This window comes from Helianthus annuus, chromosome 15 (assembly GCF_002127325.2).
Source record: "Helianthus annuus cultivar XRQ/B chromosome 15, HanXRQr2.0-SUNRISE, whole genome shotgun sequence".
In the NCBI taxonomy this organism is placed as follows: domain Eukaryota; kingdom Viridiplantae; phylum Streptophyta; class Magnoliopsida; order Asterales; family Asteraceae; genus Helianthus; species Helianthus annuus.
The window spans coordinates 24,848,484-24,920,572 of NC_035447.2; the positions used below are offsets into that span (position 1 = coordinate 24,848,484).

Below are 72,089 nucleotides of genomic sequence, written 5' to 3' on the forward strand. Positions count from 1 at the left end.
CAGTAGATAACATCGAGCATCCTGTTAAGACCCAACAGTGGTTTAACTCACTGTTTTAACCCAACAGTGATTTAACTCACTGTTTTTAACCCAACAGTGGTTTCAACAATTGAAGTCTAGTAGATAAGATCGAGCATCCTGTTAAGACCCAACAGTGGTTTAACTCACTATTTTAACCCACAGTGGTTTAACTCACTGTTTGACCCACGTACATAAAAATAAGCATTCAAATTTCCTATTTTTTGCATTAAACCACTGGAATAAGAAATATGAATGTTTAGTATATCTTTACAATATAATCATACTTGTAATACCTTTGAATGCATCATCCTCAGAAATTTACTCAGACAACTTCATTAATTCATTGACTGAAGCTGCTTGGTGGTTACTATTAATAGACTGTCTTTACAATGCATGTATCTCTCTCTTCATTTTAGCAGACTCCTGTTCAGCCTGTGAAAAAGACGAAGGATTTTGTTCATCAACCATAAAAGAACACATATATCAAACAATAACCAAGATTTATATTACCAAGATAAGTTTTGTTCTCAAGGAATCCAACTGTGCATCAAGATCAGAGTTACCAACAGCTTCAATATCCATTGCATCACCATCAGATGCTTCATCCTGCAGACAGATAAGATATTGAATTTAGTACAAAGATATATGTATGATGATTAAGATATCCAAGTTTTTAACTTCTGGAGACTTTTATATCTCAACTCATGTTATCAAAATATAAATATATATAGCCTTTCTCAAAGTAACTCTTTAGATCGAAATTTCAATATATATGTGTATATATATATATATATATATATCACTGCTTTTCTTATGTCACTGCATCTTCTTCTTGTCAAGCGAGTCGTCGGTTTTCTCATCTGGTACATTCGATGAATTCGTAGACTCAATCGTCGTGTTTGAAGCTTTTTTTGCCACACATCTTATTCTGTAGCATTCAATATAATAAAACATAAATTCAGAATACAATGTGAATACAAATCAAAGAATTCAAATAGACTACAAAAATTGTTTTGGCGGATACTAATTTTGCTCAAAACTTAAAGGACATAAAATGCATTTTACCCATTTTTTTTAACGTGAAACTTACCTTCTTTAACTCTGGTTTAGGAGGAGTTTAATGGTAAAAACTCGGAATCGGTGTTGCTTTGAACATAAGACTCTTTCTTAACATCTTAATCTCGGCTTCTTGATGTTCCTGGTACAAAAAATGGAAAATAAAATACAATTTCTTGTTATAATCTACCACAAAGGGGTCCACGACCTTTAACCTTTAAACAAAAATTCAAAACTTAAATTTACCTTTGTTTTTGCTTGCAGTGTGTTTTTTTCCTCTTCTTTTGTCGAGCTTCAAATACAACTGCCAAAACCAAAAGTTTAGAAACAAAATAAATAAATTAAAGTCATTGAACTTGTTGGGATTGAACCCTAACAGAGGAACATATAATGTAAAGCCAAAACCGGATCCCATCAGTGGACACTTAATAAGCAGCAGGTTACTCTAATCTCTCCCCTTGACAGTGGTTATCTAACAGCTGATGGATGTTAAGTGCTGCTCAACTACAACAACTGATAAACCAAACTCTGATGATTATCTAACAACTGCTGAAGACAAACTCTGTTGCTCTATCTACTGCTGTATCCTAAGTACTGCTGAAGACTCAAGCACTGCCCTCTCAAAGACTGATCAACTTTGAAGAAAGCACTCAAGACTCAACATCTGTGCTAAGGCTACAACAGTGGAACGTGTAGCAGTAGTTTCCTTATGTTTTGTACTTTAGTGATTATCAGATGTTACATAACAGTAGTTTGTATAGAACAGTATTTATAGTTTGTTAGGTCGTTAGATGTCACTATCATGGTGACGTCAGCTGAAGCATATCAGTAGTTTGGTTTGCCTATAAGTATGACAGTACTCTGTACTGTTACACTTGATCGTTTTGAGTGAGTTTTTCTCCTCAATTCATCCTTTCATCTTGTGCAACCAACTCTGGTGTATCAGGCTGAGGGGGAGTTTAGATTATAAGCCTGCACTGTAATCTTTTGCTTTTATGTAAATCTTTTGACTCAATGAAAAGCAATTGTTTATCAATCTACACTTTCCTTTGTTTGTGTTTACAAAGTTTGCTACTCATTTCCGCTGCACTTATTCGTTTTATGCAAACAAACACAATCACAGACAGCCTTAGATCTTAACAATTGGTATCAGAGCTTGGACAGTCAAATTCGATCTTACAATCAATTTGACATAACAGTTCAGCTCAAAATTCATTGATACTAAGGTTGGTTGTATTCAGTTGAAAAACAGAGTAACGAGTGAATCATGGTTAAATGGATATTCAAATACTCTGAAAATCAACCAAGATGTCATATGACACACAAATCTCACACAACAAGTGTTTTCATGCATATGTCACTCATAGTTTTTAGATCTGTAAAATATCTGATAAATTATGGGATCGTTCGATGCTTTGAAAATTGATTTCAATTGTTGTTTTGATATTTGTGATGTTTTCAATAAACAACTAAAGTATGTACCTCAGTTCAGCAAAACTTGTGTTCATCTAAAACACTAGAATACTGCTGACAAAGAAAAGAGGGAATAAAACTTTGGTCAAAATTTCTCATGTGCTCAAAGGCAGGTTGAGTACTTTCAAAAGGATCAAATTAACTCTGTCAAAAACACATTGAGAAAATAAGATGTCAAAACAGTCCTAATCATAAGTAATGTGAGATCTGTAATAAAACATGCTCAAACATGGTCAGATCTCTCAAAACATTGCTTCAAAACGATTATGGACAAAGTATGTTCAAAATATAATCTCCTAGTGAGTATTTCTGAACATATGAATAAACAGGGTAAAAAGGGAAAAGGAAAGTGAACAAATCTCAAAGTGTAGCTATCTCAAAAACTTTTGAAATCAAAAGAAAAGAGTATAAGCATAAAACACTCTTGCGATTAGAATCAGGTCATCAGTGGTCACTATACAACTATGTGCATTCATCAATACAGGAATTGTTCTGGTAACAATAGCATCTTCAGTGATGGTGCTTAAAAGAAATTTACAATCAATTGTCAAGAAAATGACCTCAAACAATGGTCAATAGTACTTGAGAATGATATGATCTTAAACTTATTTAAAACTGTCAGATCCTTTTGATTATCTTCAAAACATTCTTTATTTTTTTAAGGTGTTTTCCTCTTTAATAAAAACCAGATATAATTCATTCCTTTATGAAATATATTTTGTTCTTTTACTCTTTTTTTTAATAGTAAAAGTTCATCTCTGGTCAGGATGTAATTTCCTTATTTTTGTGTGAAATTACTATCCTTAAATCTGGTCAAAAGGAAATGACACACATATCAAGGTCATGTTAAGCTCAAGTTTGATTTTCACAGATCATAAATTGATTGCAAATTGATTTAGACTACTGAGATACTCATGCTCTAGTTCAGGTAATTAGACACAAAATGAGCAGCTCATGTAGAAATGTCTTCATCATCTAGGATGCTAAACCATTGTCTAAATAATAGACACTTGGCAAAACCTAGAACAAAAATTCCTGTAAACAACTGCTGGCAATTTAATCTTGATAATTTACATCTAAAATGTATTTTGTTAAGAATAGCATTTCAAATGCTCAAACAGATGTTAGATAAGATACTGTGCCTTCACAAAGTAAAATCAAGTTCTACATCTGAACAAGCAGATGCTAACATTTTTGCCAAGAGTTGAAACACTGCTGCACTAACAGTTGTTGAGACAAAAATCTTCATTATTCTACCACTGTTGTATCTAAAATGCTGTTGTGCCTTAACATCTGCTCTCTAAAGTCTGTCCACTGCTAAAGTGTCAACCTTTGCTTCTCCAAAACACTGATGTTTAAAATCTTTGTTTCTTCCACTGATACATCCACTGTTTCATTTTATTACCGTTGTAACTACTGATACTTGATCCATCAGTAGTTGTCAAAACAACTGTCCTCCATCATTTTCCATTCCATCAGATGTTTGACACGTGGTCAGTTTTTAGCCTTCAGATCAAAATAACCGTTGCCACATCAGCAATCACTTTTTCCCTAAATAAAACCCTGATTAAATCCAAACAGAGGATTACACTGTCGAATTGAATTCCAAACATTCTCTTCACAAAGCAGTTTCCCTCTCATATTCCAAAAATCTTCTTCGATCTTCTTCATAAAAAATGACGAAACCAAAATCGAAAACAAAATCAAAACCATCATCTTCTTCCACAACAGCAGAGGTCACTCAAATGGCTGCTGTAACCACGGAGATTCGCTACAAAGCTCCACACAACTATGTAGGTATACTCACAAAACCTACCGATAACCACACCTTCGACTCCATCCTTGACATCCTTTCTGCATCAAAGTACAAAACTTTGATAACAACAGACGCTCCTATTTACCTTGATACTCAGAGAGAGTTCTGGAAAAATGCCACCCTTGAAAAACAAGGAGATATCATCGCCGCCATCAACTCCTCGATACAGGGTAAGAAGGTACAAATCTCACCAAAATCCATCTCTGAAACCTTTAAACTTGATGATTTGAAAGGAAAAACCTCATTTACTAAAGACGAGTTGGTAAAGGATTTCATGAACATGGGCTATGCAGAACAACCAAATAGGGATACCCTACAAAAGGGTTACTTCCCTTCTGCACCCAGATTTTTATTCCACACACTGCTCATGTGTGTTTCTAATAAAACAACGTCTTTTAATGAGATACCAACAAAAATCCAATGCCTGGGGTATGCAATTTTAAATGATAAAAACTATAACTACTCCCAGGAAATATTTGATGATTTGGTAAAGAACGTTGATAATAAAGCATTTCTGCTCTTTCCAAGATTTCTAAGCTACTATTTTGAACAAAAATTTGTTGAGAAAGATGCAAAATTGCCCAAACAAGGTGTCTCATTCAAAATAAACTGTTTAACAATTGAAACATTTTCAAGAATGATGGCACCAATAAAATTAAAAACAAAAGAGGCTGAGCAGGTTTTAGAAACTGCTACTGATCCTCAAGCAACCACTGCTGAGCCCACTGCTCCAGGTGATCAAAGTAGCACACCCACTGCTTTGAAACCCACACCTGCCACCAAAACGACAAAAAGAAAATTATCCAGAAAACCCACCAAACCCACACCAAAGGCAACTCTGGAAGATGAGATCCCAGAGTCAATGCCAGTGACAACACAAAAGTCACACGAAACCACTGCTGCTACTTCCTCACAGCAGATGGAAGAAAGATCTCAACCTCAACCTAAAACTCCTCCTGCATCCTCACAAAAGGATCAGGTTGTAAGCACAGGGACACTAAATTATGAAGCTCTGTATCCACTCGGATCCATCTTCCACAGTCCTGATCCCAAGGACATGTCTCTTTCAACACCCATACCCTCACCAATCATATTGCCACAATCAATAATACCCCTGTTGCATGCAGTTGATATGGCACAGACACAAACCAGTTCCTCTCTATCACCTATTACTGAGAGTATACCTCCACAAGTGACTGGGTCTGTTGCTCATACCTCTGCTAACCCAGCAACAGCTGAGGAGGTTACACCCCTTGAGTTACAAGTAACTCTCGGTGGTAGTTCAAGTGGAGCAGCAACTACAACTGATGGATCAACATATCTTCAGTTGGACAGTTGTTACATTACTAAGACTCCCTTGAAGGCAATTTCTTACATGGCAACATCGGTAACCACCAGTCAGTTATTTTTAACTGCTGGTAACATCAAAGGTTTATCGGTTGCTGAAGAAAGAAGTCCCCAGTACCAAGAAAAAGGGGCATCAATGGATGATTTTTCGGATTCTGTTCCTAAGTCACACATTGATACAACCACCACTGGTGGGGATTCAGATGATCCTGTTAATTCAGGTGATGATTCAAGATATAATGAATTGACGGCCAGAGTTGAAAACCTGGAATCATCAGTTGCAGAAATAAAAGATATGGTGCAGCAGCTGTTAGAAGCTCAAAAAGCCCAATCAACTGTTCCTCCTGCTCAAGCACCTACTCCACAAGCATTTGCTGCAAATGAGCTTTGGAATATCTTCCAACCCATGCTTGAACAACAGCAACAAATGGCTGATAAAAAGCATGCTCTTCAAGTAAAAATGCTGACCAACATGGTGGAATCAAGGTTCAAAGACACTCAAGCAGATATCAAAACTATAAAGGCTAGCATCCAAAAGACTGCTCAGAGTGAAAAAGCTCCATCTACCATTTTCTTCATGGATACACCCCTGGCAGATAATGCCAAAAAGGGGGAGAAAATCAGGTTAAGAAAGAAAGGAATTGAAGATGGAATGTATATTGAACCAGAAGATACATCAGCAGTTACAAAAACAACTGATACAAAATCTTCAAATCAAACAGCTGATACTTCAGTAGTTACAAAAACTGCTGACTGTAGCCAAACAGCTGCCATCACATCAACACACACACCTCCAACACACACCACTCTACCATAAATCACCACAACCAAAACAATAGTTACAAAAACTGCTGTTTCACCATCATCTGTCTCTACAACACAAAAACCTTCACTACCATCACAAAAAACCAAACCTTCATCACCCCCTGCTAAAAGGCAGAAGACAACAGATGTCATAACATCTGTTGTAATGACAACAGGGGTTGAAACACCAGTTGTTTCAACATCTGTTAGTCAACCACTGATCACCTCTCAATCAACTGCCACAACAACTCCTGCTCAAAAGCAGAAGACAACTGCTGATACATCAGCAGTTGTAATGACAACAGCAGTTGAGACACCAGTTGTTTCAACAGTTGTTCGTCAATCATCCACCACTGCTCTATCCTTTCCTATATCTCAACCTAAGCTCTTTAGCAGAAAAAGAAAGCCAATTACTGCCGATGAAGGGATACATGATCCAAATGCTGAAAAGTATCCACTAGAGCTTGAAGCCATCAAAAATGAGATGAGGCAGTTTTATACAGAACCAGATCCCTCAAAAAGAAAATTCTCCTCACTCATAGGCTATATAGCTCCAGAAGATATAAATGATTATCTCAAGATAAAGGCAAGGCAAGCTAAAGTTAAAGCTAAGATTGACAGTGAAAATGAAAGGCTAAGCGAAGAAGGCATTGCTAATAGACTGGAGTTCTACCTTGCAAAGATTAAGCAGATAGAAGAATTTGCGCAAGAGCTAGACAAAGAAAAGGCTGATCAAAAGAAGAAGTTGAGAGAACAACTTCTAGCCTTCATCATGAAAGAAAAGTTCTATCCTGCTGAAGAACAACAGTTTAAAGAATGGCCTTTAGTAGCTTTAAAGCATGAGGCTGAAAGGATCCAAAGAATCAAGAATGATCCTTCAAAGAAGAAAACTGCTCCAAACTGGAGTAAGTACAAAAGACTCATTGCTGATCTCACTGCTGAATATAAAGGAAAGAAGAAGGAGTTAGTGGATGCTAAAGTAGACACTGCTGAAGCCATATCAAAATGGTCTAGGCAGCAAACTGATGAAGCCTATGAGAGGCTGAAGAAAAGGAAGAAGAGAGAACAAATGATGAAGATGGAACAACAAATTGAAAACCTCAGAACAATGCTAAAATCAGCATATAAACCTATTCTTGTCTCGAATCAAGAAGAAGGTACACAGATGTCTGAAGAAGAGGTCAAGGAAAAAGAAGCAGAGTTCTTCAAAGACACCATCATGAAAATGGGTCTGAAAGAAGATAGCTCATCAAAGCTTCAAAGCCTTTTTGTGAAGGTATTAAACAACCCTGCATCCCCAAACACTGCAACAGGCATGATAGAAAATGAAAAACAAGAGCTTACTGGACAAGAAACTGCAGAAGACATAGCTGCAGCAAACAAAGTCATAGAAGAAGCTTTCAAAAGAATGTCTGAGAGTTTGCATGTGTTTTCAAGGCCATCATCCCTCAACTCATCAGATAATAAATCTCTCCCAAGAAACCCATTGGATTCAAAAATACTAAAGTGGAAGTCTGATCAAAAGACCCACGTATTGACTTTGCTCAGATCCAATGGTGAGGTGAAGCATATATCAAGGAAAGAAGCACTAGGCCTTAGTGTTCAAGATTTGCAGGATCTCCTTGAGCTTTCACTGTGCAGGGATGTAGATGACCAGAGTGCCAAAGAATTTGAAGCTGAGTTTAAGGAACAAGCTAGGGCACTCTTGATGAGTAATAAAGGTCCTGAATAAGGAATGGTTTTGGCATTATCTGTTCCATGGGGAGATTGTTGGGATTGAACCCTAACAGAGGAACATATAATGTAAAGCCAAAACCGGATCCCATCAGTGGACACTTAATAAGCAGCAGGTTACTCTAATCTCTCCCCTTGACAGTGGTTATCTAACAGCTGATGGATGTTAAGTGCTGCTCAACTACAACAACTGATAAACCAAACTCTGATGATTATCTAACAACTGCGGAAGACAAACTCTGTTGCTCTATCTACTGCTGTATCCTAAGTACTGCTGAAGACTCAAGCACTGCCCTCTCAAAGACTGATCAACTTTGAAGAAAGCACTGAAGACTCAACATCTGTGCTAAGGCTACAACAGTGGAAGGTGTAGCAATAGTTTCCTTATGTTTTGTACTTTAGTGATTATCAGATGTTACATAACAGTAGTTTGTATAGAACAATATTTATAGTTTGTTAGGTCATTAGATGTCACTATCATGGTGACGTCAGCTGAAGCATATCAGTAGTTTGGTTTGCCTATAAGTATGACAGTACTCTGTACTGTTACACTTGATCGTTTTGAGTGAGTTTTTCTCCTCAATTCATCCTTCCATCTTGTGCAACCAACTCTGGTGTATCAGGCTGAGGGGGAGTTTAGATTGTAAGCCTGCACTGTAATCTTTTGCTTTTATGTAAATCTTTTGATTCAATGAAAAGCAATTGTTTATCAATCTACACTTTCCTTTGTTTGTGTTTACAAAGTTTGCTACTCATTTCCGCTGCACTTATTCGTTTTATGCAAACAAACACAATCACAGACAGCCTTAGATCCTAACAGAAGTAATCATAGTTATGATCCACAAAGTCAAAAGAAGAGTCAATTTCCAACCGCTTTACGTTTTTCGGATCTTTCGTTACACCTAAAACTAAAACTATAGGCTGGCAGGGTTCCCTGTCTTTGTGGCTTCTCATCTCCTGTTGTGGAGCTTCTATTCAACAAAATTAAGGACAAATCGAGTATCTTCACATTCAATTTCGATTTGGAATATAAAGTATATAAGAATATACAAGATGCTGAAGTCTTGTATGAATTCTTTAAACGTGTAGCGAAACTTAAATTAACCTTTGTTTTTGCTTGCATTGTGTTTTTTTCCTCTTCTTTTGCATGGATTTTCTCCCCGAGCTTCGAATAGAACTGCCAAAATCAAAAGTTTAGAAACGAAATAAATAAATTAAAATAATCTTAATTATTGTTATTGAATTAATTATAAAATCTGCAAAAAAAAAAAAAAACATGAAAGAAAGATCAATACCATAAGATCCTTTTCGGGTTCGGTGGCTTCCAATGCCATGGGCACAGGTTGATCTTCCTCATCTTCAAATATCTTAAAACTCTCAGTTGACTGTATCGGCTTCAAAATGTCCTGATTTCGATAAAAAGCTTCATTTTTTTTAAGAAAACACTCATTAAAATAAACGACGATAGAGATCGACCAAAATCACAACCACATCTGAACCATTTTTTACCACTTACATTATACATACCTTCACTTCGTTTGTCACTTTGAACATACAAAATGCGCAAATTAGATCAAATTAGAGCAAATCACTTAAATAAAGAAAAGATGAAAACTATTCAAAAACTGTGCTGATATGCTACCTTGACCAATGGACTGAGAAAATAGTCCGATCATGATAACTGGACAGATTGTAATCTTATAATGTCCACTCCCCACACCTTAATGGTGAGATCATCACTATAAATTTAAGCCTCAGTTATTGAGTTGTTAAAAGATAATGCCCATACTGTAGATGTGTGTCCACTAAAGTCATCATGATAAATTTATTAGATTTATACATGATGCTACTTAATCAACAGCATACGCTAAAAGACATGTGTGATTTACTTTAAATTGTCACCTGTTTGATTAACTTAGAGTCTGCACACAATGCCAAGCATCGCTATCACCATCCTCTGCCCAAACCTGAAAATACATGTAAACAATAGCACCGATTAACTAAAAGCACAGGTAAATTTTCCAATTCATAAGTTTTTTAGCAATAACAACCAGCCCGTAAAACTTTATAGTGGCCCGAATCGACAGAATACTTTACCAAACTGATCTCTGCAAGGAAAAATGGACCGTCAAAGTTCCGAAGAGCGGATTCCAAATAATCAAAAGCAGCACCTGATAAATTTCAAAACGTTACATTATAACAAAACGCAGATACAAAATCGCCATGTCACGTATTTGATAGATTGATTAATACAAAAGGAGCTATAACAAAAGTTTTGAGTCATACCAGCTTCTTTCACAACATCTCCTTGTTCCAAGAATCAAGACTTCAAAGAATCAAGACTCTTTCACAACATCTCTTTAAATCTTCTATCTCCATGTTGCAAGAATGAAGACTCGACTTCAAAGATTCTGAAACGGTTTTCGCTTCTTCCAGAGCGAAGACGACTTCTTTGTTTTCACCCTCAAACTTTATAGATAGTATAGATACCAAACTTGACCCATCAATACGTCGACATTTATTGGCATTAATAATAAAAAGAAATGCTTACAGCTAATCCTCAACAGTCGTTACCGACACAAACTGTTTCATTTATAGCTTCTGCGACACCTTTTCCATCATCATAGAGCAATCTCCTGCAAAACAGGTTATTCATTTTTTTATATATGCATACATACATATATATAGTTGTTAACTGTGAGTGCTAATGACATTATCAAGGAAAGATGTACCTATGAAGCATCAACTCCAATTCACTGTCAACAATGCTTGATCCACCAACGGATCTATCTACCAAAACCAAGAGCTCACTTTTTTCATCTTTTAGGTAAATTCCAAGATTGTTCTGGAAAATAATTTAACTTAAGTTGAACATGTGTAATCCAGCTCGAGTAACGTATGAAAATTAATCAAAAAGTTAAAAGAACGCACGGGATAATAGTTTCCTGCAATAGGTTGATTCACTTCAAGATCCCAGTCTGCTCTATAGTCTCGAATCTGCCATTAGAAAATTAACTTAAATTATGATTTATGACCAAAAAATGTTTCTTCAAATTCATATGCTTAATGATATTCAATAATATGATAAAAAATGCATAAATTATATATTAAATATTTGATCAAATAGGAGTACTGCAGCATACCCATTCAATGAAATCTCGACCGTTAGAATCAGTGTAAAATGTTTCGTTACTCTTTATGGTGGTTGAGATCTTGGTCGCAATCTCTTTCCCAACTCCATCACCAATAGGTATGGGACCCACCTGAAATTAATATTATTAGTGATATGCCGATAAACATGTTCACAAAAATAATAATAATAGTAACAAAGTATGTTGATCTTACAGTGAATTCGACTTCAGCATGTTACTTATTTTTGTACACTCTAGTGATCTACACAAGCATGAAAAGAAAACCTGAATATTAAAAATAAATTTATGTTTGATGGATTTTAAATATATATATATATATATATATATATATATATATATAGAGGCCGGTTATCATACAAATAACCTAATCGTACATTATGTACGCGTCGTCCACAGCCGTCGGATCATCTTTCATAAACAGCGCCTTTTTCTATTAAAAATGTCAACATAGGATTAATAAAAAGGAAACCGCCAAGGTTAAAATCGTCAAATTTAAGATCAAAGCACCTGATAAACGGCGAACAAAACCTCAAAAATCATAACGTCAAAAATCATAACGTAAGATCCTAAATCAAAACCAAAACCGAAATTATAACAGTTAACCAGAACGATTCTTATTCACCAAATGGATTGATTCTTATGCACTGACTATCGAAGAAGATGGTGCAGATTGACAAAACATGTGCGAAAACGTTGATAATGTAAATGCGAATTCGGTATAAAAAAAGAATTCTTTGACATTTCATATAGTTTGCGAATTCATGGGATGCATATGCTATATCAGTAAAAAAGTTAAGAATTCTTTGAAATTTCATATAGTTTGCGAATTCATGGATGCATATGCGATATCAGTAAAAAAGTTACGAATTCTTTGAAATTTCATATAGTTTGCGAATTCATGATAATACAAATGCGATATCAAACTTTTCAATATCCCCTTCATATAGTGTGCGATTTCATATAAATTAAACATGCGATATCGTAGAAAGGGACATTTAAATGTTTGTTTCTTACAGTTTGCGAATTTCTTTCGAATAAAATGCGATTTCGAATAAGGCTGCAACAAAAACTTTAAAAAAAATAAAATTTGTAACAAAAATACAAAAATAAAAAAAAAACTTACCAATCATAAAAACAAAAAATGATATTATTTTATATAAAAAACCTTAATTTATTAACGATGTGACTATAATTTGACATGTAATGATGAATTTTACAATAAATACTACTGAACTTACCACCCTACCTATATAATAAATTTACTATATTAATATAAAAAACCTTGATAACTACCTTCCATATTAAGACATAGAATACCAAATAAAACACACACAAAACACACAGACACAAACAAAAATGGCATCTGAAGATATGGAAAAAATCAAAAACATTGCAATTAAGGAGCTATTTTCAACTCGCACGTTGACAGAAATAAGCACTGATGTCAACTCTTCTCATCTGGTTCTTGATGTGCAGGGCAAAATCCTTGAACAAATCAAGAACAATCAAGCAGTATGGGAAAAGCTACTTCAAGAACCACCATCAAGCTTCAGGGACAAAGCTTTGGATCACATAAAAGAGCAATCTCGAGCTGATAACTTAGCCTTCTCTTTCCTGACAGATGCTCTAAACACGGTGAAGGAGAAGATGGAGTTCAGCTCTACTGAACGTGACAAAATCTTTGCTTCAAGTAACTAAATTTCTGTTAAATCATTTTATGGTTGTAGCTGTGTTTGACAATAACCAATATTTTGTATTTTGGATATATGTTTTGAACAAATATTATGCTTTAATCTAATTTAAAAATCGCATGAATGAATTAGGGATCTTTTCCACTATAACATAAAAAAAAAACAAGATAACTCAACATCGCATGTATTAAAGGAGAAATCGCATTTGAAAAATCATATAAACTAAAATTAAACTGATGCATATAAAAATCGCATGTTTATAATACTAAAATCGCATGTGAAAATTGATATACATTAATGAATATAAAATCGCATGTGTTTCTTATAAATTCGCATTTACATTTAAAAAGACATTACTCATCCTCGTCATCTTCATCTCCAGACACCTCTTCTCACTGATCTTCTTCTTCAGATCCATCATCACTGATGTAATCTTCAAAGTCATCTTCCTCTTCGTCGTCTTCACCCTCATTGTCTTTGTCTCTCACACCATCTTCAATCTGCACACCCTTCATCTTCTTTTTTCCCTGTTTACCTTGTTGTTTGGCTTTAAGCTCGCCGCAAGTCCGAATGTCATGACCTTTTTCATTGCATACGCTACATGTCCTTGACCTTTTCCCTTTGCGGCTGATCATTTGTTCCTTCCTAGATTTAATCCTTCTATGCGAGCCGTGGCCTTTGTTTCTTATACCAGCAGGCACACGAACAGTAGGGGGAGCATTAGTTACTGGTTGTTGATAACCAATCAACTTTGAAAATCGGTCAAATTTTGGATCAAGTTGCTTGGTTATGCGACTCTGATCAACTCTCTCTTTAAGCTGCATCATTTGATCCCTCACTAAGACAAGTTGATCAAAGTCGGAAATCAAATTACTAACCAAATACTCCCCTGTGTGGATGATTTCACGTGCAATCCGTTTAGCCCTCTGATGCACATCCTTGCCCCCCACATTTAGATTGTACTTAACATTTAACTCATTCGGCACAACATCCTTCGTCCATCTCTTCATAACATATTTGTTTGGTATTTCTTTAACACCAAACATCTTGAAAAGAAAATATATGTGTTTGCATAGCAGCCCATACTGCTCAAAACGCAAACAGCTACACTGTGCAGTTACATCATTCTCGAGATTCTTGAACCACACCTAGCAAATAACCAAAAAAAAAAATTAATAATAAGGTTTAAAATCGCATGTATAAACATAACAATATCGCATGTTTAACAATCATGTAAGTGAGTCAAATTAATATCGCATGTGGAACATAAAAATTTCGCATTTCTAAAAAAATAATGTAAAATAAATAAACTAAAATCGCATATGTAATGTAACGGATTCGCATATCTAAAAAAACATGAAAAATACCTCCAATAAACCATCTCCATGTGCTTTAAAATCCTTCAACAATATTCTGATACGTGGACCTTCAACTTTGGTGTCCATCGGCAAACATTCAGAAATTGTTCCATGTATCTCTAATTGCTGATCAAAAAATATAGACCTGGTGTAGATCTTAGCAGCATCTTTTTCCAATGTAGTTTGACTCCAATCAGCTGGCTCAGTATATCTTGAAATATGATCATTTTTCCTATGATTGAACCTTTGAACATCCATTGCCCCATCAAAATGATTCATAAACTCTACGAGTGTGAGTTGTGAATTAGCAACCTGACAAAAAAAATGGTTCTCACTCTCTGATCTTGAAGTTGTTCTCATAAGACCTGACATTGGCTCATGCCGGTAAAAAGCCGGAATCCACATGGATCTCATCCCAAACATATCATCAATCCATTTGTTTTCAGTGAGACCAAACTCAATCATCACCAACTTCCACTGCCTCTCGAATTCTTCGGGCTCAATCGAATCAGTCCAAACAATGTCGCACATCCTCCTTTTAAACTCATCATTATTGCACAACTCATGCCCAACCTTTAACAAATAAATGCATTTTAAATCAGTCTATTACAAAAAGCAATAATAATTAAAAATAACACCAACAAAACACCAAAAATGTTGCATGCTCTACCTTATCTGCCACTTTTTTCATTATGTGCCACATACACAATCTGTGTCTGCTAATAGGGAAAACCTCCTCAATAGCCTGTTTCATAGCAGGGTCTTGATCCGTCACTACAACATTAGGCTGTCGACCAAATGACTTTAAAAATGAATTTAGAAGCCATTTATATGATTCAATACTCTCTGATGCCAACAACCCAGCTGAGAGTGTTACATTCCGACAGTGGTTGTCAATGCATGTGAATAGGACAAACACCATCTTGTACCTGGACAACAAATGCGAAATCACATTTATTATATGCGAATTAATAAAAATCAAATGCGAAACCAGAAGGAAAAGCATGCGATATATTCAACACCACTCTGTTGTCTACACTTGCGATATTGAACACTCATTAACAGACAAAAACATGCGAAAAATCAGTAACAAAACATGTTTTTCTTTGAAACAGTTACCTGTTTGTCTTGAAGGTTGCATCGAACGATATCACATCGCCAAATTCCATATAGTTAAGCTTGCATAAACCATTAGCCCAGAACAACCCAGTTAACCGTTTGCCATCATCAACAGAGTATTCAAACGAATAATCAGCTAAATACTGTTTTTTGTCAGTCATCCTATTAATCACCATGTCAGCGTCATACTCTCCTATATAGCTATTTATCCGCTTTCTAAAATTTTTGCAATCATCAACCGTGGCACCAACGTTCTCGAAACCACCATAACGTTTCCTCATTATATGGAAAGCTTTGACAGGACCAAGGTTTAAAGTGCCAAGTTCCCAACCATCTCCTCCTGGACATCTGACAGTTATCTGTAAGCTGGGAGCATGTGAATGTCATTTTGACAAACAAACTTATGGTTATGACCATCAACAAATCTCTTGACTGTATATAATCTACCATCAACAGTGCAAATCACAAGTTGAGCTTTGCATCCGGTCCTAATAGTCCCCCTGTTCCTGGTTTTGAATTGCTTTTTTGACTTGGAATTATCATCAATACACACAGGCTTATGTCCATCTTTAGAACAAACAAAATACTTAGTTTTGATTATACCACCACTGTATACTTCGCCACCTTTCCGAATAGAAAAACCAGCTAACTTAGCATATGATTGATAAAAACGCATATGCTTGTTCAATGGAGATAAATTGCATCCCAACAACAGGTGTAGCTGATGCCTGCACCTCCGGAGTGTAAACCCTTTCATCTACATGAATCAAAATAAAAAACATAAAAAGTCATACAAACCACATGCGAACCGTCTGATAAATACATGCGAAATGATGATATTGATTAATCAGAATTACATATGCGATTTATTATGTAATCAAATGCAAAATTACAAAAAAACAAAACCAAATGCGAATTGTAATGAGTAAAAACATGCGAAGTTATACATGCTGCTTCTCAAAACAAAACATAAGTATCACCAAACATTCAAACTACAAAAACAGCTACAACAATGCTACGCTTAAACAAAAAACAATTATACGAACAAATTTAGATATCTGAATTAACATAATTACCAATAGAAATCTCGTTTGCAGCACTTGAACTTGAAACTGGAATTGGATTTGCAAGTCGCGGATTTAAAACATCCTCAATCGAAACTCTCTGATAAGCAGATAATTGAGCATGATCACCAATCGGTCGATTTTCTTCAAAATCATCTTCTGTTCGTCCAGTGCTACTCTGTGGATCCATCGAAAATAGACAAATTGAATGAAACCCTATCACATACGAACGAAAACTGCAAATTGTGAATTATGGAAAATTTGAAACTGATTTGAATAATAATTACCGGGATATCAGTGTAACGAACTTCTCGCTGAATGAATGAAGAGACGAATTTGCCCTCTGATGTTTAGGTTAATTTTTTGATTTAACCTTCTTAAACCGAACTCAATCAGGACACGTGTACGGCTCACAATATAGCGTACATAATGTAGGATAACCATATTTGTACCATACTCTTTACCTATATATATATATATATATATATATATATATATATATATATATATATATATATATATAATAAAAGGATGTTAATCAAATCATAGATTGGCCCCCCTCAAAACTATTATATTCTGTAAAATCATTGAACATTATTAATCCGGCACTCGTTACATACATATCATACAACACGTTCATTCGAAGAAATTTTATACCTGCTTCTGCGAGCCAATAGGATATGTACCACTTGGACGGAAAATGTATGCTCCAGATGCCTAAAACAAAATAAAATAAACCCTTATGAGGGAGCTCATTTTTAACAAAAATAATAGTTATAATAAAGTTACCTGTAGCCCCGTCGTTCCATCAAATCCAGCATAAAAGCTATATGATTGCTTCAAAGAGGCATCAATCTTTCATGACACAACATCAGACATGTTAGATACACATTAGCAATTTAAACGATAATCGGCTATTTCAAATATCAAGCATAACAAACAAATAATCATATTACATGAAACTTTGTGACTACAACATGGTATTAGTGACAAGAAAATGAAAAATATCAAACGAAAAAAAATGAAAATGTACTTACTGCGCTTCGACTACTAAAATAATGAGAAAGCTTTCCTTCACTTCCAGAATATATTAACTCCAAGTTTCCTGTTCCTATTTCTATATCATCTTTTTGCGCTCCCGTATGCGTGTAGACCTCTTCTTTAACAGGGGTTGAAGCTGCGCATAGTAATTTTTTTTATCAATAAATGTTGTTCAACATTCAAATCAATTTATTTTAAACAAAAAAATAGACATTATACCTGCTTTTTTGGTACTTGAAATGGTGTATGTGCTAAAACCCAAAGGCTGACATTTCCCAAATAAAAACTAATGTGAATCATGATTGTTCTGGAATAAAATAAGAATTCGACATCGCTTGAAATAACTGAAAAAGAAGACCATTTTATTTTAAGATTGTGATATACCAAGAGCCCTCTTAAGCCCTAAATTAGCAGGAAAATTTTGGAAATTTCAAAGAAAAATTTGGCTAGTCGTTTTATCTAATACCATCAAAATCACCTTAACTACCAAAAGCATTCGATCCCCTACTATAAGGACACACCAAACATAAGGTGTAGGGTTTGATGAATTGAATATGCTCAGATTAGGGTTTGTGATTTGAAAAAACCTAAAAAAAATTTGTAAAACCTGGATTACCTGAACTATTTCTTCAATCAGAAAAAGCCCCAATAACAAAACCCTAATTCCTAAAATCCACAATCATAAACAATCTAATAAACAAAAACAATAACAGTTACCAGATCAAAAGGTTGAAACAAATCAGCTCCATAATCAGCGGATTAACCCAGTTGCGGCTGACCCTGTTGAACCACATCCTTATCAATAAGTAAAGATTAAAAAAACCGAAGGTGTTAGGGAAGACGAAGGTTTTTCTGCAACGATTTTCTAAAGAGAGAAATTAGCATAGATTAGAGGATTTCATAATTTCGAACCTGTTGATTGAGATGATTGTAATCGCTGGAGACAGGGTTGAAGATGGATTGAAGGTTGTCGCACAGGTTGATTGAGATCCAGAGGAGGCGATTCAATTGAAGATGGAATTTAGGGTTAGAAATCGCCAGAGGGAAGAAGGAAAATTGTGGATCTGATGTTTGTGATGAGATTAGGTGGGATGCATAATACATATCCCCATGTCTTTTTAAAATTCAAATCACCCCCCTTAAATTATGTACAATATATTATTTAGATTAATATAGATTACAAAATACAAAAAGGAATTATGACATCAGCACTGACACTTGGCATAGCTTAGGAGTTGACACTAAGGCAGATTTACATCAGCCCATTTTCTCTTATTATAGATAGTATAGATTTCTAAGTTCATGAAAATGACGAATATGTTGCATTTATTAATATTTATTACTACAAGTAAGTTTTAGTTGTGCGATGCAACGGGAAAATATATACTACAATATTTTGTTTATTTATAACAATATTAGATTTAATTACACATATGACACATGTTTTAATTATAAACTAGTGAGATCAATTTTAACAATCAAATTGAGAAAGTGAGAGAGAGTGCTTCAGAAAATAATAAGTTTGCCGTTAAGGATCCTGGAGTAAGAGTCAAGATCCCTGATTTAGAAAATAGATTTTATGTTTGTTTGGTTTAATAAAACAGTTGAAATGTGATGAATTAAGGTTAAATGTAGTAAACAAATATGGACACAAGCAATTTGTTATAGGGAAAAACCCTTGATAACTGCAAGAGATGATCGCTGACACAAAAACCCCGGGAGCTGGCAACTACCTAGCTCTGATCTATTACGAACTTGAAAGAAGTTACAATGGTGAGCTTTAATCGATCGAATTCTATGTGTTACAAAGCTTGTTGCGAGTACAATGAGGGTTTAGTGTGTGAAAAGTTATCCCTAAAACAATCGGATCAAGCTATTTATAGTAAATAAGTTAAAAATATCCTAACTAGAAGTCTGATTCTCCCGGGATCCTCAGAGGACTGGGCAAGTGACTGTTGCAAGCCCCCAAACTATTTTCCACACGTTTCTCCAACTTACTTTGCACTATTTCAGGAATTATCCATCTTCTAGTCGTTGGCATGGGATATTCCTATGAATATTCCCTGAAAGAGACAAACCAAACATTAGTAATACCGGAACTCAGGATCCTTAGCCATGTGAGGATACCATTGTATCCTCAAGACATCAGGATCCTGAGTATGAAATTCTACCAATAACAATTGTCCCCAAATTTTGTGGTTCTTATCTAACAGTTGTAAAATTTTCAAAAATTCGTAATTTAAATGAAAATATGTGGATGAGACTTGGAGATAGATTTTGACTCGTTTACCCATGTGATTTGACCATTACCAGCCTCATTATAACCACATATCCTAACTTCACTCCTCACATCTCAATCGGTGAAGGTTAAAATTCAGGCCAGTTCTCACCTTTTTTCAATAACTTTCTTTTTTTTTTCGATCCACCTTCCTTCAAGAAATTCCTAAGTGGCCAAAAAAATCTAGTTGATCATCGATTTCCTCTTCTAACAACGAGTTCACGGATCAGAAGATCCTGGAGGCCTGCGAGGGGGAACTATGTCCCTTCAGTGACCAAGACGATGAGCGATTGAAAGCGTCCGGTGTTCTCTTTGAGAATGCCGTGATTCGAGCCTTCGATCCCCACTCTAAAGCCAATCTTTTTTTCGATCAATGGGTGTGCTTTCTGTTGTACCCTTTTTAGAATTGGGTTTACCTTTCCATTTTCACCATTTGTGAATGAGTTCTTTTAAGCCACTAAAATATGCTATTCTCAAGCGATGCCCATGCTGTTGAGGATTAACCAGGCCCACTCCCTAGACATCGGCGCTCCTAAACTTGCTAAGTCTATGAGGTTAAAACCCATGACACATCCCGCTTCATGTTTCGAATTAAACCCGACCAACACCCTGTAGTTCTGAAAACCAAACAGAAGAATAAAGATTGGAGGACCAAATTCTTCTTCATGGTCATGTTCTCATGCAGCTTTTGATTTCAGCAGCCAAGCACCTGCAACACAGGATATAGAAGGAAAAATCCCAAGCTTGTTAGCACTATCTGATGTGGAGAGGACCTTCCAGCTGGATCCTTCCCTCAAAGAAGCTATCCTCGACTCCCACTTCTCTGAATCAATCATGTCTTCAATTGAGCTCATTTATTCGCCTTGTTTTTGTATGTATAGGATCCTAATAGAACTTGTTTTATGTTGGAAACCAGAATGCTGCCACTCAGTTTGATCTCTCTGGGATCGTCAGCTACGTTTCCAGAGACATATCTATGAAGAAAGAAGATCACGCTCCCTCTGCTCCCAAGTTTAGGGTTCTTCTACTGCGTTCCAAGGCATCTAGTGGTAAGAAGTGAGAGGCCCCTAAAGTTGTTGACCTAGAAGCTTTTGACAGCCTTGAACCTGTTGAAGTCAGCAAAAAGCTTCAGTCTATACAAAGTGTGGCAAGTAAAATAAATTTCAGGATCCTTAAAACATTTTGGGATTCTCAAAATGTACCAATATCATGTTAATTGGTAGGGTCTTTCTAAGCTCCTTACCAACCTTGAAGCGGCCGAGAAGAAGAATGTTGCACTCTCTAAAAAGATAGATGACATGACCAAACTTGATGAATATAGGAAGAGCTATTCAGAGGAGCTTCTTCTTCAACTGGAGTCGATGAGGAAGGAGCATCGGGATCTTTAGGAAATGCACTAAAAGCAATTGGAGTAACTTGCTGATGATGCCAAAAGATCAGCCGCTCTTAGCGTTTTCCAAGCAAAAATAGAGATGTGTGAGGAGGCTAAAGATGAAGGCTTTGAGGTCAAGGATTGGGATCTGTAGATGAAGGCTTTGCCGTGGCGAAGGTTGGAAGGAAGGTTGATCCTGCCAAACCAAAGGTTGGGAATGTGGAAAAGGCAGAGGCAAGCAAGACTAGTGAAGATCCTGAGGCTGTAGCTAGTGTAGGTGAGGGTGAAGCGGTGTCGGTACTCAAACGGGGGAATATTGTGTTGTCCATTGCGGTTATAAATAATTGGAATTTACATCAGTTGGATGTAAACAATGCCATTTTACATGGCCAGATCAATGAAACTATATTTATGGAACAACCATCTGGGTTCGTTGATTCTCGGTTCCCGATCATGTGTGTCGTCTGAACAAGGCCTTATAAGGTATCAAACCGGCACCAAGAGTCGGGTTTCACAGGTTAAGTTCCTTCCCGATAAGGTATCAAACAGGCACCTAGAGTCGAGTTCTCATGTAGTCGAGCCGATACCTCATTGTTTGTCTTCAAACGTGATAAGTGTGTTATGTACCTTCGCGTTTATGTTAATGATTTAATTCTCACTGGCAACCAAGAGACTGTGATTTCAAAGTTCATATATCGTCTTCACAAGGTATTTGCCATCAAGGACCTCGGTAAAGTAAATTATTTTTTTGGGACTTGAAATGGTTTACACACCAAATGGGTTATTTTTTAGCCAAACTAAATATGATCATGATATTGTGGATCGTGTCGGCCTTCTCGATTGTAAACCCACTCATACTCCGTTATCCCCTAATGCTTCGTTTGTCAAAGATGGGGTTCCTTATAAGGATCCATCTGTGTATCGATCCCTAGTTGGTGCTCTACAGTACCTTACCATCACCGGACCACACATCTCATATGCAGTAAATCAAGTGAGTAAGTTCTTACAACATCCTACCATTGAGCACTTCACTAATGTTAAACGCATAATTCGATATGTCAAAGAGATAGTCACCTTTGGACTTATGTTCTCTTGTCCCACTCAAATCAGTATTGCTGGTTACTCTGATGCTTACTGGGCCAGATGCCTAAACACGAGACGCTCCACCTTTGGTTACTCTATTTTCCTAGGAGAGAATCTTGTCTCTTGGAGTGCTAAAAGCAATCCATAGTCTCACATTCCAGCTATGAGTCCGAGAACCGTACTCTAGCTAGCATCGCCGCTGAATTAGTATGGATTTCCCATTTCCTTCATGCTCTTCCTCCTGATCGGCCCACACTCCTTTATGACAACAAAAGTGCCTTCTTTCTCAGTTAAAACCCAGTCTCAAATAAAGAGTCTAAACACATTGACCTCGATTACCATTTCATCACGGAATTGGTTGCCTCTGGGAAGCTTTCCACCTGCTTTATTGCCTCTGAGGACAATGTGGATCTCAAGTCTAGGGGTGGGGGAAAATTTCAAATTTTTTTTTTCAAAAATGTTTTTGTTTGAAGCAATCTAAAAAGCACAAGTAACTAAGTCAATGAGGGATCATAAAACCCATTTGGTCTTTTGTCATGGTCGAGTTCAAATGATAAACATGAAGGGTATTTAGCGGGTGGTTATTTGGGAATAATTCGCCTAAGAAACTAGTACAATATGCATATCACATACCATACCCTTTGTACGTGAGATTTTGAGCCACTTTTACATCATCAATATATATATATATAGGGGAAGGTTCAAATGAAAACCACTAGTTATTGTGGAAACTCGAAAACTAATTAAAAAAAGCCAAAAAAACATACAATTTTTTTTTGCAAACCAAATTTCGCAGGTTTTTTATATAAAAAATAATTTCAAAAAAAAAAAAAAATTTGTGTAGTGCACATGTGTAATACGTGTACTACACATGTGTATTATTACACATGTGCACTACACAATTTTTTTTTTTTGAAAAAAAGTTTTTTTTTATATATAAAAACCAGCGATTTTTATTAAAAAATTGAAAAGAAAAAAATTTTGTGTGTTTTTAGGCTTTTTTTAGTTAGTTTTTGAGTTTTCATAATAAAAGTGGTTTTCATTTGAACCATCCCCTATATATATATATATATATATATATATATATATATAGGGTAGGGTTCCAGCGTGAACAACCTCCCATGAGTGAACTGCGTGAACAGATATGGACCCTTGATTTCCTTTTTAGTTGTTAAGGGTAAGATTGTAATTATATAAAAAATTAGATTTAAATCATTATTTTAATAATTGAATTAAGTTACATCTTTCCTAATTTAAATTCATTATCCACATTATGTTTATTTATTAATAAGATAATTATCAAAACAAACAACAAATCACCAGAATTCAATTTTAATTTTTATTTCAGATTTCATCACCAGAATTCAAATTTTGATTTTTAAGATTCACGTAACCTTCATATTTCAACGGTATACACATGTGTACTTGGATATAAATAGAACAGTACACATGTGTACTCAGCATCGTACATATGTGTACAGTAATTCACAGGTGTACATCAACATTCAATACAAAAAAAAATTCTGAGATATCACAAAAACAGACGATATACACATGTGTACATCGCATTAAAAAGAGAGCAAAATCAGAATACACATGTGTACATCGCATTTAAACAAATATTTATTTTAATAATTGAATTAAGTTACATCTTTCTTAATCCTTGATTTGATTTGTGAGAGATTTATGCAATCAAGTTAAGAGGATAATTGATTACTTGATTTGTGAGAGATTTATGCAATCAATTTAAGATTGAAATTACACATATACCCTTTTAGTATTTATTAAATGAAAAAAATTAACCAAATAATTACCATCATGCCATTCACTTTAATATCAAGATCATAAAAATCAAGGGCCCAGATCAGTTCACGCAATTCACTCTTGTGATTTTGTTCACGTTTGAACCTAATCCTATATATATATATATGGTGAGAGTTGGCTACAAAGTCCATTTTTCCTACAAAGTATACAAAGTCATAAAACACCATAATCTCAACCATAAAACACACTCAAAACCCACAAATAACATAGTGACGATTACTAAAACACCATATTTGTGGGTTTTGTGTTGTGTTTTGAATGATAAGACTTTGATTATCGAATGACTAACATTAGTGTGTTTAATGTTGATTATCAAGTTGTGTTTTATATTCATAGTTGTACGATGGTGTGTTTGAAGTTTTTAAGGAATGTTAGGATTTGTATATTGTGTTTTAGTGATCTTCACTATGTTACTTGAGGGTTTTGAGTGTGTTTTATGTCTAAAATTGTGGTGTTTTAATGCTTTGTACACTTTGTAAGAAAAATGGACTTTGTAGCGGAAACCCACCCTATATATATATATATATATATATATATATATATATATTTCTTTGTTTGAGTGGACCATTAGTCGCGTATTGTAGAACTTGCAACTTTTGATACGTTTGAGACCATAGACCGAATACAAGCACAAGAATGATTAAGGCATTAGGTAAACTTTTCTCTTTACACCATTTATCTATCCTTACCCAAATAAATCTCTTAGTCACCAACTTTAAACCTTTTGTTTGACCAACCCATTTAGCCAATGACCATTAAGCCTTTTATTTTTAACCCGTGTGATGAAAATTCGATTTTAGGATTAATTTGTTTATAAAGTTGTGGTTATTATTTATAAAAAATCGAAAATGCAGAAAACATCGTAAAAAAGAGAATAAAATGGTTGAGAAAAGTACAAAAATATGTGTTTATAGTTTGTTGAATAAAAGGCGGAAACTGTTGCCTTCTGGTTCAATGTTTGTAGTTAGTTGTGTTTAGTGTAGTTGTTTTATAATAACAATCGAGTTTTCATCACCTTAACCACTTCAAAATATCCTATTCCTTACCCTTAGCCTAACCCCGTTACAAACCTTCAAAGACCTTTTGACTTGTGCTTAGTATTTGTGTTCGGTAGTGGAGAATGATTCAGTTACAAGCCTATCCGGGTACGTGTTCTAATCGGTTTGAGTGATTATTTCAAAAGCGCTAATGCATTAACTATTAGCCAATTTTATACCGAGTGGAGAGAACATTGTGAGGGATGTGTATGATATGTTAGTTTTAAGGGCGGGTTAATCTTGGGTAACCATCTTTATGTGATTATTCACTTTCCGCTAAATGTTTTGAAAATTGTAAAAATCGTGAACGGGTATGACATTAGACCTTAACTTATGTCTCAAGAATGGGATGTGTGTTTTTCGTTCGACCCACGTGAAAGTGAAAAACGGATTTGCTTGAGGGCAAGCAAAAGACAAGTGTGGGGATGTGATGCGTGGTCGAAAATCGGTGTTTTAGTATGTTTAAGTTGATGTTTTTACATAACGTTTAGTTTCGAATAGTATACTTTTGATTGGGATTCTGTTTTACAGGTCTAATGGAGTTTAGGGAGCTATTCCGGAGCTATACAGAGCATCAGGATGGAAAACGGGTCAACCGGGAGCAAGAAATGGGAAAAATAGAAACCCAAGGTTAGGGGGTCGTCGCCAACGCCCACATGGGCCATAGGTGACGCCCCGTAGAAAACACGTCACCCAAAAGTCGCGTAGACAGCAAAACAAGTCGTTGGAGGAATCAGCAGATGCACAAGGGGTCGCCGACGCCACACTTGGCCTTCGGCGACGGCCTCTCTAATCCTACGTCGCGAAATTTGTTGTTTGAATGTTTGGGGACGGTTATAACAAATGGTTTTTGACCATTTTCGGGGGTTACGAGTCTTAGGAGTTCAAAAACACATTTGGGAGTCATAATCCATCATCCTATTCACCACTAACCTTCCTCTAACCTCTAACCCTAACCGAATCTGCATCATCTCTAACCCTCGCCCATTCCACCATCATATTTATCCATTCACACTCACCATTCAAACCCTAACCTTCATCCTTCCTCCAAGACTCAAGGTCATGGCTCGGTATTCTTGCTCGTCATCCGGTGATCGCGTACCTTCAACCATGAGCGGCTAGTCCCCTCGGTTTCACCCCGATGTAGATTGTTGTAAGATTTTCTAGGGTTTATACATTTGTGTTTAGTTTGATTTTGTGACAAGTTGTTTAGTATTTGAAACCTTTGATAATTTGCTTCGAATTCGTAAATTGTCGAGTGATGATAAAATGCCTTATCTTAGGTTAGGATTTATATGTATGAGGTAACGAAGTGCATTGCGGTTCGCCATACGCGTTGATAGCAATTGGTACCTAAGCTTCGTGATAGAAATCTGTTAATCACTATATGCAACTGAATCAAGTTAAAACATGTAGGAACCCTTGGTCTTATAATTATCAAACCGGGTGGGAACTTATTTCTAATTTATTGTTTTCAACCACTTAGTTAAGTTTTGCAATCTTAGTTAGTAAATAATTGTTTTAGATAATATCCATTTGTCGGTTCACTCTGATTTCTTTTCAAACCAAACAAAGAAAATTAGCAAGCTTCATAATTACTTTGTACATTTTTGTAAATAGTCTAACAAATCGAACAGGCCGTGCAATACTGACCACATGCTCTTCGTGGATACGATACTCGACTTACCCTAGCTACCTAGGTTAATTGGGTTTTTTACTGATCGGGACGACACGGTATGTCAGGATCCATCTGTGTATCAATCCCTAGTTGGTGCTCTTCAGTACCTTACCATCACCGAGCCACACATCTCATATGTAGCAAATCAAATGAGTCAGTTCTTACAACATCCTACCATTGAGCATTTCACTAATGTTAAACGCATACTTCGATATGTCAAAGGGATAGTCACCTTTGGACGTACGTTCTCTTGTCCCACTCAAATCAGTATTGTTGGTTACTTTGATGCTTACTGGGCCAGGTGCCTAAACACGAGACGTTCCACCTTTGGTTACTCTATTTTCCTGGGAGGGAATCTTGTCTCTTGGAGTGCTCAAAAGCAATCCACAATCTCACGTTCCAGCTGTGAGTCTGAGTACCGTGCTATGGCTAGCACCACCGCTATGGATTTCTCATTTCCTTCGTGAGCTTCATGCTCTTCCTCCTGATCGGCCCACACACCCTTGTGACAACAAAAGTGTCTTCTTTCTCAGTCAAAGCCCGATCTCAAATAAAAGGTCTAAGCACATTGACCTCGATTACGATTTCATCAGGGAACTGGTTGCCTTTGGGAAGCTTTCCACATGCTTCATTCCAACCAAGCTCCAGGTTGCGGACATATTCACCAAGAGCCTCTCTTGTCATCAATTTGAATTCTTCCAAGACAAGCTTGGCATTTGTCCTCCTCCGTTTCGCTTGCGGGGATGTTAAAATATAATATAGTATAGGGTGTTTAGTGTATTTTCGCTTATTCTTGTGTACCCTAATTGTATTTTATGAATCTATCTATAGAGTGCATCCTCCCTTTGAGGAATGCAATCATTCTTTATCACAACAGGAATATAAAGTAATACTACAAAGAAATGCTAACATTAAATACGTGTATTATATTTTTCTATTGATCCCCCCAACTCACCCATCGGTTTTGTCTATTAGTATGTGGACGCCATAACAATAAAAACAACGAAAACTCCATTATTCACTTCAGTTATGATTTTCCATTAGGTGCACAACAATAATGTCGTCTAAAATGGTCCACGTTTAGTCCGTACGCCTATGTACAAGCATGGGAAATCCTATCGCTACGCATTAATTGATACCAAACGTATGTTGTTTCATTATTTAAGGAATTATGGTGACCCTCACACGAGTGGTTTCGAATGATCAAATGACACTGTTTTAGATGGGTCCTCCCTATAAAACTCCAAGTTAGATAGTAAGCAAGTTTGGTTGGCCTTTAAGCCCCCATCTTGTTTTCTTTTGGTTGTTGATAGTTACTGGTTGTCCTCAAGTGTCACTAAAGATAAGAAGAGATGGTGACTTGAAGAAAAGTGTGAATCAGTGAGAGATCAATAGAAAGGGATTTGACACAAAAGTTGCAATTCCCATTTTGGTATCAAGAGAATGCATCAATCTCACTTAACCAATTGTGGTGAAACCAATTCCTTTTATCAACATACCTATCTTTATTCATACTCCAAGATTAAATCTTTGTGGGATTTACTTTAGAGTAAATTACAAAAATCGTCCTTTATATATGTCACTTATTGCAAACTCTGTCCTTTGTCTTCAATAATTACAGAAAACGTACTCGATATTTGCAAACTCTTGCAAGTTATGTCCTTTAGCCCTAACTCAGTTAATTTTTGTGGTTAAATCTGACCAAATGGAACCAACATGAGGGTATTTTTATGGTTAAATCTGACCAAATGAACCCCACATGAGAGTAAAATGACCAAAATACCCTCATGTGGGATCCATTTGGTCAGATTTAACCACAAAAAATTATTTGAGTTAGGGCCGAAAGACATAACTTTTAAGGGTTTTAAAACGTCTAGTACGTTTTCTGTAATTATTAAAGATAAATGACACAGTTTACAATAAGGGACACACATAAATAACGATTTTTGTAATTTACTCTTTACTTTTGGATTTTTTTTTCCATAGTTGGGTGAAAATTTAAGATTCATTTAACGATGTACAATTTTTACTTCATAATGTACAACTAACTAACACAAGATTGTTTTGTAAACATTAAAATTTAGTTGGTTGACAAATAATTATTATCTTATTATTTGATATCTATATCATTATCTAACTATTTATTTTCTAATAAATATATCATTATTTACATGTGTGTATATTATCAGATAAAATAATCTTATCGTACACAATCATTAAAGTTTGTCCCTTGTTACCGATGGATGAAGTTCATGTTGATGGAACATGTTTACACTTTACACTAAGAACGGTGGAACTATCCACCACGTAGGTGTCACGTAATCATGAGAGGAGGATAGTCTCTTTGGGGACTACTCAAAGGTGTGGGGACTAGCCAAGACTATCCTACCATTAATAATATATTAATATATACATATATATATATATATATATATATATATATATATATATATATATATATAAAGGAGGAGAGAGAAGTCAATGGGGGGCCCACCAATTTTGCTCCGTCTCCTGCGTCACAATTCCGACGACTTTGCCGCGACGGGCCCCTAGGGGGCGGTGTTGGACGTTCCTAATGGGGGGACGGGCCATGTAATGAAGCCCATACCCATTTGGTCTAATAGGTGTTTTGGTGATGAAGAACAAGATGAATTTGATAAGACTAGAAGGTATGGGGGCCGGCTGAGGCCCGGCTAGGACCGGCGCCGGTCCCCCACATCGCCCCCTCCCTTCGTTCCGTCGTCCCCGGCTACCTACTGCCAAGCTTGCCGTGCCATGATCTCTCTCTCTCTTCTTTCTTTCTCTCTCCTCTCTCTCTCTCTCTAAATAATCAAATAAATTATATTTTTTAATTGTTTTTATAAATTATGTGGGACCCTATTCTCCACCCCTCTCAAAAGTGAAGGAGGCCCATCCCCCATGAGCCGGTGATGTGGCGCCTACGTGGCGGCCCATCCTCATGTGGATGGGTCTCACCATACCCTCTAGTCTAACACATTTCTACTGGTGGGTGGTATTGTTGAAGTCAGGCACCTATTGCAGACAAAATATCATATCTATATTTTTGGAACGGCGACTTTCTTTTGTTAAGCCATCGCACTTCTCAAATTCGAGAGTCTCATTGCCCCACTCTAGCCAAACTATGTTGTCTTAACCGGGCCCACGTTGGCTTCAGAGTTTGGCTTGGGCATTCCCCCGGAAAACCATACCGCCGACTACTACTTGACAGGCGTGCCACCACAAGAGCTAAACACTCTCTAACATAATATGCGGTGGGACGAAAACGCGGGTAGGCTTAGGATAGAACCTGACAATTCTACAGGAAAACTAGGTTCTATCCATCATTGTCTAATAACAACTTGCTACTGTAGGTAAGTTGCTCTTTAGTAACAACTTACTTACAGTAGTAAGTAGTTATTGTAAAGATTAGATAAATGTATGATCTATATTTGAAGTATGTTATTGTAAATGTATATTTTTGATTCACTCAAAGATTAGTTTTCTTTAAGCTAGTGAATCGTTTACAAAATTCAATTGGCAATAAACTCTAATTGTTCTTATCAATTGGAATGTGTTTTGATTTTGAATTATGTGTGTTCTTAAGTTCTTGTTTCTTAATCAAACATTCCAACATAATCCTTTTATTTTTTTTATTTTTTCGGTAAACCATGTAAGATGTATGTTGAGCTCAATGAAGAAATATACGTAAACACCGAGCCCAACGCTAGACATGTTGATGACTCACAACTACGGGAACATAGTGTTGGAGGACGAAGGAAACATTGACTTTTGAACCACTCACGTTCCCTAGTATGTCATCATATGTGATCTTGGTTGTTGCATCACTAGGAGATTTGTTATGTACCGAACCTAGGTCCAAGTATAACGTCCTTATTTTGAACAAGTGGTTTACTTTTTGTTTTTAGTGTGCTAAAATAATGGAGATCATGGGGATGCCCTTATCTTCCAGTAACAATTATTTCCATTTTGTTAGGAGTTAGTTTAACATTATTTATTTACTTTTTGTTTAGAAGTGGCTATATAAGAGCCGGAGGTTTTATAATTGAAGATATGAATGAAAATTATGAAAGTTTAATATTCTCTCTAAATTGCTACTTTGGTTTCTCCCTAATTTTCTTTTGAGCTTAATCCACTCAACGGATTATTTATCCCAAATCCGATTAGTACATATCAGTTGGTATCAGAGCGTTCTTGATCCCCTCATGGACGCTCACGAATGGAACGAGTCGTTGGATCGAATCATATCAACGATTGCTGAGATGATCGATCTTCTCAAAAACGAGTCCCTGAGATGGGCGACTTCACCCATTTTTTCTACACCGCTAACGTCACCCGCTGCCGCATCACCACCAAAACCAGCCACCACACCACCTATTTCGTCACCCGCGTCTGCGCTGAAATCACCCCCACAACAAGCACCATCGCAAATGCCCACATCACCAACAATCACACCAATACAATCCACACAATATTTGGATGCTTCTGTCGAAAGTGACATTATATTAAACTCATTCAAGGCCATCTCAGAATTTGAAGAGAAATTTGGTGTTAACTACAAAGTCACTACATATTTTAGTGACACACAAAAGCATAGGGATGAGCAATTGGTATAAAATACCGTCCCGATCCCGATTCCGAAATCCCGATCCTGATCCTGAAATCCCGATCCCGAATTTTTTCGGTACCGGAAACGGTATCCACTTTTTGGCATTTTCGGTATCGGTACGGTACGGTATCGGTAGAATAGCGAATTTTACACTCAAAATACCGATACCGTACCGTACCGACGTATTTCGGTATCGGTACCAAGTTTACACAAAATTCGGGATCGGTATTTTTCGGGATCGGGACGGTATCGGTATTTGCTCATCCCTACAAAAGCATACCACCAAATGCATGGGTGTTATTTATGGTATTAATCTCGTGCGTGTCATCAAAGAGCACATTCGTGAATGGCGACCACCATGGCGACTCGTTAAGACCGCACCAAATGCAATCGGACGAGTCGAATGGCGACCACCGTGGCAAAAAGAAAAGTTTTCCGTTCTTGAGGACAAGAACGATTTGAAGCGCGCGGGATTGTTATGTACCGAACCTAGGTCCAAGTATAACGTCCTTTTTTTGAACAAGTGGTTTACTTTTTGTTTTTAGTGTGCAAAAATAATGGAGATCATGGGGATGCCCTTATCTTCCAGTAACAATTATTTCCATTTTGTTAGGAGTTAGTTTAACATTATTTATTTACTTTTTGTTTAGAAGTGGCTATATAAGAGCCGGAGGTTTTATTATTGAAGATATGAATGAAAATTATGAAAGTCTAATATTCTCTCTAAATTGCTACTTTGGCTTCTCCCTAATTTTCTTTTGAGCTTAATCCACTCAACGGATTATTTATCCCAAATCCGATTGGTAGATATCAAGATTTTACCTTCGTGGTCCTTTCTACATATGTTATGTGTTATATATGGTAATCATCGGATAACCGTGTTCTTGTTTAGTTAGATAGTTTCTTAGTTTATAAATAATTTGTACAAACGTACTTAATTTTTTTTATAAATTGTAATGCTTTATTTTCATTCGTGAAAAAAATGAAAACATTTGTTATTTGTGTAATTTTTAATTAAAATAACTATCAAAGACAAAAAGAACATTTGTGACATTCCGCTCATTGAAGATCCGTAGTGATATTGACACGATGATTTGCTTGTGAAATCCGTCCGTGAAAAGGTTGTCGGTGATGTGTTGACAAAGTTGATTGGTGATAAAAGTAACTTTCTACCAATGCATAATTTTTCCATAGACCTTAATTGATTGGTTACCGACATGTCTTACCTTCACCGAAAGACATTCAATGAATCTTTTTTATCGCCAACAACAGGGCCGGCCCTGAGAATTCGTGTATCCTATTTGAGCTCTAAATAACGTGCCCTTAGCCCTTAACGAAATTGGGTATTGGGCTCAATAAAGGTCTAAACCTAATGTCAATGGGTTATGTTGTGTTTGTACCGGTATACCCTATTAAAGAGGAAATTTTTACGTATACATATCGAGTTTTTTCTAAAAATAATGTTCCCTCCGAAATATCGGGCCCTGGCCGATGGTCCTCCCCGCCCACGCCGGGCCGGCCCTGGCCAAGACTCGGATTTGGTAAGTGACACGTAGTTTCAATATATTAATTCCCATATACGAATAGCCAATACATACATTTTTTCCAATTAAAAAATACTACATTGTACAAGTAATGAAAGCAACTCTCGTTTTCAAATGAATTGCATGTACTTTGTGAGGTAACAATGTTATGGTTTTGTGAATTATGTTTGATAAGGAGTTGGCCTTGGTACTTGGATTGCTTTTAAAATTATTGGTTTTGACATGTAAAGATAAATGTTTGTGGGTTTTAAGAATATTTTATTCATCACCAAATATATACAATGTTTTAGACTAATAAGACACTATGCTAAAACATAACATCATCACCCATACATTTCACATTCTCACCCCATATGGTTACTACATTGTTAAAATTCAAAATAAATTAAAATTCAAATCAAAATCATACAACTATTTAAAAACATGTCATCAAAAGTATGGAAAAGGAGATTCTACGTTTATTCTAAAAATTGTTAATATTGATACAACAAATTACTTTATTTTCAATATTCGATTATTTTCTCATTATAAAACTAAAGATAATGATTGAATGTGTCAATAACGTACAAAACCTATTATAATAAATTTAGAATCGCAATCACCAAGTTTAGAAAGCAACGGTTGGAATAAATGAAGGGAATATATGAATGTGATTTTCTTAAGGGTTTAATGATAAAACTAATAAAAGATGTGGGGTTAAATTGCAATTAAAGTATAAATAAAATGATTCAATGGATGGAAGTGGGGATACAATCAAGAAGCAAGTGCATCGAACCGGATACAAAATAGTTGAATGACATCTCAAGATAATCATGCAACCACGTCAATGAGTTCCTTTGGATCCCCTTTAATTTAGAGCATGAAGAATATGACAAAATAAGAATCCATACTATGACTTTATATTTTGTAAACTAGCCCTTTGAATTCTCAACCAATAGGATTCCAAGTGGTAGTAAAGTGAATATTCAACCAGATCACTAATATAGCTCGTGTATTTCGCTACATGTGAACGGTGAACTGTAGACAAGCGTCTACAACTTTAAATCTGCATTACTCCTACTCTACTCCAAATATTCTAAAATTACTGTGTATTTAGTACTAAACTTGAGATCTCCAACAAAGGCTATCCGCTATGGGGGACGGCTCCGGGCCGTCGTGGGTCGTCAGGGTACGTCCACAACCCCCCCCCCCCAAAGCTCCGTCCCATCCTCATCGTCCCTCCATTACTGGTGCCAACGGTCCTCCTCTTTCTTATCCTACACACACATATACATCTTGTATATAGTTATGGACTCATTCTCCATACTCTTGACTCATCCATTGAGGCTCATCATCTATAGTTGATGACGTGGCCGTCTACGTGGCGGACCATCCCCATGTGATTGACCTAAAGCACACCCACTAGCCTAAGAGGTAAAAGACTCTACTAAGTGAGCTAGTCCTACATTAATTATTTCACTACTCGTATTCTCATGCACCAACAGTGATTGTTATTTAGGAAAAAAAAACACCTCCTTGCGTATTGTTATATAAAACTACTAGGTTATTGCCTCGTGTAATAAACGGGGTGAATCATAATTATAATGTGAAATAAAAAAAATATGTTTATAATATGATCTAAGTATATATAATATAGAGTAATATGCAGACCAAATACAAAATAAATATTGAAGTTTGTATAGCCATTTATAATAATATGATCTGTTATTTGTTTTAGGATTTGTCATAGGAACTTAAAATTTTGTACCACTACTAATATTTATTGTGACATTTTCTTGTTCAAAGGTAACATGTCTGATTTTATCTATAATAGATTATTCTGACGGGTAAATATTGGCATAATATTATATTTTCTACCATCCAAATATAGTTTCCTTACTTTCGCTAGCATTCACATTAATATAAGGTATGCTCATATTCAAAGCTATAAACCAATATGAATTGTACGAAATAATTACTTTTATCACAATTGGTAAGGAAACCAATAAAAACTATTGATAATGTAATATGTCCCATACCATTTGAAAGGTCTGAAAAGGGACTTCTAGACAGATAAAAGTAATGTAAATAAATAGACAAAAATTGAATCAATAAAACCAATTAACTATAGTTGAGAAAATACTATGTATAGTGTAATACTTTACATGTACAATTGAACCAATGAAACATATATATAAGTGAAAAAATAAAAATAAAGACACGAGAGCATTCACATCCATTCCATTAAATTCTGTGTGTGGAGTTTTTATAATATAAAGAGTATAAAAAGTGGTTGTGAGTGGAGGAGAGAGAAAATGTTATTGTTCATCTGTATATTTGGGGGGACACTGTTCACCCCCTATAATTTTTTAATATATTTTGAAAGTGCTTGTGAGTAGATGAAAGAGAAAATGTAATGATAAATGTATAAAAAATATTATTTAATTGAAAATGAGAGAGAAAATATAGTGTTTTTAGTGTAATTTAGGGTGAAAATATGGTGGAATGGATGTGAATGCTCCAAGACACCATACGACAACTAAGTAAATCTAAATTTAAAAAAAAAGTTATGACATTCCGAATGTGAAGATACCTTTCACATACCTCTACATCTTAGTTACAATAGGAAAAAATATGTATGTTAAGAGTTTACCTTGTTTTAAAACATATATATCTAACTTATCTAAAAATACATGATGTTTTTCTATGTGACATAGATAATAATGCATATTACTTATTTGACATGGTAAACTTATCTAAAAAAACATGATGTTTTCTATGTGACATAGATAATATGCATAGCATATGAAGAGTAAAAAAACATACCTAGTATTTAGAATGAAGTGGAGTTTAATTTTAAATATTTGATGTAATATATTGAATATTAAATAATGATTTTTTATATTCTTGACAAAACTTTAATTATCACAAAAGTCTAATTTGATTCTAGAAGGGAAAGTAAAACTTACGAAATTGATTAAATGGTTACTAATTTTATGGGTTTTTGTTTAATAATTTCAAATCAAAATTAAATCCATAAATTATAGATTAGATTTAAAACACATTTTAGACTTTAGACAATCAAAATAAAATTCTAATATAATATTTAAATCTTTTTAATTTAGAATTTAAAATTTATCAATAAATTATTGATGCCCTCATTGAATGACATGTGTCCTAAATCAAATTTCTTTTATTATATAGTATAAATATAGATTTTTATATGTTTTTTATAAATAATGTATAAATTCTATTCGCATTTTATCCTTAAGTTTATCTAAAAACACATACAATATTATAAATTTCTTTTATTTATACATCAATACGAGTGTTGATTATCAAATTCTAAGCTCGGTAATACAAGTTTAAACCCACGCTGGATTGTTTCCCTTTTTATGTGAAGATTGTCCACGTGGTGGTGCAAACGAGATAAACCATTTATAAGATATCTAAGATTGGCTTCATGCCTTGCCGAAAGCTTAAATGGACGGAAACTCAAGGTTAACTGAAGCTTATTGACGACGTGGGTAGCTCAAACTTAATAAACTGGCTGAAAGAGCAACATAGCTTAAAAGGTTGAAGGGTAAAAGGGTTCGGAAGACGATCAGCTGTAGTGAACAGCAAAAAGCATGAAACAGTGTCATGTCACGTCACACTTTTTACTCGCAGGTCCGAAACCTTCAACCTACCAAAAAGGGCAACCCTCTCACTGCATTTTCGAATCACTAGTCAAAGGTTTCTTTATATGGCTGACTCCCCCTCTACAAGTAGCAACACTTGTTCATTCAGCCAAACATTCCCTGGAAATTCATGGTTGAAAAAGTCGCTAGGCGTTCCCTAGTCGGTCGACCGGGGAGTTGAGAGTACTCGGCCTAGGCAGAGAGTACTCGGGGAGTACTCGGACATGTTAAATTATAAAGAAATAGGTTTTTGGAGATTAAATATATGTCAAATAACATAAATTTACTAATATCTATAACAAAATACGTGAAAATGATATTCATTCTTTAATATAATAGGCATAGAAATTATGTTTTATTATTTTTTAACTCAAACAAGGCCTGAGTTGACCTACTAGATTCGATTTTGGCCGAGGTTGACCGTGTTTGACTAATTCCGAGTAATTAGGCGGAGTCAAAGAAATTCGCCTCGGCAGCCTACCTTGTAGCGACTACTCAGGGAGTACTCGGCCTTGGAAACCTTGTTTTACAACCATGCCTGAAATCTCATGCTTTCCCTCTAGAACTTGTGCTTCACTTGTTCTATTCTTCACTCACTTCAACACTACCACATTGCATGCGAACATTCTGGGTTGAATCCTCTTCAATCCAGAATTCAAAGCAATCAATAATAAGTGATCCGACCCTACGTATTGCATACGTGGGGGACCCTGCGACTTGCGTTAGGCTAATCGGGACTCTTAAACCCTTTTGCCTAGCCAGTCTAACCACTATTCCTGGTCTTATATTTGTTGTAGCAACAAGTTGGCGCCCACCGTGGGGCTACGCCACTAAGTCTATCCTAAAAGGCCAGTAGTGTAGCTCCAACTTCGTCAAGTTTATCATGTTTGAAAGCGAGTCTCCGGGTGAGGTGAATCAAGTACCACGTACTTTGACACCTGGTGCTAGCCACACTCCACCTGCTATACTCACCTCATTTTCTACTTCGGGAAGCACTCCAACGGAAACCATGTTCCCTGAGTTCTCTTCCTTTCAGACACCAACCCTATCTCGTTCAGGGGTTCCTTCCCCTCAAATCAGTGCAACGAGTACACCAACATGCATTGATTTGACACCCAATGGGGTAGCAAGCAACTTCCTACATTTGAGATCTCTTGTCAACCAGTATGTGAGCTGAGAAAGAGAAAAAGGAGTAAGAATCAGGCTGGATTATGACGAGCCTGAGCCTTCATTGTCACCTGGGCCACCCTTACATCCTTTTGGAAGCTCACAACCTGCCATATCCCAGAACAAAGCTGGTCCTAGTCATCTTCCACCAAATCCAAGCCCATATGTCGTCGCAAGACCAGATCCAACGGTTTTCCCTTTGTTTACCTCTCAACCGGTTGCAACCGGTGCACCGTTGAGGCATGAAATAACTTTAGATCAACTATTGCAGTCACCGGCTTCAAGCATTCCCCTTCCTGTGTCCACAACATGGGAGCAAGCCTTATCTGTTATTCCCTTGGCTCGAAGTGCAACCATGAGTACCCCCATGGGAATGAACTACATGGCTACACCCGAAAGCCTTCAAGGCTTCAACCTGATGCCAAATGATGGCTCAAATGATGGCACATTTTCCTTGGCAACACTTCATCAATCAAGTGTTGACCACTCAAGGAAATACAAGCAACAATCCAGCCTCAAGAGCAGAAGAAGATCTTGCCAAACCTTACAAGCCTAGCAATTTGTCTTGTTTTTCCTAACAAATTGCCGACTATGATTTTCAAACCTGGATTAAAATACCATCTCACATAAGAGGTATGATGGAATCGAAGATCCTGAAAACCACTTCCAAATCTTTAACAGGGCTGCAAGGATTGAAAAGTGGTCTAGTGCCGAGTACTGCCTCATGTTCATGCAAACCCTTGTAGGGTCTGCCCGAATATGGTTCAATGACTTACCCGAAAGAAGCATTTGAACCTTTGACAACCTGAGCAGAGGTTTCTTGGCCAACTTTTCACAACAATGGAGGTATGTCAAGGATGCACAGTGATTTTCCAAATCAAGCAAAGAGATGATGAAAGCCTTAGAGATTTCATCGAAAGACACAATAAGGAAGAGGAAGAGTTAACCTACATGGGTGCTGATGAAAAAATGAGGGTGGCGGGCTTCATGAACGCCATCACCTCCAAGTACCTAACCAGAGATTTCAACAAGTGCCTACCTAAAACTCTCGAGGAGGCTCTCGAAAGGGCTGAAGCTCACATTCTAGGAGAGGAAGCTTTCGATATCAAGGAACAAAGGAAAAAGTGTCCTAGTTGGAGAAGTAACAGTCCCAACAGGAAAAGAAGTAACTGCGGTTCTTATGACAAACGTTCTAGAAGTCTAGATTCAAGAAGGCCTGAAGGCAGGAACCCTACAAGCAGGGAAAAGATTGTGAACTTCACAGCCTTAACCAAAACCCCACAAGAGATCCTTGCTACCGAAGAGGTAAAACATAGCTTCCAACCTCCCCGACCCTTGCCAAAGAGCAAAAAAACGAAAACTCCACTCAGTACTGTGAGTTCCACGAAGAAAAGGGCCAACCCGGTGATGGTAAAAAAGCCTGATGGGTCCTGGAGGATGTGTATTGACTTCAAGGATCTTAACAAATCATGTCCAAAGGATTGCTATCCTTTGCCTGAAATTGATTTGAAAGTCGATTCGCTCACAGGCTTCCCCTTCAGATGCTTCCTGGACGCTTACAAAGGTTATCATCAGATCCAGATGAAGAATGATGATGAAGAAAAGACAGCATTCCATACCGACAAGGGTATTTTCTGTTACCAAAAAATGCCTTTTGGTTTAAAGAATGCAGGGGCAATCTACAAACGTTTGGTAGACAAAGCATTTGCTGGACAAATAGGCAAAAACATGGAGGCTTACGTTGATGATTTAGTAATCAAGAGCAAAACTGAAGGACAAATGCTCGATGATATACAAGAAACGTTCCGGAATCTCAGACAGATCAACATAAAGCTTAGTCCTGTAAAGTGCGCATTTGGTTTTGAAGTAGGCAAATTGTTGGGGCACATCGTGGGAAAGCAAAGCATAAAGGCCAACCCTAACAAGGTTAAAACCATCCTTGATACAAAGTCCCCTCAAAGCAAGAAGGAGGTTGAAAGCTTGAACGGAAAGCTTGCAGCCTTGAAGCATTTTACGTCCAAGCTAGCTCAGAAGTCCCTTCCTTTCTTCAAAACCCTTCAAGGGTGCACAAACAAGAAGGACTTTCAGTGGACTGAAGAAGTTGAGGAAGCCTTTAACAAAATGAAGCAGCACTTAGCTTTACTCCCAGATATCGCTGCTCCGGAAACAGGGGAACTAATCTCTATCTATCTTTCAGTTGCTGAGGAAGCCATAAGTTCGGTCCTGACCATCGAACGTAATAAGGCTCAGGTACTCGTTTACTTCTTCAGTAAAACTTTAAAATTGGCAGAAACCAAGTATCCCCGTTGGAAAAACTTGCTCTAGCCTTGGTGAAAACAGCCAGAAGGCTTCGAAGGTACTTTCAAGCACATCCAATACAAGTGGTCACTGACCAACCCAATAAAAGATTGCTTGAAAAGCCTGAAACTTTCGGACGATTAGCCAAATGGGCAGTGGAACTAGGTAAACATAACATCACCTACGTTCCAAGAAAGGCTATCTAAGCCCAAATCTTGGCTGACTTCATTTTAGAAATCCCAAAAAGAAATACAACAAAAGTTAACAATGCCTCAACTGAACCCTCTGACCCTGATACCTGGAAGCTTTTTACCGATAGAGCTTCCAGCCTTGAAGAGTCAGGGGCTGGGCTAGTCCTGATCAATCCTGAAGAATTATAATTTACATATGCTCCCTGGCTTGAATTTCAGACAACCAACAATGAAGCCGAGTATGAAGCACTGATCGCAGGACTCAAGTTAGCCAAAAAGATGGACGTCCAAAAGATTCAAGTCTTCACAGACTCTTTGCTTGCTTCAAGTCAAGTGAATAATAGCTACATAGCTAAAGAACCCAACATGAAGAAGTATCAAGAAAAGGCAAAGGAACTCATGGGCACGTTTCAATCATGCACCATTAAACAGGTTCCAAGGTCACAAAACAAGATGGCTGATGCATTAAGCAAGCTTGCATCCCTTACATTTGCCCATCTTACCAAGAAAGTGTTGGTTGAAGTATTAAAAACATCGCTCATTCAAAAACTTGAGGTACAAGATGTGATTACGGAAGAAGGGACGAACTGGATGACCCCTTTAGTCAAGTTCCTAAGAAGTGGTGAGTTACATGAGGATCAGACGGAAGCCGAAAGGGTTTGTATCAAATCAAGATAGTATGTGTTACAAGGAGATATCCTTTACAAAAAGGGATACCTTGCATCAGTACTTCGATGTGTTGGCCCAGAGCAAAGCCAATATCTGATCAAGGAGGTTCACGAAGGAATACGTGGGGTTCACTATGGCCCAAGATCGGTAGTTTCTAAGCTGATGAACCTTAGATACTTTTGGCCTTCCATGCATCAGGATACTTTCGAACAGCTGCGAAAATGTGAAGCTTGCCAGATACATGCTCCAGTACCTAAAAGCCTCCCATCTCCTCGGCCTGGCCATTCCACAAGTGGGGAATGGACATTTTTGGTCCATTCCCACCGGCCAAAGGAGGAGTCAAGTTCTTATTAGTAGCCGTGGATTACTTCACCAAGTGGCCAGAAGTAAAACCATTGGCGAAAATCACGGGAAAACAAGTCATCGATTTCTTGTGGCAAAACATAATCTGTCGTTTTGGGCTACCTGGAATGCTAGTCACGGATAATAGGAAGCAGTTTACCGAGAAGCCTTTTAGCTCATGGTGCAAGGAGTTCAGAATAACTCAAGTGTTTAGTTCGGTTGCTTACCCACAATCCAATGGTTAAGTTGAGAGAACAAACCGCAATATCGTTGAAGAAATTAAGACTCGACTAGGAAGACACGACAACAATTGGCTTGAATAACTTCCCAATGTGCTATGGGCAATTCGAACAACCGAGAAGATGAGCCACAACAAAACACCATACAACCTAGTGTTTGGATCATAGGCTGTGATCCCGGCGGAAATTGGAGTTACAACGAAGAGGACGTTCAACACTGATCTCGAATCAAACAAGCAAGAGACGATGTTGAACTTGGAACTCCTTGAAGAAGCCCGTGACCAAGCAGCTATACAAGAAGCAAAATACAAGCAAAAAATAGAATCCTATTACAATGCACGAGTAAAGTATAAACGATTTAAACCTGGGGATCTCGTCCTTCGAAACAACGAGGCCATCAAAAAAGAAAGCCAAGGAAAGCTTGGTCCTTAGTGGGAAGGGTCATACACTATCCTTGAAGCCTACAAAGGGAGATCATATAAGTTGGTAGATCCACAAGGCAAAAAGCTTCCCCGTTATTGGAATGGCAAAAACCTCAAAAGGTTCCATGTTTAGTCAAAATGTGTTAGAAAGAATTCCAAAGTGTTGTTCTATTCCCCTTGTAACCAAAGCACTTTGAAATGAATGAATGATGAAGTTTTTATCAAACTTTGCCTTTCTATCCTATAATCAGGTTGAACCTAGCAAGAAACTCCATGGCAAGGGACATGTAAGGGGATGAGCTCCCAGGCCACATCGCTCAATAGGTTCAAGGGTTGAATGGACCTATATAAGGGGTGAGTTCCTAAATCAATACAACTCTCCATGAGACTTAGAAAATGTTTCAAAAAATATGTCTCATAGACGGGTTTGTGCAGCCTACACCAAATGTTCCTTAAGGCTTAACATTGGCTTACGAACCAAAAACAGACTAAGTGAATGTCAAAAATAGGATAGATGTTGTATCTTCTTGTTAAAAATATCTTAAGACTAAGTGACTGCAGCACCGAACCCTTTAAGGTATAAATAACACAGGATACACAAAACATAAACAAAGGCAAAGCACTAAACAAATAAAAGCACAAGGGAGACAACATAGGACAAACATAACATGTTAAGCATAGCAAGTCAGACATAGCAAAGGCCACACTAGCCATCAAAGATAAAACAGTGTTCACAAGCCTTCAAGGCTTTAACCACCAAGGGACCTAAATGGTTCCCTCAAAATAAAAAGATGTTCAACAAACAACCCATAAAATTGTTTAACATGATAAGAAAGCCATGAATTAAAGTTTCTTCTTCACTTGGCTGCATCAGAAACGGTAGGCTTTGCTACATCATCCTTCTTGGAACCTCCATCATCTTGGGTCTTCTTAGCCTTCCTCTTCTTCCTCCCTGCTGCACCCACTGCCTCAGAAGCTTCAAGGCTTGAACCCTTTGAGCCCTCTCCAACTTCAGAACAAGTTTCCTCACTATCTCCGGAACAAGGACGTTTCCTGGAGAGGGACTTCAGCACTTCATTGCATACAGCCTCATTGAGGCCTCGGGGTTTCAATTCCTGCAAGACAGAGAGAGGTTTGCCAAAGCATTCGGAGACCTCACCCACATAAGGGTAGGTCAAATGTTCCATATTTAGGATGGAATCCTTAAACACTTCGAATGCTTTGGGTTGATAGAGGGAAGACTTATCTTTGGGAGTCCCAGCTTGACAGGCTTCATAACCGGCAGTATAGCCTTGATGCCTCCCATAAACGAGGAGCTTGGTGTAGAGATCACCTAAAGCACTATTGAACTCGGATGAGTGAAGAAGATAAGTGACCACTTGTTGAAAACCATGTTCAATAAGCCATTTGTTGTCCTTGGCCAATTGGGCTAAAGAAGCCTCCAACTCTTCCTTCTCTTTTAAGGAAGCTTCAACCTGTTTCTTCAACTCATTAACCTCAATTTCATGCCTTTGGGTGAGCTCATGAACCTTCACCTGCCAAACTTTCTCCTTTTCAGCAAACCCCTTACTTTCCTTCTTCAAGGCAGCTATGCTAGCGTTCATGGCATCTCTCTTCTTCAAGAAGGCCTCATATTCTTGCATTCTCTTTTGGAAATGGGAAATACCCTCAAGAAGAAGGGCAGAGAGGTTACAAGCACCCATGATCATCTTAGCAATCATTTGATCATCGTCCATTGATGAGTAGGAAGTCCGGACAACTTGAGGGGCAAAATGAGTAAGTACGTCTTCACAAACAGACGGGGATTTGAAGCTATCAGCAATAGTAACCTTCCAACCAGGCACATAAATTTCCCCTGGGTCAATATTAGAACAACCCTCAATAGCTTTGCCTGGAGGCTTCAACCCTCCAACCTTTTTGCCTACCGCCTTGTTATATTTACCCACCACCAGCGGTAACTCTCATTTCTTCCCCTCAACTGAAACCTCTACATCATCCGGAACCTCTAAATCATCACTAAGATCAACAGTTTCGGAACTAGAAGGCTGCCCAGCACCCTTACGACGAGTGGAACGACGGGTGGAAGCCTTGGAAGTAGCAACTTTGACAAATCCCTTAACATTGGGCACATTCACATAAGCCAAACCTTCAAATCTATGCTAAACACCACGAACAACAGCATCATCACCTTCAGCGGCTGCAGCATCAGTAAACACAACATCGGACGTATCGTCGCTCTTGATGAAATCCAACGCAGACATGACTGCCATCAAAACATAAAACGAAACATGAGCAATGATATTGAAAGAATAACAAATAAATCAACAAAGTAAATGCATACCCTGACCATCCCTCATGAGTACAGGATCCCGGTCCGGTTTATCCCACAACTTGCTAATGCCCATCAAGACTAACAAGGGTTCAGGAAAAGGGCGAAGCCTAGAAGGACATGTCCTGATGGACTTTAAAAACCAACTATCTAACTCGGAATCGGAAGTTTCCAGCTCATTAAGAACGGCATCTCAATGTCTCCAAACCATTTTGAATGGAATAATCGACTCGGAACCCAAAAGAACCGATCTTTCCAAGAACCAAGCGTAGTCACCATGGATGAAATCAAACATGTGTCAACCTGAGACGTCTCAAACGTAAACCAATCACCGTTCTTTGCCAAGCGAAATAAATGGCGAAAGGATAACAAAGACGGATCATACCCAGCAGCCCTACATACAATCTCAAAGTGCAAAACCCTAGAAAGACCCCGAGGGTGTATTTGACCAAAGGAAACACGGTAATACTCTAAGACATTGAGAACAAAAACAGAAAAAGAGTGACGAAGGTTTGAAAATTCAAAATGACGGCAATATAAGGCAATAGAACCGGCCGGAAACTGATCGATAGACTTGTCCAAACCCAGAGCCACCGGGTTAAAATTTCAATTGATCCCCCATTGAACACAAAACGCCTCAACCTCTTCTTGGGTGAGGCGAGAGTAACTGATAAACTGATCCTTTCGGGCACCCATGAGTGATGATCGAAGAAAAAAGAAAAATATGAAGAAAAGAACTAACCTGGACAGAGGAAATTGTGTGATGAAACTCGAAGGTGTTTGAGGAAAATGAGTAAAGTTTGTTTATCTTGATAAATGGGTAATTAAATAAGGACTGACGGTTACCATAATTACATTCTGGCTAATAACTGATGTCTGCAAAACCCGTCACGTCAGTCAACTCAACTGTCTTTTCAAATTCAAAATCCAGTTGTTTCATCTCCCAAAATACGAAGCCTGGAACCTCTCAAGCCTTGAAGCCTATTAAGCTAGCAAAACTATTGTGCAAAAGTCAGAAGCCTTTGAGCTTGCACCACAAATACCTCTGACTTGGGGGGCTGATGACGTGGGTAGCTCAAACTTAATAAACTAGCTGAAAGAGCAATATAGCTTAAAAGGTTGAAGGGTAAAAGAGTTCGGAAGACGATCAGATGTAGTTAACAGCAAAAAGCATGAAACAGTGGTCATGTCACGTCACACTTTACGTGTGATCTCTCCCACTCAGCCGCAAAAGAGCATGTGGGAAGTGACACTTTTTTACCCGCAGGTCCGAAGCCTTCAACCTACCAAAAAGGTCAACCCTCTCACTACATTCTCGGATCACTAGTCAAAGGTTTCTTTATATGGCTGACTCCCTCTCTATAAGTGGCAACACTTGTTCATTCAGCCAAACATTCCCTGAAATCTCATTCTCTCCCTCTAGAACTTGTGCTTCACTTGTTCTATTCTTCACTCACTTCAACACTAGCACATTGCATGTGAACATTCTGGGTTGAATCCCCTTCAATCCAGAATTCAAAGCAATCAATAGTAAGTGATCCGACCCTATGTATTGCATACGTGGGGGACCCCACGGCCTGCGTTAGGCTAATCGGGACTCTTAAACCCGTTTGCCTAGCCAATCTAACCACTATTCCTGGACTTACATTTGTTGTAGCAACACTTATATAATAAACGTCTTGAAACTATAAGGCTTTATACACCAATCTTGATTTGGCTCAAGAGTCTAAACGAGACTACTACTAATACATTATAATAGTTCTTATATAACTATGAAAAAAGTATTACTATGTATAATATTGGTAAGAAAAACTAAATAAACAAGTCTAATATATATATATATATATATATAGGGGACCGCTAAAATGAAAACCACCTCCAGTTGTAAGAACTATGAGAACTTTTTGATCTGGGACGAGTTGGATCAAAATTTTTTTTTTCGTAAACGTAGATGCGTGTATTATAAACACATATGTAAAAAAATTCAAAAAAAAATGTCGTGTGTGTAGTTTTGAGCACCACAAGTTTGTGTTTACGGGTACCGTAAATTTTACGGTACCCGTAAACACAAACTTGTGGTGCTCAAAACTACACACACAACATTTTTTTTGAATTTTTTTTCTTTTGGAATTGTGTTTATAATACGCGCATCTACGTTTATGAAAAAAAAAATTGGTCCAACTCGCCCCGTACGGTGTAGTTCTCATGGTTCTTACAACTGGAGGTGGTTTTCATTTTAGCAGTTCTCTCTCTCTCTCTCTCTCTCTCTATATATATATATATATATATATATATATATATATATATATATATATATATATATATATATATATAGGGCATGGATCTACAGAAAACTTATTTCTACTAAGAAAACCTAGGAAACCCAATCTAGACCATTGATCATGATCATCCAATGGCTCATAAAATTTGAAGCATTTTTGAATTAAATTAAATAGAGTGGTAAAGTCAAAAAGGTACTTCAAGGGCATATGGGTAAAATTACCTATGATATTATGACATTTTATATATTATATTCATATTGATTAGACATTCATGATATGAAAAGGAGAGAGAAGCACAATTACCTATAACCAAGATTCTCATTTCTCTCTTTCTCTCTCAGACCTTCATTCTCTCTCTTCTTTATTATTGTCACCATCACCATCATCATTGTTTCTCTTTCTTCTTTCTTCTTTTCTTTGAGAATTCAAAAAAACTTCTGTGCATTCACCATCATCATCATCATCCCTTCTCTCATCCTCTCTCTTTCTTCATGTTTCAATCACCAAGAACACACACAAGTGTGTGTGAGAGAATCGTTATTGTTAAAACCCCTTCGTGTTCATGAAGAACACCAAGAACACACACACAAGTGTGTGAGAAAGAAGCAGGCCTGAATCATTCGGTTGCATGTGTTTCTAGAGAGAGAAAGTTATTAGAACACCAAGACCAAGAACACACACAAGTGTGTGAGAGAGAAACAGGTCAGAAATCATTTGGTTCATGGGTTTTAGAGAGAGAAAGTTGTTAGAACGCCAAGAACACACACACACAAGTGTGTGTGAGAGAATCATTTTTGAAGATCTTCATCGTGTTCATCAGACGGGTCTAGATCCGGTTAGTGTTCTACTAATTGCAAGAACACACTTGATTTTTTTGTTAAAAAGTTTGTCAATAACTTTTTGTGTGCTCAAAGTGTTCTAGTAATGGGTTAATGTTCATGTATTTTGCAGGTTTTTGTTTTTATGTTAAAATGATTTTTAGTTTTTTGATATTTTCAGTTTGTTGACCAATAATTTATGGGTTGGGTTTGTGTTAGGTTTTATAAATTGGATTTGCTTTATTTTGTTTTCTGTTTTTTGTTTAAATTGGGCATCCCAATTATTGGTAGATAATTAGTTTGAAAATCCATAATTGTTACAGTAAAGGTTTCAAAATGTTGTTGGTTAAGTTGTTCTTTTTTTATAATTAGTGTTAAATGTTTCAAATTTTTGCAGGCATAACTAGTTACGTATGTTACATTTCTGCCAGCTAGATTCTAAACTGTTTGTCCTGTATGTTGTAACATATGTTACACTTTCGGACAATATATGGTGCATACATTGTGTTACACATTTTGTTTTGATATGAGTGGATATTGAAATGGTGAATGGTAATTGTTGTATCCTCATCTTAGCAAGTACTCTTTTGCTGACTACTAATATTTGTGTTTTTCATTTCTTGGGCAGGACTGGGACTGGGAAGAAACCTAACAAAACATTATGTGTTTACAAATCTATATCTTTTTAAATGGGTTGAAATGTTATTTTAAATGGGTTGTTAGTTGAAATGTCTTGCTGGCATAATTAGCTACATATGTTGTAATAAGGTTACACGTGTTACTTATGTTAAAACCAGCCCTTTCTTGGACATAAAAAGGAGCTACACATATGTAACACATGTTTGTAACGTGTGTTACACTGGAGGGTACCTTTGATGTTGTACAGAAGTTACCCTCCAGTGTAACACATGTTACAAACATGTGTTACATATGTTCAACCTCTTTGTTACCAAAAATCGGGGCTGCACATATGTAACACGTGTTACAACAGGTTTTTACCTACTTGCATGTCTCTATTACAAATGGATGAAAAACAGTTTTTTTAAAACATCCACGGTGTAACACTTGTTTATTTGAAAGTTCTTAAAACAACCGTTGTAACACGTGTTATAATCCCATCTTCAATGTAAAGATACATCCAATGTAACACGTGTTACAAAAGGAAATTACCTACTTACACATCTCTATTACGTTGATTTAAACAGTTATTTAAAAACATCCACTTTGCAACACTTGTTTATTTGAAAGTTCTTAAAACAACCGTTGTAACACGTGTTACAACTTTTTTAGTGTTGTGCATTTTCCTTTTTATTATCTCATCTTCAGCTTGAAGATACATCCAATGCAACACGTGTTAGGTTTGTTACGTGTTACAAAAGGTTTTTACTTAATGTAATAGTAAGTTTAAATGTTAAAATGTTTTTTTAAGATTGGCTGTTAAATGTTAAAATATATAAACTTCATAATTTATTCGGAATATCTCCTTTATTTTACAAATAACTCCGGAAATATTACTTGTGCTATTATGTATTTACTGTGGCGGTTGTATTTGCAGGAGTGAGGAGAATGACCAGGTCCGTGACGGGTAGGCTGGCTAATAAGCGAAAGCAGAACGATAAAGAAACAGAACGATAACGAAAGAAGGTAGATGGAGAAACCGATGAAGAATGGGAACAAGAAGTCGATGAAGGGCAGGTGGTGGGTACCTTTGACGTTGTACAGAAGTTACCCTCCAGTGTAACACATGTTACAAACATGTGTTACATATGTTCAACCCCTTTGTTACCAAAAATCGGGGCTGCACATATGTAAGACATGTTTGTAACTCATGTTACACTAGAGGGTAACACATGTATGATCATTTTTGGATCATTTGTATATATTTAAGTCTGTATAAACCTACAACATTGATACCCCCAAAAAGGTTACACATGTTACGATAGAATGGGAAATGTGTAGCAACGTTCAATACTGTTGTTTCACTCTATAGTGTGTAACATGTGTGAAATGGCGTTTGTCAGTAAAACATATAACTTGTAAGGTGATACGACTGTATCTTTAAAACATGTTTACCTATAAGTACTTACATGTTACAGGTTGTATCTTTAAAACATGTTTAAACTGGAAACCGGAAACACTTGCAATGTATAAAGCAGAGTTACAGAAGATGTAACATGTGTAAAACTGGAAACACTTGTGTAACATTTTGGTGTAACACATTTTACAGGTTGTATCTTTAAAACATGTTTACCTATAAGTACTTACAAAATATAAAGCAGAGTAGGAACACAACTTTTAAGGATGTTACATACATTGTAGAGAAGATGTTACATGTGCACACACAATTAAGATGTGTAACATCACGACAAGTGTCATGTGTGATCTTTTTTTGTTACCCTATGGTGCTAAACGTATTACAACGTTCATAACACACGTAAACTTATACTAACATCCGTCCCTATGTTCACAGATGATATAGAACATACTCCACGTTACCATATTTACTAGTATTCTAATGGCACTAAATTGTGGACACCGAATGTCAACGAGCAATATCATCCTATTATTGTTAAATCATACGTCACACTGGAAGAACTTCTTGCCATGTGTAAGGCTTATAACCAAGAAGCTGGGTTCAATGTAAAAAATATACGTTAATGCAGTTTTTTTATCTACTAATAACATTGTTAATAACAAGTCTAGGTACTTATGTAACATGAAGTGTATCGTTTGTCCCTTTAATTTGTTACACTAGTCTCATATACTTATAGTTACATATATTACTTGTTTGTTCATTGATATGACATTTTGGATGATGTAATGTTGTTACATATGTAATTTGCTAAGTTTAAATTGACACCAAAGGGGCTGACATATGTAACACATGTATAGCAATCTTACACATATTACATATAGGTGTTACATGTGTTACAACATCAAGGTTACACATGTTACATATAGTTGTTGCATCCAAAAAAAAAATTGCCTTCACAACAACATCCGTATTCATCCAAATATTGGCATACTAACAATGAAAATAAAAATAAATTTTATATCAATAGTTGTAATGCTTCTAAAATGGTCTTCTAAAAATTGCCTTCACAACAACACCATCGTCACCACGAAAACCTGATGATGCGTTGTAATCCTTCCGCGGGTTTCGCTTCTTGATAACCATCTTCATCTTGAACACAAAACATCTTTCCACCTATGAACAAAACAAGTACATCAATATTAAATATTCTATAGTTAAAACTTATTAATCTTCTATGTAACATGTGTAACATGGCTATACATGTGTTACCTCTCTAGTGTAACACATGTTACAAACATGTGTTACATATGTGCACCCCCCCCCTTTGTGTCCAAAAAAGGGTTGGGGTATCTATAAGTAACTTGCATAATGTTGTTACTACATATGTAGCTAATTATCCCACAAAAAAAACACGACTATTTATTTGTAAAATAAACGAGATATTCCGAATAAATTATGAAGTTTGTACGTTTTAACATTTAACAGCCAATCTAAAAAAAAACAATAAGCTGGTCTCATATACTGGGTGTAACACATGTAACACCCTATATACAACATATGTAACCCGCAGTGTAACACGTGTTACAACATATATGACAAACAGTTTAGAAATTTTAGCATTAATCTTCGTAAAAATAACAATATACTCTGTACAAACAATTTAGAAAGTCAACATTAATCTTCGTAAAAAATATCAATATACTCTTCGCATAAATGTAGCTGATAGAAATGTAACATATGTAACAAATTATGCCAGTAAAAAACACGAATTTCTATTTGTAAAACAAAACCGATATCCGATTAAATTATGAACTTTCTAAAGGTAATGAAAATGTAATATCGGAGTGAATTTATTCAAAAAAACAACTAAAAAACAAAGAAATTTGAAACATACATCGTAAAAATTATGGATTTTCAAACTAATTATCTACCATCAATGGTGATGCTGAATTTAAACAAAACTAGAACACAAATCAAACCAAATCCAATTCATAAACCCTAAAAAAAACCCAGCTCACCCACATCCCCCCCCCCCCACACACACACACAAAAATCCAACTAAAAGAATCATTAACTCAAAATCGCTGGACAAACAATTTAGAAATTTAACTTTAATCTTCATAAAAAAATCAATACACTTTGAAGAGAGAAATACAACATAGAAAAATTTCTTATAGATCTTGATTTAAAAAATAAAATAAACAAACTAGCTCTGATTTTAAATCTACAAAACGTTATACAAAGTATAAATCTAAACAAATTACATAAATTAACAAAAGTAAGATCTTTAAACCTGTTTCTCTCTCACACACTTGTGCGTGTGTTCTTGGTGTCTAGGTGAACAACATGAAAATTGTTATCTCTCCTTCCAAAACATTAGCTTTCTCTCTCTAAAAAACAGAAACAAAGATGTGATTAAAATGACACCGAGCTTCCTTTTCTTTGAGAGCTTTGATGGTGGCTTCGATCTTCAATGGTGGCTTCGATCTTCAGATTTCAAGGTTGGAAGGGATGGTGGCTTTGATCTTCGATCTTTGAGAGCTTTGATGGTGGCAGAGCATTGATGGTGGCTTCGATCTTCATATTTCAAAGGTTGGAAGGAATGGGGTGAAAGCAATGGAGTTAGGGTTTTGAAGAGAAAGGAATGGGGTATGAAGAAGAAAGAAAGAGATGGATTCTGTATGTATTTTTTTGTTTAAAAAGGGAAGAAATGATGGGTAATAAATGAGTTGATGTGATGGTGAAGAGAGTGAAATGATATCTTGATCAAATGACCAATATGCCCTTTTAACATGTGTTTTAAAAAGATGATGTGGATCAATCTTGGCCACACAATTAAGGTTTGCCAAGTTTTCTTGATTAAATGGGTTTTTCATAGATACTTACACTATATATATATATATATAGAGGATCGCTAAAATGAAAACCACCTCTAGTTGTAAAAACCATGGGAACCACTTTCTGGCCCTTAGATCAACTAGATGGATGGATGGATGTGATTAAAAATAGTTAATATTAATATTAAAAGTTTTTTGTCTTATTATGTCTTTAATATTATAATCCAAAAGGGTATTTAAGTAAAATCACTCTATTTTGTCTTTTTATATATATTAATTTTAAATTACCTTTTTTGTCTTATTCATTAATTAGTTTTTTGAGTTAATTATTTTTTATTTATAAACAGATTTTTTTTTGTAAAACAATTTTTTGAAATCAAATTTTTATTATAATTTTTACAATTTTAAAGATTTTTACGCCCGGCCTTTTCACGCCTCGTTTTTTGACGCGCCGTTTTTTCGCCCGGCTTTTTCACGCGCCGTTTTTACGTTTTACGCCCCGGTTTTTTAGGTTAACGTTTTTTACACGCGCCGGTTTTTTACGTTAACGTTATTTACGCTTTACGCGCTGGTTTTTTGCGTTTTACGTCCGGGTTTTTTACGTCAACGTTTTTTTACGTTTTACGCGCCGGTTTTTTACGTTAACATTTTTTTACGTTTTACGCGCCGGTTTTTTACGTTAACGTTAATTACCTTTTACGCGCCGGTTTTTTGCGTTTAACGCCCCAGTTTTTTACGTTACCGTTTTTTTTACGTTTTACGCGCCGTTTTTTTGCGTTTAACGCCTCGGTTTGTTACGTTACCGTTTTTTTACGTTTTACGCGCCTGTTTTTTTACGTTAACGTTTTTTATGTTTCACTAAAAAAATTTACGTTTTACGATTTACCTAAAAACTTTTAACGTTTCACGGAAAACTTTTTACGCTTTACGTAAAAAAGTAGCGGGGTTTGGTATTGCATTATTAATCGTTCAACATGAGGCTTACGTTAGTAGATTGGCGAGTGGATGTTCCTAGTGTGCTATGGCCCGTGTGTGCTACTGCAGAGTAATATTAGGATCATTTGTTGTGTGTCTCTTGTATTATTCTATAGTTGGATTATTTATCGATCTCTAATAAAAAAAAGTTGTTCATGGTATTGTTTTGACAATGTGGTGGGTGCTATAGTCTTTTCGAAGGAGAAACGTGCAAAAAGCCACTACTAGAAAAAGAGAGAGTTTCCTACCGAAATTTCCTACACAAATTTTTTCGTTACATATTACTACACTTTTATGACGAATTTCCTAGAAAAAAAATTTTCAAGATTTTGTTACAAATTTTCGATGCATCCATGACGAAAAATAAGAAAACCCTAATTAATTGACAGTTGCGTCATAAATATGTAGGAAATAATTTACAAAAAGGTTAATTATTGTTTTTTTTCGAATAAATATTTATATGAGCCAAAAAAAATAAGGGAAAATAATATTGTTTCCTACACATTTATGAGGAAATATTTATTTTATTTAATTAACTTAAACCATCTGTCAGAATTCCGTCACAACTTGTGACAAATTTCTGACAAGAAATAAGAAAATCCTAATTAATTGACAGTTACATCACAAATCTATCACAAATAATCTACAAAATGTTAAATAACAATAAAACTAGTATATAATAATTATAAAATAAATATATTCCTATACATTTATGACAAAATGCTTATTTTTAAATATAAATGTCACAAAGGCGTAGGAAACAATCCATGTATGAATACAGTTTCCTACGCATTTATGACAAAATGCTTAAATCCATTGCAAGTTGTGACACATTTCTTACAACGTTTAAGGATTTGTCACAAATGTGTAAGAAACAACCTATATAATTATTCTTATTTTAATTATTAAATGTACGTAACTATGTGGACGTATGGATATGGGTATAATGTGAGTATGTATATATGTATTTGTATGTGGGTATGTATGTATGTATGTGTACGTATATGCATGTTTGTATCTATATGTGTATGTGGATGTGATTATATTTGTTATTAAGCGTGCATTTGTATAAATGTATGTATGTATGTATTAAGTGTGGATGTGATTATATTTATATGTATATGTGTTCGTGTATGTTTATACATACATATATATATGTGAATATGTGTATATCATCTATATGTATACCTATTTGTGTGTATATGTATGTGTTTTTGTATGTATGTATGTATGTATGTATGTATGTATGTATGTGTGTGTGTGTGTGTGTATGTATGTATGTATGTGTGTGTGTTTGTGTATGTATATGTACGTATATATATGTTTGTATCTATATGTGTACGTGGATGTGATTATATTTGTTATTAAGTGTGCATTTGTATACATACATATATGTACGTATATGCATGTTTGTATCTATATGTGTATGTGGATGTTTGTAACAACACTTCTAATTTATTTGTAGGAAGTGGGTCACAAAAAATACTCAGTTTTCTCGGAAATTTGTAACAACACTTCTAATTTATTTGTAGGAAGTGGGTCACAAAAAATACTCAGTTTTTTTGGAAATTTGTAACAGTACTTCTAATTTATTTGTAGGAAGTGGGTCACAAAAAATACTCAGTTTCCTAGGAAATTTGTAACAACACTTCTAATTTATTTGTAGGAAGTGGGTCACAAATAATGTTAGTATTAAAATTTGTTATTTTTTTTTGTCAGAAATTTGTAGCCAAAAAAATAAATCCTAAAAGATAATAGTTAAATATATTGTAGGAGATTCGTAGCAATTTGCGACGTAGTAGTTTCGTAGAAAATGTGTAGGAAGTTGCGTAGGAAATGCGTTGAAAACGGGTTTCCTACGAGCTTTTTTCCTACATCAGATGTTTGTCATAAATGCGTAGAAAAACCAGTTTTGTGACGCATTTCCTAGAAAAATTGATGTAAGAAGTTTCAAATTTTCTAGTAGAGCTCAATTTGGATTCCATTATTAATTATTTGTTTTCTTGGTTTGTTAATAGAAAAAACAGTGTTAGTTAGGTGGTGTAAATTTAAAATCCATTGCTGTTGAATGTAGTTTTCTATTACTTTTCTAGCTTTTAAGCTAGTTATATATATAGCCGTTTAAAAAAATATATATATTTAAATTAAAGATTAAAAAAAATCTCAATTTTATTGTATATTTAAAAAAAATAATAATAATAACATACAGAAAAGTCTGTTGGTGCAGTTTTCTGTCGACTACATCTTTGTTCGAGTCTTAGGTTAGGATTGTTTGTACAGTGCACGGAAATCAAGAAAGCATGTTTTAGTGTTGATTTCGCTCATAATGACACCTGGTCATATGAGCGAAATCATCAACATCTTGATTTCGCTTATAGAGTCAGTTAGTGTGATTTCGCTCTTATGGTTAAATGTCTGATTTCGCTCTTGTGGTCTCTGTGTCATTATGAGCGAAATCCCAAACCTATAAATAGGCATTTATGAGCGAAATCATATAGTAGTAGTCTTGTTTCCGACGGTGAAGCTCCGTCGAAGTGTCTCTGCATCTGTAACGGCTTTATAATCAATACAAGAGACAGTTAATAGTGAAATCAAGCTAAACAAAGACTGAATCAATGAATTCCGCCTCTGATTCAGTCTGAGCACTCTTCTGATCGACTCGTTAGGTCGTTTCTCGATCCTACAAAGTCATCCCTCACTTGTGGCCTAGTGTTAAGAGGCTTGGATTTTTCAATGGATGACACAAGTTCAGTTCCCACTTGTGTCATATGAGATGGATGTAGGTAAATGATTTGAACTAGGCCTTGTGTGAGATTGTTAGTTCGATTCCCTAGCCCAATCGGATTTTCGTCCCACCGTGTGTTACGCGAGAGAGTTCTGCTCTTGTGGTGACACAACGATTGTCAAGTGCCACCTGACGGTATGGTTTCCTGGGGGAACGCACAAAAAAGTCAAACTTAGAAGCCATTGTAGGCCTAGTTAAGACAACTTAGTCTGGCTAAAGTGGGTGTCAATACAGAGCTCTCTAATTTAACGAGTGTGATAACCTTATACATGAAGTTCACCGTTAAAAAAAAAAATATAGAAAAGTCATTTATGTTTAGAAAAAAAAAAAGATGGTGAAAGATGATAAAAGGCAACAATAATTTGTTTTTTCACCTTTACCTTCCAGTCCCTTTGAATTTGATGCTAGAAGTTTGTTGACGTTCCATCCTTACATAATCCTTAATCAATTATATATAACCTTATGCACATTTTTTTACACGAAAAAAAGCCCTTTTAGCAGAAGCCGGACTTCAATTTTAAACATAGAACTCTACAAAAGCTAAACTAATAAAATTAGGTCAAATTTGGCTGTTAACATTATCCAATGTTATATTTTAGTTTTACACATATAACATTATAAAAACCTAAACTCATGCTTGAGTTAAGTTTACTCGTTTATCCCTTTTCATATCTTCATTTCTATAATTATATTAAAAACATTATTTTTTTCCATTTTTTTCAATTAAATAATACATTTTCATACTTTTATCATTAGTTTTTCTTTCTCCTTTACTCACAACTGTTTTAAAAAAATATTAAAAAATTAATGGGGGTAAACAATGTTCCCATCAAATCTGCAGATTAATAGTAGCATTTTCCTTTTTTTTTCCCTCACAACCTATTATAACCACTTTTTATAATATACGGAGCCCACACACATATAAAAATAGAGGACGAGATGTGAATGTTCTTACAAAAGTGTTTTGCATGTTTAACATCATTTTAATTTTCTTTTCATTAACTATGTCGAAAACAAAATGACGATCTATGTGTCAGTCGGTATTAAATGTTAAGCTACACCAAACAATAAAGACCACTAGATGTTTGGGTTCATTTATTTAAAAGAAAAAAAAACAGGTACTTGCATTATTATTGTGGATGTACATGTACTATAACAAAACAAGTACTACAGTCCAGTGTTACAGAGTTGCACGAGGGCCTATCTTTTGTATTCTTCTGCGTTTTGCCCTTTTAATTTATCCATCTCTACATATTTGACCCCTCAAATTTGCTTTTTATCCTTTTAAAGTCTCTTAAATATGCAATATATTATTCATAATCATTTAAAATCTCTTAAATATGCAAATATATTATTCATAATCAATATATTTATATGTGAAATGTTTGTTAATCGTTATTAGGGCGGTAACTTACAAGGTTGTATACAGGTAAGTTTGGTTTAATTTCTGAATAGTTATGATACAAATTATATACGGTGGATAACCTACTTGGCTACTTTACTATTGAATTAAAGCGTCTACTTTGATACGCCATTATCTATTGTTTGGACAAAATGTACGGTATTTTAAAAAGGGCAATCAAATTGTTTCAAATGTATGATATTAGTAACTTTTGTAACGTAATATAAAACACGATTATGGTTACAACATATGCCACCTCGGTCGTGGATATTAAGGATACTCGGTTTATAAGAAATGCCCCCTCAAAATAAAAATATAAAAACATACCATCAACGTGGTTTGGATGCATTGATTGTGGATGAGAGAAGAACTCTATAGTTAAATATGGCTTAGTGAAAGCATCAATGATAAGTGACCTTTTGTGAATCCAACAACCAAAATATATGCGAGATCTTCTTAGGCATAGAAGGACAATATTGTTTGATATAAGAGGTCGAATGTCACAAATATATTTGAAGGGGTATGGTCCTAAATACTGCGCCGACTATTCAAGTCACGTGCGGGACCATAATCTTATCAGACCAATTCAGGAGTCTTCCCAACCTCGTGCTGGCTAATCAGGTGTAACTTAGGTCGCGCGCGAGGTCAGGGTTAACACAAGACCAGATTTGACACTTAGCTCCTTGAATGAAAACCCCTTACTTCCTGAACCTTGCGTCGGCTACACGGGATATTCCCGGGGGTCGCACGGAGGAAGGAAGCGCAGGTTAACCTAGGACAAGTACCAAAGGTACAAGTGGCAGACCGGTGGACCAATGAGCGTCCAACAGGCTGTATCCGATCATGCTGCACGATGAACAATCCTACAGGAGACAAAAAGGTACATAAGGACGCACACGTGGCACCAATCAGCGTGCGCCGACCACTGCTCCATGATCTCTACTTAGCCGCTGATGATAGAACAGACAACACGGACAACGGTCAGGACACGTGGATCCATTCAACGTGTGCCAACTACCCTATCGCCTAGAAGTACCCACGGTCATGGCAGAGGAGACAGAATGGATATTGTGTGTTATCGACTACAGGCCCAAGGCCCATTAGCCCATCTCATCCACAAACCACCTCAGCTATAAATAGTGAACTTCAGCTCCAGGTTTAAGGATCGCTCTCTTGCTTCCTCACTTTAATCACACACTACTATCCTCAAAACATATAGTTATTTTCACGCCGGAGGGTGGTTACGAGGAAAACCCCCCTATTCTCCTCCTCGTAACGAGCTTAACAGTGTGTTTAGTGTTTTGCAGGATCATCATCACAGCAGCTTGAACAAGACAAGAAGATTAACCTTATTTGTCGAGACACAAACCACAAACTAATCACAAGATTAATTTGATGTTTCTTCTGTATTGGAGGCATTTGGAGCCATTGTTATTCAACTCGAGATGGTGGTCGAATCACAACCCTGGTCAAGATTCAAGATAATAGGGGCAAACATCATCTACGAGTATGAGTCCATAAGTGAGAGTGATTGTAACACCCTAGATAAATCTCACTTTAGTCATGAAAATGAGAGATAACGAGTTCAAATAAATGTCCCTCCTAAAATACCATCAAGTCTTGGGCTAGCTAATCAATGTAATGAGAGAACTCCATAAATCATCATGCTTGAGTAGAAGAAATCCATGGTGGGTGCTGTTCTGTAAGGTTTCCACTCCAACAACCACACGTAGGTCATTGTAGACAAATCAAACAATATTGATTGACATAACATGACGAATGTTACAAATTGTATCAAAGGAACAGTTTTACCATTCAAATGGTTGGCTAAACTTCATAAAAAATGGTATGCCCCCATGGGCGTTAGAGTCACCTTAGTCAAACTTTACATCACTAGTCAGGATGGTGGGGGCATCAAGACTGTAAAACATGTTTTGACATATTGATTATGTACGAAAGTATAACTTTTGAGTGAGTAATTTATGATGGGTGATGTTTAGAAAATTTATATCTAGGTAAACAAAAATAAATTCGTAGATGTTTTTTTACGTAGAAAGCGGATAATATTAGGTTGATAGAAAATATTATGTGCTACAATTATACTAAAGTTGAAACGTAACTTGTAATTAATATCAAAGAACTTCCATAACGATGTCGACTTATAGCAGTTTTTTTTACAAAATCCTTTCAAATTATTAATAATTATAATTAATATTATTATTATTAATAATTAATAAATTATATTATATTATAAAGAGGGTGAAACAGTAGTGTGACGTGGTTATGATGTGAAACATGTCAAAATAGATATTTGGTCAATTTCGAGATATATGAAAAAAAAAATGTAAAATAAAAAATATATAAAAATGGAGGGGAAGAGGTAGCGTAAATGATGAGAATTCCAAATGGATGATTGATTGCACGTGTGGGTACGTGGAAAGGGAATCCCCGTGCAATTGTCTTTTTCTTTTGCCCACAATACTCTATTTATTATAGTAGGTTATCACCCACCCGTAAATACTTAGAGTGTAAGGAGTGGTTAAACACTTTGAAGTGGTTAAACACTTTGAAGTGGCAAACCAAAAAACCGACCAATCAGAGCGCGCCATGTCAATCAGTCAAAAGTGTTGAAACTTTGGTGAAAAGTGTTGGCAATGGTTTAAACACTTGGTGAAATGATAAACTATTTTTTTTTTTTAAAAAGGAAAAAATTGTGATTGGTTGAGATGGGAATGGACCCCACCCACAATATCCCCTCTCTCTCTCACTACCCTCACTCTCTCATGTTCCCGATCGGTAATATGTCACCGAGCGACAAACAAACCGACGCGGCAAAGGGGTTGGCGGCGGTGTTGCCGCGCGGCAAACCACTTTGCCACTTCCCTTTGCCGCACCACACCATATACCCTTACGAATTGAGTATTTAAATTTTATTAAACACAACTGTATATATAGTAGCTTATAACCTGTAAACTTTAAAGACTAGAAAATTTAATTTACGTTAATCATAAATGTATAAATAAAACATATACAAACAAACCGACATGTTACATAAATTAATGGAAAAATTGAAATATAATTAAATTAAAATACATATAAATATGAAATATTAGATTTTTTGAACTACATTCTATGGAATACAATGTTGAATTCACATTATTTCAAGAGCATATATGGAACCTATATGTGAAAGTGAACCCGTACAATCGAAGCCATTAAGATACCTGCAAAATGTAGATTAAAGTATAACCTTATCAAAATTCCTTTGCATATATGACATAACTTTAGCACTTATCTCACCATTTTTCTAGAAAAATAATTTTGTGTGTACAGTCTAAATTGAAGATACATAGAAAGAGGATGATACCTCTGAGATTACAAAGATAAGCATGTAGGGAATTAGAAATATTGACGCCATTTCCGCCAACAGCATCTTCCCGGAGTACTGTATAATGAAACATGTTCACCACATTAAAATCATGCAATTGGTAAGTAGAGAGACATGTTGGTTCGTAAAAAAAATCATATAAAAATTGGTGATGAATACAAAAATCATAATATGTTCATATATGGTGTTATGGCCACAGTTTAATATTCAAAGATTGCTAAAATCAATAATCAACTATATACATTATTAGCACTTATAACTTGGTTTATAAAATCTTAACTTAGCATGAAATTTTCATCAAGTCGGCTATCACTTTATTCGGTTATTTGAACTTGGTAAATTGAAAGTTGATTTCAAATTCAAATAAGAATCAGAAAACCGATTCAAATTTGAATAAGATAAAAAGATGATTTTGAATAAAGTTATATGAATATGTGTCTATTCGAATTAACCGAATTAGCAAAGGAAAATACAAAGTTCGAAAAAATTACAAAAAAACATGTTCAAACACATCAGTTTGAAATAATGAATATAATTCTACCTATTGAACAACTTATTTCGCCTCTAAATAGAGAGCACTATTCTTCATCCAAACACTCAAAAGTGATTATCTACTTATAAAAGCCTCAATAATCATATAAGCTATTAAATAATTAGTTTCAAATCCCCTAACAGGCCACTTTGTTGAATATGTTAGTGCATCTATGTAAAATTTAGGATTGTTCATGTATGTAGAGTCATTCTATTACTTCTTATTCAAAAACCTAACATAAGAATTATCATTAATCCATAATTCCGGTGAAGGAGATGATCGATATTAACACAAAATGCATTGGAAACTTACACTTTAATGAAGATATAAGCTTTCCCATGCGTTGCAATATAGCCAAGGGTCCCAGTTTCATCAGTCAACTTGCCACCTCTTAACCAAATGGACCCAGAAATTTGTGTATGTAAAGGTTATCACTAATTAGAATGAAAAGAGTGAAAAATATTGCTAACAATCATCTAAAAATTAAACATATATTATAATCTTGTGTCTCGTGTATGAAAAGCCTACATGAACTTACCTTGCAAGTAAGGAATTTACAAAAAAGTTATAATCTTCACATACGATTATTGTTTTTAGATTCAAATAGTCCCAAAATTCTCCTTACCATGTTCTTGTGCAATTTCATTCCAATCGAGCAATATTTCATTTAAAAAGAGGGAAAAGTATGTACCAAATAGCAGAACGCTCAAATAGAAATAGCACGACTTATGGCATGTTTGGCCCACGCAACAGCTTCCTTAATCAAATGATCCTCCGAGGATAAACATTAATTCAAAAAGTCTTTGCTTGAAAGAGATTGTTGAATTAACGACCCGACATTACTTCCAAGAGTATCAACTAGATCTCCAAGCACGCCAATAGTTGTTTTCATCACCAATTCATCCTTAAAAACATAACATAAAACTTCAAGTAAGAAACAAAATACAAAAAGTACCCCGTTTCGTGTTCGTGGGTTAGCCGGTTGAACCCGACCCGCACCAAAAATCTTGTCATACATATGAACCCGAACATGACCCGAATCGTCTCTCTGACCTTTCAAACCTCCATGCAATAACCTTATCCATTTTTTTAAGTTTTTGACATTTTGGACAATATGTGATGTTTTAGACAATTTTGTGGTGTTGAGTTGTGTTCTCATTGTCTACTTTTATAATGACTTTCTTTTCCCACGCTGTGACAGGTAATTATGGCGTTTTGAAAAAATAAATAAATTCACTTCCCCAAGTATTTGGCTTTTAGTATAATAAATGTTAGTAATCATGTTTCCATCGCTTCATTTTACTGTTTGTAGTTACTGTGTTTTGTTTCAGATTCATCTGTTTATGGCTGTAATACGTCCCATCTTTGTGGTTGTAATTATGGCGTTTTGTTTTCCAATGGCCATTAGATAAAGATGGCACTTTTGTTTTATTCTCTTGCACATTGTTTTAACCTTTTTTTAGATTTATTATAATAGTACTTGTCCAAAGTAATTTTATTATAGTTTGGTAGTTTTGGGGCGTTTTATGGCATGATGGCGTTTCACAAGCATTTACCCGTTTGGTGTTTTATTATATTTTTTATTAGAGAATTTAATGTATTGTTGTTCTTAGCTGAAAATTACATAACAAACAACAGAAAAAGAAAATAAAAAAAAAAACAGATAGAAGCAATTTATGATCTAAATCTTCATTTTCGTCAGTCTCTTTCTTCTTTGAAACTATAAGAATGATTCTCATCATTCTTCAAATAAGAGAAGTGTTCCATCCAGACAAATTATGCTTAATCAGGAGCCACGTGTTAAGACCTGCTCTTATAAATACTTTGTCTCTTGCAAACCAAGGGACTTTACAGGAGAAAAAGGAGCCATCGATTGTATGACATGATTGGATGAGATGGACATTGTAGTAGACATCAGTGGTTGTGCAGAGCAGGATATTGTGAAGTTTGTTTCACAATCATTCAAAGGAGAAACGTTGGCATGGTGGAGATCATTGATCCAAGCCACGGGGAAGATCCTACTTTATAACTTGTCTTGGGATCAATTTGTTGCACTGATCAAGGAAAACTTATGTCCTCAGCATGAGGTAGAAAGGATAGAAACAGACTTCTTGACTCTGGTCATGAAGAATTTAGATTGTCAGGCATATGTGATAAGTTTCAACACTATGTCCCCCGCCTAGTTCCCTATTTAGTCACCCCTGAACCTAAACGCATAGCCCGTTTTATTGGAGGCCTAGCACCAGAAATTAAGGGAAATGTCAAGGCATCTAGGCCTACCACATATAGGTCCGTGGTGGATTTATCCTTATCTCTCACTTTAGATGCAATCAGGAATAAGTCTGTTAAGACTTCTGGCGAGGGAAAAACGAAAGGAGAAGAGGAAAGCTCTCATCAATCTAACAAGAAGAAGGGAAATTCTGAACACAGGAAAGATCCCGAGTTCAAGAAAAACTCGAGTCAGTCTGATACCAAACCCAAATGCAGTAACTGCAGAAGCGTCATTATGGAAAATGTACGATCGACCCACGTGCTAAACTATGTGGAATTTGCAAGACCAAGGGTCACAAGACTTTAGAATGCAAGGAGTTGAAGAACGCGACTTGTTACAACTGTAACGAGGAAGGGCACATCAAAACCAACTGCCCAAAGCTTGCAAGGAAGCCTGAAGAGGCCAAGAAAACAAACACGCGAGTCTTCCAGATGAACGCCCAGGAGATAGTGCAAAATGATAAAGATATAGCAGGTACCTTTCTTATCAATGAGGTTTATGCTAGAATTTTGTTTGATTCTGGCACAGATGAGTCTATTGTTGACAATAAATGGTGTAAACTATTGAATCTGCTTGTTAGAACTCTAGACATAAAAATAGAGGTAGAATTGGCCAAAGATATTTTAGAGACTGCTTCAACAATCTTACATGGATGCTTTATATCTATTAGGAATCACTCTTTTCCGATATCCTTATGGCAAACTTTCAAGCGATCCAAAATCATCAATATGATCAAGACAGATGTGACATTTTGATCCCCTGTCAAAAAGGTGATGGACTAGGTCCAAACCTTAAATGCCATTGATGGTCTTTTTATGGACTAGGCTAAATATAATTGATATATATTTAAATAACATTCATTAGGAATGTTCGTACTGTATTAGCCCTGTATGGTTTAATGATACCATGGTTAGTATATGTTAGGTCATCAGGATGATGATAGCTGTTGTAGTGCAACTAAGTAATTGTTTCATTTGGTGTTAGGGACCAAGTCTCAAGTGTGACAAAATTGGATAAGACAACCGTCAATCGCGTCATTGATGATGCGACACATGCTAATGATGCTACAATTGTGAACCTCAAAATTAACAAAGATGTTCTCCAAGCTATGATTGACGTAGCTGTTGGAAAGGCGGTGAGAAAGGTCATGAAAAAGTTCAAAGAGCCCAATGCTACTTGCTCCAAATCCCATTTAAAACCACACTTCCTTACTCACGAGAAGGATCTTGTTCATGCCTCGGATGCAAAGAATGAACTAAAAAGGAAAAGGGAGAAGGATAACTCCCAGATTTCTAAGAAAAAGGGTAAACAAGAGTCTAATAAGAAACATGTATGCAAGACCTGCTATAAAGGACACTTGGGGCAGTGTCGAATGGAACGAAGGCCAAGACCGTGTGGCATCTGTAAAAGCACTGGTCACCATTCGCTTGAATGTAGGGACATAAAGAATGCAGTCTGTTTCGGCTGTGGTGAGAAAGGCCACATCAAGACTACATGACCTAAGAATGAAAGCGCTTAAACTCTCCTGATGGAGGCCAGAGGTAGTTCATATCAATAATGACATCAGGTACATTCCTTATCATTTATCAGTAATATAAATGCTAAGAGTTCTGTTTTGATTCGGATACCAATAAATCCTTCATAAATTGTAAGTATAGCAAACTTTTAAAAATCTTCCATAAGAACCCCAGATATTAAGTGTAAGGTAAAACTTATAGACGAAAATCATAGGAACCATTTCTTCTGTTCCTGTCAAAAATCTTCATTCGTAAAATTCTAGAGTACTCTCTCTCCAGATGGAATACGTTAGTATATGTTAGTTTGTTATCTCATTGATTTCTATCAACTGCGAATACCAGATTGTATGATAAAAGCACCATATGAAGATTGGTGTATCTTGATATGTTCCATAGATTGCTTCCATGCCTGATCAGTATGGAGGTTTAATGCATGAAACCACTGAGATATCCCAATGGTCATGTTGTACTAAAGTCAGCTACTGGTATTCAAAGAAGATATCCAGAATGGAAATGTCCAAGTAAGTGTCTCTGATTAAGGAATCCGTGGACTCGTAAAGTAAATGTGTCCTTTATCTAACATAGGCAATGATAGATGAACCGAAGCTTGAGATTTAGAATATCTATGTAATCTCCTTGTGCATTGATTATCTTCTCCAAAGACTACCCTGTTTATCTCCAGAGAGGCTAGTAGAGTTAAGATTTACATCCCGCATAGGGCTGCATTATTGTGAAATCTCCATGACAATTAGTACCATCATTATTGGAAGAATCGAAACCCTAATTAAATGAATTTTAAGATAAAGGTTCTTAAAGCCTAATTCAAAATCCTTAGAGTTTTGGTATTATTAATTAGGAAAGACGGTTCATTATGCTTATGCATTGATTACCGCAACCCTATTTAGGCAACAATTAAGAATCTCCATCAGCTGCCCAGGATCGTCGATTTGTTCGACTAACTGTAAGGATTAGCTATTCCTTAAGATTGGTTTAAGCAGTAGTTGGAATAACCATCTCACCTTAAATAAGCTTTCCTATAATAGTTGTTATATAAGTATCAAGGCTGCTCCTTTGGAGACCTTGTATTGATGGAATGTCGAACGCCCATTTGATGGGCAGGATAGTGGTAAATCCAATTATCAGGATCTGAAAGTCACCCTGGAGACGACGGATAAAACCATATAAATTATGATCATCTGGAAAATGCCAGTAATCGGCGAAAAATCAATAATTGATGAAAGTCGCAAACCTCTTAAGTTCTTGTTAAGAAATAAGATTCCACAGAAAGTATCACCCTTGAAGGGTGTGCTGGAATTTTAATACAACAGACTAGTTAAGCTCTGGATATATAGGATCATTCGAGGAAATCGAATATATCAAGATTGGTAACCTATAAGCTAAAACTTACCTGAGGAGCTTGATGGAAATCAATGTGTCCCACACTAGTGATTTAAGGAGATGTTTCGCCGATAAGTCAAGAAGCATTATCACATAATGATATGCAGATTTATGGTTTGCTGAGAAACCCTATCGATTAAGGATCGACAGGTTAAGAAGCTCCTAAAGAAAGTATGTACCTGTTGTATAGGTCAACTGAGATGCCCTTAGAGGCCCAAATATGCTATGGAGGTTTAGTCCATTATACGACAAAGTACTTCCATTATTTTAGCAAATCTCAAGGTCGAGATTTCTTTTAAGGGGTTGAGGATGTAACACCTCGTAAAATCACGTCCAATGATATGTTGACACGTGTACTAAACCTTAATAAAGTCAAATGTTGACTATGAGGGACTAATTTTGTGAAAAATCAAAAACTTTGATTATGGAAGGACTGGAAGTGTTAACATGCTTAAAATAAGTCTCTGAATAATTTCTTATGGTATTCATATTCACAAATGAGCCGCTTGTTGATCGAGAGTAGCCGTTTGCGTGATTAATTGAAAGTTTGTGCGACGAAGGGTTAAAAGCGTCAACATGTTAATTCTTACCTCTGAGTGACCTTTTAACAAACCGGGAGCTTTATGATGTTGGATAATACTCTCGGGAATGCGAATTATTGGCCATCTAAGGCGTTTATGCCTTTAAGTGACGTTACACGCAACTTTGCAAAGTTTAAGGGGTTAAAAACGTCAATATGTTTAATTATACCTCTGAATGACCTTTTAACGAACCTGGAGCATCGTGATGGTTAATAATACTTTCAAGAAGGCCTAATATGGATTAGATAAGGCTTCGATGCTATTAAACGATGATATGCGCAAGTTTGCGCGTTAGAGGGACCAAAAGCGTCAACTTTTGAATCTACGCCTTTTGGTGACCATTTAAGCGAACGGGAGCATAGTAATATTTAGACACATGCTTGGGAATACCCATTATGGACCACGAAAGGCTTGGATATCATTAAACGGCATTTCGCGCAACTTTTGGGTCAAACAGGGGCTAAAAGCGTCAAAAAGTGCATAAGTTTGCAGTTTCACGCATATCTTACGTTCTGTATATATCCGGACATCCAAAAATTTATGTAATCATTAAAATATTTTATTTTAGTGAATGGCATGATAAAATTCCATTCGTCGTGTAATTTGGATCGTTTTTCGCGTCCGTTCGTGTTTCGTCGTAATTAACCGAACAACGCAACCGTACGGCCAAACGATCTGACATCCGAGATGTTTTTGAGCATGTTTCGTGTTCCCTATACTATAACTTCATTTTAGAGCCTTGAAATGAGGTTAACAGGCCTTAAACGTGTCAAAAATGGCATTAATCATGTGCAGGGACGAAAGCTGTCATTTCTGAAACTGTTGCTGAGTTCCCAAGCGGTCGCGGGCCGCGTAAGAAGTAGGCCCAGCCTACGCGGGGCGCGAGAGCCCATCAGATCTGCCAAAAATCAGTTTTTCAACTCAGCTGCTGGTTTTTGGTTTTTACACTTGGTTTCTTCATTCTATGAGCTTGTTTTAGGCACCCATAGTATTGAAACTCAGTGGGTAACACATGTAGGGTCTTGATCAAAGCACGGGTTACGAGAAACGATCCTAACGGTTCTTGAAATCCTATAAATATCCACTTGTTTTGCTCTCATTTCACACATCATTCCAATCTGCTCTTGCTCTCTGATTTTAAGAGGATCCTGACCAACTTGGGAACCTCCTTCAGTCCTAAGGACCACTCGTAAGTGTTCCTTTCGTGCTTAGTTAAGTTCTTTGGCTCTTAAAGCCGAAAATTCAAGCGTTCGCGATAAACGCTTTGACTTTTAAATGGTCGAGCCATTGTTCGCAACGAACATGGCTACGTGATCGTAATTAGGTAGGTATTAAACCCTCAAAAGGGCACCTCCTAATTACCACGTTTGCTTAGTTAATTGTCGGGTCAAAGTAATTAAAATAAAAATCAAACGAGTCAGTTTTTAAATAAAATTCATAACTGATGATGTAAAGGCAATAAAATCAGTTTTGTCACTTTAATAACTTGGTAAATATTAATTGAACATGTCAAACATGTTCAATCCGAAAATTCTGAGTTTAGACTCGGTTCGGAACCGAAAGTCGCAAAAGTAGACTTTTGCTTCGACTTTCAGTTGTGACCCGATTTAGCTTAGTTTAGATATGCCTTAGGGTTCCATTAGGACCATATTACATGTTAGTATAACCCTCTGAGATTATACAATATGGTTCCTTTGAAATCCGAATCATTTGCATGTTTCCTTTAATTGCTTAAATATTGACCATTATGCCCTTTTGATATTAAAACAATTTTTTTGAAAACATGAGAGGATAAAAACCTTTATTACTGATATTTAAGTATGTCCCACAAGTTTGGCATTAGATTATGGTCTAAAATAGAAGTTATGCGCGATATCGTAAAATGCAAGCTTTTTATTAATTAAACGGCATTTTTGCATAAAACCCAGTTAAACCCAAATTTTGACACCAAACCTCCTACCCACTGTTATTATATAATATTTAGGGATTTTTGGAAATTTTTGTTAAATTTTAAACAGATCATAACATAGGGTTCTTGCATTGACTCGGTAATTGACGGTTATGCCATTTTTGATAATAAAATGAGTTTTATACATCCTTTACATATCAAACCTTTTTCTACTGATTTTATACATCAAATAAATTATTTTAAACAGTAAAGGCTGATCAAAATCTCAGATTTCTTTATTTAACCCAAATATCGTCAAATACCGACTTTTATGCGATTTAGGCGCATAGTATGGTTTAAAACCATATTTGGCACCTAAGACTTGTTACCTACTGATGTTATGAATAAATTTTTATACTTAAATAGTAAGTAAAAGTATTAAACTCAGATTTTCAAATCTGACCCTTAAAGCATATGTGAAATGACCAAAATGCCCCTTCGGTGCATGGTTTGGTCATAAAAGACAAATTTCACATATATATGATATCTTACTGATATAACTTATTAAAATAAATATTTTTATTAATTATTTTAGACCAGAAACTCAGATTATTATTTAACCTCTTTTATAAGCTTTAAAATGACCAAATTACCCTTTCAGGGCTTAAATTGGTTTTAAATTCGTCTTGGGCATAATGGAAGATATCCTAATGATATCATAACACATTTTAAGCATATTAACTTAGGGAACCTGTTCATGACTCATTTGGTTACAGGTTAGGCATATTCGCGTTCGGTACGTGGTTTATGTAACTAGTTTGCATGAATTAACCAAAACGGGTAAAACCTTATGATTTTCACTTCAAAATTTAGAATGTGTTTAGCTTACCCATATTATACAAGTCTCCATACTTGTTAGGTCTAAATCACATTCTAATCCGGTCTTCGCTTAATCTTGCGTTTTGAACTGTAAACCTTTCCTTAAAACTAACCGGTCTAAGTTACAACTTAAATAAGACTCGTTAGGAATCTAATAGGTTAATAAAACCTTCGTTCCAGATTGAAAGCCCTGGTAGAAGTACTTGCACTTGCTGATTAGAATATACGGCTGAGTATAAATTACATTTTTAAGCTCAGGTAAATACTTTTAACTTATTTTCCGTTATACCGGCTTGGGATACGGTATTATAATAATACCGCTTGGTCGGGTGTAGAAACCTTTTAATCGGAGATGATTAAATTGCATAATCCCGTTTTAATCAGTATTGCTTGATAACAAATAACATTGGGGGTTAATGACCGTGTCATGGATATCCTTGGCCCATTTAAAAAGCGTAAATGGCCACAAATTAAGCACATGGTGTACGAATACACCTGCCTGTTGCGTATGTAAAGGATATACTCATTCGTGAGGAAACTTCTTGTGAGTTTATATTTGTGGTGTGCCGATTAATCTTGTTCGGCTTTTATACCGGCCCTAAATGTTGGACAAAATCTGATACAAGATTATTGTTAATATAATTGTCCCAAGTTATAAAAGAATATTTGTGCCTTGTGCATTTAAATCAATTTTCATAAACACTTTTCAAAAGAGTCAGTTAATTGTATTTACCAGTGTAAACTGGCGTATTTTCCAAAAAGATTAAGTGACAGGTACTATACGTAATTGGCTGGGAGCTCGGAGCGTTAATAAGGAATCTTGCAAGTTCTAAACGTCTAAAGTCTGTTGAACAATGTTTATTGATGTGTGTAAAATGCAACATATAAATTACATCAAATAAGGCATAAAACTAACCGTTTTTAAGTACTAATGTTGGAAAAAGTGTATTTTGTCTTCCTTTTGTATTTTCAGGATTAAATGAGCTCAAATTAACAAAAGAAGCAAAAAGACAGCTAAATCTAACATAAATACAAGAAAGGGAACAAAAGTGGACTGCCCGACCCCTCGACAGCATCCTCCCAAGCAAAACAGAGAAGACTGAAGACTGAACACGCCCCGTGCTCAGCGAGCACGGGGCCGTGCCCAAGAAGCAGCAGAAAAGACAAACCTGTAGAAGCTTCTATTGCTCACCACGGGGTCGTGCCTAGTGAACACGGGGGCGTGCCCAAAGTACTACAGGCGCATTAATTGTAATTGCGAATTACAATTAATGAGGAGAGATAGTGTCAGACGGGCACGGGGCCGTGCCCAGGCTTCTGTTCAGCCTATAAATAGGAGTGCTTGGATCCATTGCAACTCATCCCTTGGCACACCACCTCTCTCACACTTCATCCACCACCCACCACCATCACAACACCATCATCCACCACCATCATCCATTGTCCATCATAGAGTGTGTGAGTCGTCTCGGGATCCAAGATTGATCGTAAGAGTTCTTGACAATCAAGGCCATGTTTGCCTAAGTCTCTTACATCACTTGGTGAAGACAAGTGTTTAGTATAATACTTTTTATTTTTAATCTTTTGCACTTGTTAATTGGTTTTGTATTAATGACTTTAATAATTAGTTTCTTATGTTGAAGGTGATTCTTCCTTATCGTTTGTCCGTGGTGTCTTGGCATTATTTTACTGTCTATATAAAATAAAAGATTTTCACCATTCATATCTCCACGGTCTATATGGAGGTATGTTGGCTACCTGGTCGGGGGTTAAGGGAACGGTTAGGTAAGGGTCTTGCCCTTGTTCAGCGTTTAGAGGTCCTGCAAGGGACCTGGGTCAAATTTAGTAGGACCTTCTTCAATACCCAAAGGTATTAGATGGCGGGGGCCAAACTCTTTGATCCCCTCATAAGTTAACTACTATTAATACTATAACCCGGCTATTTAGGACTGTATCCCTGCTGACTCAGACTACTTAGTCGAGGGTAACGTCACCTCCAAAAGAGGGGCCTACCATAATTTGCATTAATAACTTAATTAATTATCTTTCAATAATCCGACCCTTT

General features: G+C 36.1%; 2 protein-coding genes and 3 long non-coding RNA genes across 5 annotated transcripts; 2 read left to right on the top strand and 3 right to left on the bottom strand.

Moving 5' to 3' along the window:
- Nucleotides 1–10,800: 10,800 nt before the first annotated feature.
- On the bottom strand, nucleotides 10,801–11,646 carry LOC110909470. Its single transcript, XR_002575386.2, has 4 exons — nucleotides 11,597–11,646; nucleotides 11,395–11,514; nucleotides 10,984–11,248; nucleotides 10,801–10,887 (listed from the first exon to the last, which is right to left on the bottom strand). It is a non-coding gene; the product is annotated as an uncharacterized LOC110909470 (long non-coding RNA).
- Nucleotides 11,647–14,549: 2,903 nt separating this feature from the next.
- LOC118487434 (protein FAR1-RELATED SEQUENCE 2-like) lies at nucleotides 14,550–20,808 on the bottom strand. Its single transcript, XM_035984277.1, has 11 exons — nucleotides 20,664–20,808; nucleotides 18,293–18,342; nucleotides 17,896–17,941; nucleotides 17,673–17,812; nucleotides 17,425–17,490; nucleotides 17,293–17,352; nucleotides 16,306–16,328; nucleotides 15,572–15,787; nucleotides 15,186–15,381; nucleotides 14,818–15,025; nucleotides 14,550–14,578 (listed from the first exon to the last, which is right to left on the bottom strand). The coding sequence occupies exons 1-11, from the start codon at nucleotides 20,806–20,808 to the stop codon at nucleotides 14,550–14,552; spliced, it is 1,179 nt and encodes a 392-aa protein (XP_035840170.1).
- Nucleotides 20,809–22,086: 1,278 nt separating this feature from the next.
- LOC110913420 (uncharacterized mitochondrial protein AtMg00810-like) lies at nucleotides 22,087–22,557 on the top strand. Its single transcript, XM_022158252.1, has one exon. It carries the CDS (start codon nucleotides 22,087–22,089, stop codon nucleotides 22,555–22,557), a length of 471 nt encoding a protein of 156 aa, XP_022013944.1.
- Nucleotides 22,558–47,175: 24,618 nt separating this feature from the next.
- LOC110909471 lies at nucleotides 47,176–49,646 on the top strand. The gene is made up of 2 exons (XR_002575388.1): nucleotides 47,176–47,552; nucleotides 49,091–49,646. It is a non-coding gene; the product is annotated as an uncharacterized LOC110909471 (long non-coding RNA).
- Nucleotides 49,647–50,517: 871 nt separating this feature from the next.
- Nucleotides 50,518–52,435, bottom strand: LOC118487165. The gene is made up of 2 exons (XR_004880570.1): nucleotides 51,864–52,435; nucleotides 50,518–50,743 (listed from the first exon to the last, which is right to left on the bottom strand). It is a non-coding gene; the product is annotated as an uncharacterized LOC118487165 (long non-coding RNA).
- Nucleotides 52,436–72,089: the final 19,654 nt, after the last annotated feature.

What these genes read in the sequence shown, in the direction of transcription:
- LOC118487434 (XM_035984277.1), bottom strand. Translation starts at nt 20,808, where the DNA reads ATGAGCTCAATTGAAGACATGATTGATTCAGAGAAGTGGGAGTCGAGG. An exon ending in TTCAAGTACCAAAAAAGCAG is followed by an intron (nt 17,813 to 17,895) that starts GTATAATGTCTA and finishes TACTATGCGCAG; the next exon opens with CTTCAACCCCTGTTAAAGAA. An exon ending in CCGGCATGAGCCAATGTCAG is followed by an intron (nt 14,579 to 14,817) that starts GTCTTATGAGAA and finishes TTTTTTGATCAG; the next exon opens with CAATTAGAGATACATGGAAC.
- LOC110913420 (XM_022158252.1), top strand. Translation starts at nt 22,087, where the DNA reads ATGGTTTACACACCAAATGGGTTATTTTTTAGCCAAACTAAATATGAT.